Source organism: Megalops cyprinoides, chromosome 10 (assembly GCF_013368585.1).
Source record: "Megalops cyprinoides isolate fMegCyp1 chromosome 10, fMegCyp1.pri, whole genome shotgun sequence".
Lineage (NCBI taxonomy): Eukaryota > Metazoa > Chordata > Actinopteri > Elopiformes > Megalopidae > Megalops > Megalops cyprinoides.
In genome coordinates, this window is record NC_050592.1 from 27,358,816 (window position 1) to 27,430,904 (window position 72,089).

General features: G+C 42.8%; 2 protein-coding genes across 2 annotated transcripts; one reads left to right on the forward strand and one right to left on the reverse strand.

The window, feature by feature from the left end:
- Nucleotides 1–253: 253 nt before the first annotated feature.
- LOC118784363 (prostaglandin reductase 3-like) lies at nucleotides 254–5,761 on the reverse strand. Its single transcript, XM_036538576.1, has 2 exons — nucleotides 5,234–5,761; nucleotides 254–1,422 (listed from the first exon to the last, which is right to left on the reverse strand). Exons 1-2 carry the CDS (start codon nucleotides 5,521–5,523, stop codon nucleotides 498–500), a joined length of 1,215 nt encoding a protein of 404 aa, XP_036394469.1. The 5' UTR covers nucleotides 5,524–5,761; the 3' UTR covers nucleotides 254–497.
- On the forward strand, nucleotides 4,916–46,876 carry tshz1 (teashirt zinc finger homeobox 1). The gene is made up of 3 exons (XM_036538574.1): nucleotides 4,916–4,977; nucleotides 7,035–7,622; nucleotides 43,413–46,876. Exons 2-3 carry the CDS (start codon nucleotides 7,583–7,585, stop codon nucleotides 46,751–46,753), a joined length of 3,381 nt encoding a protein of 1,126 aa, XP_036394467.1. The 5' UTR covers nucleotides 4,916–4,977; nucleotides 7,035–7,582; the 3' UTR covers nucleotides 46,754–46,876.
- Nucleotides 46,877–72,089: the final 25,213 nt, after the last annotated feature.

Below are 72,089 nucleotides of genomic sequence, written 5' to 3' on the forward strand. Positions count from 1 at the left end.
CCAGCCAACCTGATGTCAGACCGATTCTGGTCTGGCCAAATAGCACTCACATGACTTGATAAAGGGTAGAATTCCTTGTACATTAAAATTTAACCTTCACTTTCAATAACACATTTTCACAGCATTGGTACTTGCTATCACTGCAAATATTTTTGTTACATTTAAAAATGACAGAGATGTTGAGTAAGTAAGAAAAAGGTAATTTAATCTGATGTGCAAACTTTAATGTAGGTGAAACCACAACGCGTACCATTTTAATCCCTTCCAGAATCACAGTCAAAAGAGTTATGAGAAGCCCTGCATGTATAGATGCATTAGGTTCAGTATTTTTAAAGACACTCTGCAACAATATAGATTTAAATCTGAGTTAAGCGAGCAAATAACAAACTGATTAGTTATTCTGTGCCCTACATTTCATTCAAGTTTTCAATCTATAGTTAGGAATTTCCAAAATATATCATTTACAACATCTGTAGGAATTCCAGTGCAAGGTGACTTCACAGTTTACTGTCGACAGAAGGCACCAGTTCCACCACCACCTTCCCGAGGTTTTTACCACTGTACATGTGGTCGACGGCACGGAACACAGATTCCAACCCCGCAAACTTTCCTCCATCAGCCATCTCCCCCAAGTCCACCTCGCAGGTTAGCTCTCCTCTGGCGCACATCTGCAGCATGCTCCCCATGGCGTCCCTGTAATCGGACAGGAAGTGAGGGAGGAAGAACCCGCGCACGCTGGCTGACTTCTGCAGCAGTTTGGCGGGAAGCGTCCCGGCCCTCACGGGCTGGAGCCCGGACGCTGTCTGGTACCCCGAGATGAAGCCGATGACGATCAGCCGGCCCTTTTTGGCCAGGCAGTTGACCGCCGTGTCGAAGATGCTGCCCCCGACCGACTCGTAAACCACGTCCACCCCGCCTGGGTACTCTTTTCGCAGGACTCCGGCCAGGTCTTCGGCCTTGTAGTTGATTGGCCGGTCGCAGCCGAGCGTCTTCAGGAACCCGGCCTTCTCGTCCGAGGAGCAGGTCCCTACCACGTGGCACTCGGCCATCTTGGCGAACTGGACGGCAAACTGCCCAGTGCCGCCCGCCGCGGCCGTCACCAGGACGGTTTCGCCCTTCGTCAGGTTGCCGAGTCTCTTCAGGGCAATGTAAGCTGTGGCTCCACTCACCAGGAGGGTCAGGAACTGCGGCTTGGCTGATGGCACGGGGACAACCTTTTTGGCGGGGACTACTGTGTACTCGGCGAATGCTCCTTCACCAAAATAGGCCACAGTTTCGCCCACTGTAAATTTGGCGCTGGCGCTTAGACCCAACCCCACAATCTCGCCAATGCCCTCGAACCCTGCGTCGAAAGGTGGCTTGACGGAGGGGTCGTACCGACCGGCTGAGTAATTGATATCAGATGCATTGATGCCAACAAATCTAGAAGGACAGAAAAATAATTCAAATTCACATGCTAACATATGAAGGTGTGACAAATTATCACATAGCCTGAGCAAACTGTGACATGGAATATAATTGACAGTTTAAAAGGCTTTATTGCAAGCACAAAAAATCAGCTACTGACACAATTATTGTTTATGAAATTTTAGATCTTGACATGCATATTGATAGAAACATTTGGATGGTGTCCTGAATTAAATCAATTACAAGCAATTTGGATAATTACACGTTTGTTGTTTGCTGCATGAAAGCTCTCCTTCAAAGTGAAGCACTTGTAAACGTCTTAGTCTAAAACTCAAAATTTCAGCCCCTATCTTCCAGCAATACCCGCCACATCAGGACTCAGACAATTCAATTTTCAGACATTTCAATTCTGATTCCTTTTCTCTCAAAAATTTCTGATGAAATTGACACAAAGGGGTTGCATCCACACAAAAATTACTGTTTACACAGACACTTAAGTACAAAATGTGCTTTTTAATCCTGCATGTTTTCCTCCCTGGAGATTTTCCTGAAAGATGTTTTCCCCTCAGTGGTTTTGTTGGATAAAAATATATGTATTAAAATGTGTATAAATAAATTTTAAGAAATGTCTGTCTTCCAGAATCCGTGCTGTGACTCATCTCTGTGAATGACACACAGGCGGCTTAAATACAGAAAGTGACAGCCAGTTTTCACTGTAATTAAAATATTGCAATTAAGCCAGTGGAAATTTCATAGGATTAATGCTTGCTGAATCATTCTTTTCTGCGCTACATTCAATTAAAATATTAATGTAGATATATTTTAGCACTCTACGGTATCTCTGAATAAGCATTTCAAACTGTACTATAGACATGACGATCAGGCCCTATAATTTTTGGAAATAGATTTCTAGCAAGAAGAACAGTTTTAAGACACAACAACAGATATAAACATCTGCCTACCTTGATTTTTTAAGTGAGTTTAGAAATGAGAGTGGCGTGGTTTAAAATATGTTTATTCTGAATTTCAGAGAGGCTATTCCAAACAGGTTTTATGAATGTGTTTAGCTATTCGATTAGTTCAGAAAAAAAAATATGTATAGCAGCCTACATATGCCTGAGCAGGAAAACCTACTACTAGAAAAGATGTCTCCCGATTCCTATAGGTCCAACAGAACACAGGGGTGATTCAAGCCAACACAAAGAGACACTGAAATCTTTGCCTCTAAGTGAACGTATGTTGAATGAATGAACAAATGAATCAGGCAAGGTGGTGATAAAAGTGTGGCAAACATTCTCTTTTTCAGCCATGAAAAAGTACTGCATTGAGCTTGTGCAAGAAGGCCTAGTAGTTGCTCTTTTTGTACATGCCTTTGAATTTTAAATTCTGAGGAAACAAAAAATATAACTGTCCTGAAAAGATTCAGATTTTAGTATGCAGACAAGCATATATATCATATCTTCTATCAAAACCTTGTCTTTATTCTATAATTATGCACAACTCCTTTGATCCTCTCCCTTATCCCCTTAGCATGCTTTACAACACAGCACACAGCCTACCTTAGCCAAAGAGTTACAAATCGGTTCTAACATTGGTCTACTCTGCTCTGATTGAATTGTTGATGAAAGTTGCCCATATAATACTCCCTTCATCAGTCAGGCGGATGTTAGCCAACAAACCAGCCTCCGTGCGTGTATGTGCGTGTGCAGATCCTCTTACAACTACCAATCACTTTGGTTTTTTAAATATAAAATGTTTAAAATATTCTCAACCTGCAGCCTAGGAACTAAACCCTTACTTTGCCTCAGAATGATCTGCGAATCTCTTATTAACGAAAAAATTCTCAAACAAAACGTGACATCTCTCAATATACCTGCAATTCACGTTACAATACTAAGATAAAGTGTTAAGAAACGTCCAAAGCGGCAAGCAGGCGACACGATCAAGCCAAAACAGTGCACGGTCCAGACTTAATTTAATACAGCCATAATTAAGAAAAAATCGTTATGCATTCTATCCAACTAGAGCCATTCAAAGGCCCTACGAAACAAGTGATCTTATTCATTCATAGCTCATACATAAAACTTCATATAGAGGTAAAGAACGGTAGCTATATGGTATTAGAAACAGGCAGAAATCCCACCCACTGGATTGGAGTCACATAAACGGAAGAAGGAAAAAAAAGATAAATGACGATGACAAGATTGATATGATCATTATTGTGAGGTCTACTTTAATTACAAAGTAAAAAAGAAGAAAAAGTTGGGATTGAGGTCGCTGCCATGTCGAATATATGGACAGAACTCACCTAATTCATTGAAAACTATAACACTTCTCTTAATATGAGTTTTTGCTGCACATACTAGGTTTAAGGAGAGTAATGTACACAGACTACAGAAATATGCGGTCAAAAGCCTGACACAGAAATATTTCCTAAATGTTCTGATTAAGAAGTATAGGCATATCGTCTACATTTCCTTTGTAAGTCTCCTGAAACAACAACAACAAAAAGTTAAAAACGCCCACACAACTCCCAAAAGGTGAAATAAAGGTTACACCAATTTGTAACACCGTGTTGCGCTTTTTCATGAGACCGCGAGGTTGGATTTCACTCGTTTTAATTGCTATAACGATTTAATCCTTAGGATTCCTAAATAAAGCGGATTTACATTTAGTCTCACTAATTTTATGGTAATTTCTAATCCTTCGAATTTCTTGGAAGACAAATTATCTTATTAAAATATACACCGGAATTAGGGTGCAAGTCATCTCGTTTTTACAGTGCCCAAAATTGCTGAAGCCTACATATTTTGATTTGTCATACTTAAGCCACCTTATACGACAATGACAATAATTAATAATGATAACAACAATAATCGAAACCCTGTACTTTGTTAAAAGATGCATTTAAATACAGGTATGGCAAGCCACTTTCACCTCTCCTTCGGGTAGTGTTACATGAACGGCTGAAGTATGCTCAAAACGAGGTGAAAGACCTCTACATATGTATCTTAAAACAGTGAGATAATGTGTTGGAAAAAAAAAGATTATCAAAATAAGATAAACAATTGAGTCTAGCGGATGCACTCATATGATGAAACGAAACCAGCATCAGAAGCTACCGAAATTTAGAAAAAAAAAATTAAACCACGCATCTCTTGAAAAAAAAAAAAAGACCCTTAACATTTATGACACCATACATTAATGAGGGTATAAGCAAACTGGGAAGAATTGCATGATAGCCTTATGATAATTAGATACTGAAAAAATCCACAATGAAATACCCTTATGCAAGGTTAATGAACCTAGCATGTGTTGGATGTTGCCAGAGCTCGTATGCAAAGCAGAGCAATATCTCAATCTCTTGTGTGCTTCTCAGTGACTTTCTGAATGCAGGTTAGTGACGTAAGGGAGACAGGGTGCAAAATGCAGAGCTCGACTGATAGACAGATGTTGGGGCGGAATTTAGGGATTTTTCCACACTCTTCGCTCGCCTCCAAAATGCACTCAGCATAATGATCGGTTTGATTGCAACAATCTATAACTTGTGAATGTGGCTGCGCTAAAAAGGTAAGGAAATACCCCAGATAGCAATAACACCAACTCTCTGTATAGACAGCAGCAGTGTTATAGTGTTACGGCAGACTGCACTATGAAATCTGGAAACAGTAGAGTTCAGTAGAAATCGTTATTATTTTCATGATTTCACCATCTGACTGTTCATAATCTGAAAGAAAACCTTCCGAACGATATTGTTGACACCCATACACACACGCGCGCGCGCACACACACACATACAGCTATCTAGCCATCGTGGAGCACTCACCGATTTCTAATGAGCAAGTCCCCATCCCCAGGAGTCGGAACTGGAGCGATTTGCAAGGAAACAGCGTCCCTGAAATTTTGGCTTAGTCTCGTCACGACAAGCTTTTTCATGGAGCTAGGTATCGAGGAACCTTTAAAATCCATGAAGTGGGTGGAGTAGGAGAGGTCTATTATGGAACGGCGTGGGACTGCTACAAAATGCGATCCAAAAACAGCTTTTCTCACACCGCGTCCCCCGCCGAGTGTTAGAAACACCTTCCTACTATAACTGGCTAAAAATGAGGTGGACATTGCACCGAGAGGGGGGAAGCAAGACAAAGTTCACGGACACTGGTTGTGCATTGGTTGCATTTAGCTGGCTGCCTCTAGTTACACGGAGGTTTTAGGTTTTTTATTTTATTTAAGTTGGAACACTGCTTCTCATACAGATTATTGACTCAAATCGTATTATTATAAACAACTATTAAATGTATGGATACTCGCAGTTCACGGCAGTGAAGGCTACAACCTCTGTCACAACGAACTTGCTTTATGGAGTCCCTCCCTTTCCTGTGCGAAGGTTCACTTCCTAGTAAGGTGAAACGAATCAATCTGTAGTTTCAAACATCCTTCAACAAGGGTGGATATGGGACAGCAGAATTGCTTGGGAAGTATCGTTGGAGCACACTGAATTAATAGTGGACATTTTAAAAGTACAGATAGTCCGCGTGTATGTATTAGTTTATATATAGGACAACAATTATACAAAAAACCTTCCCCGAGCACAGCAGTCAGGTCCACGCAGCGTCGAGGATCCACAGATATTTTTACAGACCAATCCACACACATTTCTAAGCTTGCGGCTTCGTTGACCGGACAATTCAAAGTGCTGTGTGAGACTAGGTTACATGGAGAAGGAAAACACAATGTTAGACACATTAATGAAAACTAAGAAACGTAACTACTGTTATTAAACACTTTTAAATGTGTGTGGGGGGTAGTCTTCGCACTAAGCTTTTATCAACATAAAGCTACTAACATTGTGTGGGATAAGTGAAAGGCTAGTTATCTACCTCACACGTACACTTGACACTTGCACTTGAACGTGTGGTATAATTCAAGAATAACAAGGTAAACGTATCACATTCTCACATTAAGTTAACTTTGGCCAAGGTGTTTATTATTATTATTATTATTATCATCATAATCAATAGTGTAACGGTTCATGTTCCTTATATGGACAGGTTTTAAAGCGGCTCTGACGTTTCCAAGAATCGTTTTCCACACCAGTGATCCAAGGCTTCCTTTGTCAAGTCGTTCAGTTATAGGGAAAAAAAAAAGACAATTAAAAAGATTGACAGGTAGGCTTTACTGTCAGGGTGACGCTAGCAGCGAGGGGAGGAGTAAACGTGAAGCAGGAACAGCAACTCGATGTGTCTGTCTATCAGTTGAGACTGTCTGAAAACGCTTCTGGATCCCGAGCGTGCGTTACACTATTCGCCAAGTAGACGAGACCCCGGTCCACTCCCTGGAGTTTAAGCGAAGAGAAATTAGTTCATGTCGATATCAGGGCGAGAGTGTATGTGAGCGCATTGTTTGTTTCTCTCAGTTGCAGGCGTCGCACCACATCAAGCGCCCGCCTGCGCTTCAGATCAGCAGCGAAAATTATTTTTATGACTCTACGCCGAGCTACCCCACTCGCGGGAGGGGAGACAGAAAGTATTCACTGACGGCGAAGCTTCTTGAGGTGGCGTAGTGACTGACTGACATTAACCATCTAAATGCCTAAATGATCTTTCCTCTTGCCTTTCTTTCGATTTCAGAGGGGCAGCTTAAGGAGCGCTGGCACGGAAATACAATTTAAAAAGGTGTTCGATCGCTCTGGACGTGTTATCTTGCGTTAAAAAATCTGGGAAGAAGACGCTGCAAAGTATCACCGAAAGATCGTGATCTTTCCGATGGAAGCTGGGGGAGTGACTGAAAGTCAGCCTCGATGCCTGCCTCTCTTTTCTGCCATAAACTGATGTGCGGAGATGGTCCTTGATCAACATGCGAGGAGTTGGCGAAATTCATACGTCGTAGTGCTATCGCAGGGGCTTTTTATGTCGTTTTTCTTTTATTTTTTATTTTACCAATAGATATCATTCATAAAGGGACAAATTAAGCCTTGTTATTTCTGCGCTAGACTTCAGTTCAATTGAAGGAGTGAATTAACAACCGCATCACGAAAAGGAGTCCGATAGATCGAATAAAAGGCACTTAAAGAAACATTCAGAAAAAAATCAAGATTTTTTGTATTGTTTTCCACTCTTGATTGACCTTTAGTTTGGTTCCTGCATGAAAAGTCCCGTGGAAAGTCAAGGAAAGCAGTATGCCGCGGAGAAAGCAACAAGAACCGAGGCGATCCGCAGGTAAACCGAACAAACACATTTGGGGTAGCCTATTTCGTATTCTGACAAGCTTTACACAACTGGATGTCTTAATCACAAATTTGAATACTGTTACTGGCTAAATGCATGATTTAGTCATAGACCAGGGCGTATCGATGAAGGGAGAAATACCATTGTCTTTTGTTGAAATACATTCCAAATATTATAAATACATTCATTTAGAAACTGGGTGGGTAAAAGAGATTCTCTATTTGCCAATTTATTCTACAAACCGGAGCTTATGTTTCGAATGTTGGAGTACGCACACTCACAATTCTTTATGGTTTAATAATGGTTAGATGCACGTGTTTTTGCACATTTTGTACGCACTGTATATGTACGTTGTACATAATGATAGTAGCTTTCAGTTAACTGTGCAAATGAAAAGCTACAGCAGGAATGGAGGGCATTTCGGTTCATTGCGGTGTTAAATACAGAGTAAAAATAAATCACAGAATTAGAGAGAGTGGGGGAGAGGGAGAGAGAGAAAGAAAAACTAAGCGAAAACTGGCAGGGTCTGGATTTCTGTTTTATTAGAGGATTGCCATCCTTGATTTGATGCGTGATTGATCGCCTGTCATGTGGCGGCCTTTGATCTATTCATCCCTGATAAACATCAATAAATCACTCACCATGGAAACACACATGCTCTTGACAGCTGTAGCCGCTCAAAGGACAACTTTTTTCCCCGTCGTCTAAAAAAGAGAGAGGGGGAGAAAAAAAGTTTTAAGGGAGGAATATCCTTATCTCACAATCCAAAAGAGAGAGAGAATGAAAGAGACAGAGGGCTGGGAATGACCAAGCTTGTAAGGATCAAGGAAGTATCTAAATTTCAATTATTGAGGGCATGTGAATTTTATCAGAGATTTAGGCTATGCATTTCGGATCTTAAGTGTGTCCATTCACCTGTCTTCAAGTGTGTGACGTTCATTTACATTTTCACATAAGTGAAAATATAAGTTAATATATAGTTTTCACATTGCAATATAAAATGTGAATGGCAATATTGATAACTAGGTTTTAAGTCTAGGCAAACAAGGTAACAAGGTTGAGGTCTAGCGATTTGGACTTAAGAGGTTTTTTTTTCCCCAACTCTCAACAAATGTAAATGACTGACAGGGATTTCTACCTCTGTGCTAATGAGGCTCTCTCTTTGAAGTTAGGCCTTAACAACTGCAGCGAACAAAAGACAGTTCTAGAATTTTAAACAGATTTTGAAATATGAGGTGCAAAGCAGACTAAACAGGAGTCAAGGCACAGAAGTCTTTGAACTCTACGGGTTTATAATTTTTAATACTCATTGGCCACGGATAGTGTGAACCGAGTGTGAACAGAATTCAAGTGCTATGTTTTTGTTCTTACACTCTGTTAAAATGTGTCAGCCAGTTAAAAAAAAACAAACAAACAAAAAAAACCCAAATAAATAAATAACCGTAGAAAAAGAAAAATGGTCGCGCTGCTTCTAGCTCTTACCCTCTGAAAATGGTTTTACCATGTTTTTTCTGTTCGTAAAATCCAGGGAAGTTGACAGAAGCATGATGGTGCATGGTAATCTGTCCTGGCACCCCAAACACAAAAAAACAAGCCATCAAGGCGACTTTTGCCCCAGCCCCCACACCCCCATCAATATTGATTTAATTGTCTCTCTTTTGACAGGCATATACTTCATTGGCTTTAATGGTCAATCAAAGGCTGGCAGACGCAGCGCTCCCATTCTTTACCCTACACGACATTTGGCATTCTTTATCAAAACACTGCAATAAGTGACGTCTGAAAAGGGCCCACGGAACTGACTCGTCTGCTTTTAAAGATTAAAAAAACAAGTCTGGGGAGCGCCATACAGAAGCAGGTGAAATGCTTGGGGTGGTGGTGGAGGGGCGTCTAAGAGAATAGGTGACATTGAGGGCCGGGATGAGTCAGAAAATACAAGTCACTCGGATCAAATCCGAGTGCCACCCCTAGAGGAACAAGCCAAGGGACCTTTGAGTTTATAACGGGTCTGTGTTTGCAGAGGTGGTGCAGAGGTGAGGCCGTTCCACTGAGCAACGGTGGCGCCTCTGTGCAGTGCACACAGTTTATTGGATTTGTTTATTTTATTTTAGCGGTGCATCCAGATCTGTGGCGGATACACGCAGTTGAAATTCTGTTGCGTGTGTGTTAGGTCGTCATTTGAGTGTCCCTGGCTGTTGTGTGTTACGGTCGTTTGTTTTTGAGCAGAAGCTTTTTTTTCCCCGAATGGGCCTTTCGGGCTGAATATTTGCTCCTCACCGGGGTCAAAACAATGCGAGAGCCTGTGCTGCCCCCCCCCCCGTACGTGTGTCTGTCTGTAAGCTGGACATTTGGCAGGGAGCATACTGGCTGATTTGCAGCAGAGTGACGGTAGCTCAATTTGATGAGGACAGGAAAAGAGAAGGAAAAAAAAAAAAAAAAAGAAAGTCGTCTTTCGTTAATCCCGACTCTGCCTCTCGAGTCATTGGAGAGAACGACCCCTTCCTGGCGAGGAGGCTTCTTAATTATCAGAGAAAAAGGTAAAGTCGTTTTGCTGGCTTCATTAGGAGGCCCCTAATTATCTGTAAACCTGATGGATTCGTGACAGGCCTAACGATTAATGCTGACAAATTCAGTAAGGTGTCAAGTTCGCAGCTGCTTTGATGTAATCAACTTGATATTATACAGTCCCCGTTGCCCGTAGTGCAGTATTAACTCAATTTGCTGGTGCAGGTGACAAATGGACTTTGCTACCTGACTAATCATGTCACCGAGACAATGCTGCCTAATGACCTCGGTAATCCGTGCTTTTAACGGCGCAGAAAAGCAGAGACCCAGAGAACAAAATAAGATGAGGCATCACATATTATTCCCCCTGCTCTCCATGGCCATGCATTTTCTTGCCGATTTTATATAAATGTAGTTGCAGCTATGATGTTGCATGCAAGAAATATATTAAATATTCGAATGTACTTTTAAACTAAGTATTCTGCTATACAGAAATCAAGCACAACAAGCATGACATTGTCACAAAATTCAAGCATTTTTTATTTATGCAAATTGCATCCTATGCAAAACTCAAATGTTTGCGTTACCTAGATGTAGTATTTTTTTCAACAGGCCTGATAGTTTGTCCTTGCAAATTTGCTTCAACATGACACAATGGAGTAAAAAAATTCATCACTAAGATAAGGTAGGGTACAACTTTTTTTGATTATGAAGCACATCAGAGACATGAAAATTGATTTTCTCCATTGATTTTTATGACTCACATGGAGAAAAACATTCATTTGGAGTTGTGAACTACGCTGATGACCCCAAATTCACTGCTCTGAATCCCCAGGGTAGCTAAGATTACACAGCGACCTTTGAGTTGGTTTGTTGGTGGTGCCGTTACATGATATTCCTAACTGTAAGTAATCACCTAGCTTGGAATCATGTATAAAACCTTTAATTACATGCCAGCGAACCACATATAGAGAGGAAGTTTCCGGCATTTTTCCCTGTGGAAACGAACAAATTAGAGTAATGCGGCTTTTGTGCAGGCCTGTCGAGCCTTAGGTTGAATTTGTGTTTTTTGTCGGCGTTTCATCTTCTACATTGTGACAAAGTTATAGCGTTGTGTTTTTTTTTTTTTTTTGTGAACATTCAACAATGGTTTTAATAGATAGAAACTGGTGGTATATATAACACCTAAGAAAACCGCAGTTGTTTCACTGCAGTCACTTCTATCTTTGTTTTGAGAATACATATCAAAACAGGAGAGGTCACGTTTCGGTAGCCATAGAACGTCCGCCGAGGCCTGCAGATGGTACTGTTATTTATCACCACCTTGCTTTTGCGTCCTCTTCCCCATAGCCATTTCAGAAGTGTGAGGTGGAGCGAGCAAGCAGTTAATTTCCTTTTCACACAGTATCAGAAATTTTTTGCTGGCGTAGCATTTAGTCACATAATAAGGATGGGACAGCGAGAGAATGGGAACGCTTTCGCGGGAGAATGCGTGGACTTGTGAGATCAAACGATCCCGCGAATGGCGCCGAGCCGGAGCCGTTAGCAGATTGAAGCGTTCCTGTGTCTCTGCCTACAGCGGGTCTCAGAGTGCTCAATGCCTGCATCTACAGAATCCTTTCGGCATTTAGACACACTCTTAAGCCCGCCTGAAAACAAGGGTAGTCCTACTTTTTTAATGAGTGCATGTGAGCTATTCTAAATATGATCAACATTTTAATGATTCAGTTTATAATCATTAGACGTAGTGGTTTTAAAGTTTTCTTTTCTTCATTTTTTTTTTTTTACTTATTTTTTTTTTCTGAAAATTTTCTCTTGAAATACCGTCTCAGAAAATAACCCCGTTTGTGTGTGGTAACAGTAGCCCCTCTTTTGTGTGTAGGGTATGCTAATTGTGGTGCTTGTATCATTAACAGGTGACATTGATCAGTTTAGTCGATAGTCAGGTTTGTTCTCATAGTGTAAAACTAATAGCTGAATTTGCATTTGGGAATTGCGCCAGTTGCCTATTGGAAATCAAAGAGCAGGCATGCACCTCTCTCCCCTTAATGCAAGTCCCATAACCTCTGCGCTGCATTTGGGGGGGGGGGTTGGGGGGGACAAATGAAGAACGAACAGTGGCTTTATGGGGCAGAATAGATCTAAATGAAAACATGCTCTTCATTTTCACCGTTTTGTTGTCCGTGTGGGGAGTGTCGTGCTCTCGTGGGGACTGAGCACAGTAGCGTAGGGCTATGGTGAAAAATGGCTCTGGCTTAAATGAGGGGTTTATTCGATCAGGACCGCTTCCAGTTTGACGTAAAACCTAGTAAACCAAGAAAAGCCTTTGCTGTCTACACATTCGCACAAACACTGACCCCCCCTTCCTCACACACACACACACACACACACACACACACACTGTACACGCACTTGCACTCGCTCACCCACACACACTCTCCTCTCTCTTACATGTTTGCCTATGCCTGGTCATTCTCTCTAAGCTGCCCCCAGGGCTGCTGCCATCAGTAGCGTGCCACCATTTCTCCCAGCTTCACACAGGAGAGGCAAACAAACAAACACAAAAAAAGCAGCTAGCATGCCACAGTGGGAGGTCAGGGTGGGGGCGGTGGAGGATGATGGGAAATCACATCGTCCGAGTAGCCAGATGTGTGTGTGTGTTTTTTTTTTTTTTTTCCCTCTTCTCTTCTCGGTAGTAGATTTTCTTAACCAATTTCCCTCAATGACTCAGGGAACAAACAAAGATTTGAAAAAAAAGACCCACAGCCTCCTGAGGTATTCAGTAGGGCATATGACTGCGTTATGTGGTTGTGGTGAACTGTGGGGTTGGCTTTTCCCCTGTGCAAAGTCAGGTTTTTTTTTCGGTGTCCGATTCACAGATGAGTCCTGATGTCAACAGATAACCACAGAAACTGTGTCGCCGGACCGCGCTGCTCAATTTACACTGACCTCGTTTTACTGTCAGATGTAGATTTTTTTTCACTGTTTTTTGATTGTTTTGTTCTAGAAAAAATCCTACCACTTCCTTCCATAAAGAAAACAGGATGAATGCAAATGCTGCAGCATCACTGTTATCAGTCATTTGTTTTGCCGTATTACAGTAATACAGGAAGTCATTTGATCATTTATTTATATTGTCAAAATAAGACACTAATGCTCCAGTGACAATTAGATCACAATCCTTTTATTTATCTTATTTTAATTGGATTCATTAGAATGTACAAATGTACTCCTTGAATTACAATATGGAATGGGTTTTCTTTTTTTTTTTTTTGATTACCATCATATTTGCAAAAGCAGCTGTATAGAGTTGGAACAAGGATTGAAGACCAAAATTTAACACGCTCCATTCATGAATTAAAGATGAGCAATTACTGAATATTTTGTTTAATAAGTCTGCTAATTCCCCAGCACCTAAAACACATCATTTAATGTAGCTATCACGTTAGTCGGGAGCGATGAACATGAAACAATAGGCGCGTCCTTTGATGTCGGCACGCAAATAAACAAGCAACAGCAACAACCGCAAGACAGGGAACGACATATCCTGGGACCAAAACTCACTCCTCCCCTCCTTCGCGTTCCATGTTGTCTGTGTGGTTGCAGTCGCAACGATGTCAAACGAGAAGAGAAAATAGGGGAAGGGGAAAAACGAAAGCCGATAACTTCAGGGACTTTTTTCCTTTTCACTTTCACTCCCTTATAGAAAACCGTAGGTAGATTAGACGCTGGGAAGGGGGCTTGGGGAGGAGGGAGTAGGTTGGGTGGGGGGTGGGGGGGGGGCTGTTGGTGGGAAGGATATTAAAACTGACAGATGACCAGGACGAGGGACAAATTCTCCTGCAGCAGCTGTGACTTGAGCCATTATCTTGACAGGTGTCAATTAAGAATTACTGCCTGCTGGAGTCATCTTTCCAGCCCAGCTGTCTGCAGCGCGAAAGAAATAACACTTTACCCTTGTCACTTTGTTAGTTCTTAGCTATAGCCCCCGAAATAAGCGCCGGTGCGCTAATCGATAAGCGGTGTATTAGCAATTATTTTGCACGTTGATTTATGAAGGGGAATGACTCCCGACCGTGCTGTTATTAGCCTCTGATTAGATGTGCCCGCGCCCTTCGGTCGCCGGGTGGATGTATGTTCCCTGGGAGGCCGAGGGGGTCCAGAACAATCTCCTGCCAGATTCCGCCGGCGCTCTCGGCCGCTCCATCACGGTGCGCCGCTAACGAGACAGGCCTCCCTTGTCCGAGAGGGGGGCAGGCCCCTCACATCTACCGGGGCGGTGTGGCGCACAGAGCTAGAGAGTGGAGGAAACAGTGTTCAGCTCGGGGACGAACCTCTGGTATACAGTTTAGTTTTGAAAAACAAAAAAAAAGAAAGAAAGGTTGAGGGTAGGGGTTATGGGGGGAGTGGTGCTTGTGAAAGAGAGAAAGGCAACAGTATTGTTGAATTGCCCTTGGATGCCAGGATGGAAATAGCCCTTCTTTGAAGCAGTTGATGCGCTGTGTCACTGTGCGTCTGTGTATAAATGTGCAATTTCAGTGATCCGTCAACAACAGAATACATATCTACACCTGCAAAACTTCACGCACTTTTTTTTTTTTTAAGAAGGTCATTTACTTTCCATGCAGTCAATATAAAATACGCAAAAGTGGAATACTTTGAATTTGTATGTGCGGCAGGTGTTTTGAACATTTTTTTAGCGTTGTAATGTGAGAGTGATTGTGCTTTTAAAAAGAGGATGTTGCAAAAATTTGAGGAAAAATTAAATGAATTTATGACCTGAAACAGAACCAAAGTCAGCTATCACGAGTTACTTCCTACTGTATTTAGAAGTAAAGCCCATTCAAGTTACAGTGCACTGAACCTTGTTATGTACTGCGTTTTATGTCTTTATATCTGTGGCACAGGAAAAATGATGCGCCTTCCAGAGCCATCACACCTTTGTATGACTCAGATGCATAGCCTGTAAGGTTTACCTTTGGAACGGTCGCACCACATGCATAGGATAACTTTTGCTTTTTGCATTGCATTCTAAAAAGATTCTTTCAATAGGTCTCTGTTTAATTTCTGGAAGGGAAGAGATGGTCTCTTTGATGGATCTGTCTTCCACCTTGGCACGGACCTGTTTGGGAATTCCCGAGCAGCTCGACATAAGTCATAACAGTTGGGAGTGCGTTTTCTACTTTTGTTGTTCTTTTGGACGTATCAAAATGTTCTTACGTTTCTGCTCAGGAAACGAAAGAGCTGGAATTGGAAGTAGAGTGATGTTTTTTTTTTTTTTTTTGCAAGGGTGGCGATGGGGCTGATTTCTTTTGTCATCTGAAAATGTCAACAGCTTGCCTTCACCACTGAATGACAGTGGAGAAAAAGGGGTGTAGGGGTGTAGGGCGCCATTAATTTGTGACCAGTTTTTAAGTAACTGGTAACTTTCTGAAAAGCAACAAATGTTTTTTTTTTTTCTTTCTTCCCAATAAAATGTCGACAAAATGTTTTGGATTGTCTACAGAGGAAGCTGTTGCGCGTTGCCCCAAGCATTAGTGTGGAACGCTTTCTGTCTCTCCTTCTCTCCTTCTGTCTTTCCTTCCCTCTCTCTCAGCCTCTGTAATCTTACAGCTAATCTTCTATGTTTGAACTTGGATAGCTCTGGAAAGTGTAAAATTAGCAGAATTATCCCGTGCTTTGAATGCATGCCTCCCCTGAACACCCTGAAATTTAGCCATACATCTGTACACAAAGCTTTCCTGAGATTTTCCTGCATATATAAAAGGAAAAAAGGTTCTGTCATTTCATTTGTTCAGACGTAAATTAAGCACAGTGCACGAGTCGAGTAATGTTCTACCTTGGTTTCTTAAGTTAGCGATATCTACTGTAGATGTTTACCACCACCTCAGCAAATCGGAGGGAAAATTACATGATTTTCATCACTTACAAACTTCTACGTCTACGTGTCGGCTGCAGCCCCCGGGCCTGCTGTGGGAATTTCAATAAAAACACAAAAACGAAACAAAGCTGGGGGGTGGGGAGAAAGTCTCCCAAACTGTCTCCGCCCCGTGTTCCTTGCTGACCTGTGTGCAAGGGATGGCTCATTTGTTATCTCTGTTGCAAACGTGAGAGAAATATTTCCCTGCCTATGTAATGACATGTTGGCGGCGTTGAGGGAGGGAACGAGCGAGCTCATGTAACTGGACATGGTGGGTGGAGTGCTCTGGGGAAATGCTTTGCGTGATGAGCTTTCACTTCTGTGCCTGTCATAATAGTATTACTATTCATTTCATAATATTTTTCAAATAAATCATTAATGTCTATCTCTCTATCTATCTATCTACCTACCTATCTATTTAGCATACATACATGCATACATAGATACATATACATATAAAAATTAGACAAAACCATATGACTGAGGCCGTCTTGAAAGCATTGTTTTAGTAATTTACTGCGATAAGATCTAATGATCAAATTTTCTTTTTTTATGTCGATCATTATAGTTATTTTCACAGTATATAGCAGGGGGAAATCTCTTACTCTGAAAATTGGAATGAAAAGTAGCATATAGGAAGTGATGGTGACGGTAGATGGTAAGTTCTCCTCCTTAACCCCGAGTTTAAGTTTCACTCATCCTGTGTTTGTACGCTGCAGCTTAACCTGCTTTGAACAGGGAGAGATGAAGAACACCCGGATCAAAGGCGCACGGAACCGTCAAACCTAAATCTCAAATGGCCGCGCGTACATCACAGTATTACAGCGAGGTTTCAGAATGAAGCTGCATCGCAGATCTGTCCTTTGGTTCCTGCGAATCTCCGCTCTGAATCAGCGGGCTGGGCGAGCGGGCAGTTTCTCTGTCTCTCGCGGGTCAAACTAGTGTGTGACGGGACTGTCAGGCTCGACCCTTTGCTATACCCAGGCAAATAATCCCGGGCCAGTATCAGACTTTCTTATTTGTTTGTGCCTGTAATAAAAAAATGCATTGTGCAAAATGGGAAAATGAGATGGGGGACAGAAGCTAGATGAATCCCGGGATTAAATATTAACTCCACGCAGAAGACATGAGGCACTAGTTTACATATTGCCTGTGCAGAGGGAAGCAAAGTATCACTGTTGTTGTCGGTTAGTAACTTTAGGTATCTTGTCAAAATATTGAAAATGATCATGAGCTATTTTGAATGACTTGAGTGGGAGCTGTTTTGTATTTTTTTTGGGAGTGTTGTTAAAGGCCTGTAGGTTGTGGAAGAAGTTTGCTGTTTTGTTTGTTGCAGTGGAGGTGGTGTACATGCATGCTCGCGTGTCTGACTGAGGGAGCCGTTGTGATCGAGGCAGGGGGTTGTAACAGGACTGCGGAGCGTCCTTTAAACATGTTACAGTGTGGAAGCTTGCCTGTTCTTCTTTCGCTAGGGAAGTAGGCTACCTGGCAACAGAGATTAGCGAAGGTGTAGAGGGGTTATGATGGCTGCAGTCCTAATGTTGGTCTTTTCATATGAAGACTCTCATTCACAATGGCGGTTTGTCTGACAGGGTAGGACATCTTGAATTTGGTGACCTGTGTTGCATAATCTCTTAAAAAAAATTATTTATGAAAGAGGCCTTGATGTGCATTTTTTTTGTTTAGTTTTTCTGAAGTCATTTTTCCTGCGTGATTAGAAATGCCTGCATAGAACCACCAAATGGTAACAAGGCCCTCTCTGTTCGAAGCCATGAAGAGATCAGGTTTATTTATGAAATTTGGCAGAAGGAAACGTTTTGGCGCCTAATAAAATAACTTGCAGCATTTCAATGTGTGTGTGTGTGTGTGTGTGTGTGTGTGTGTGTGTGTGTGTGTGAGATTGTGTGTACATACAAAAATGTACATGTGTATGCATGTGTGTGTGTGTGTGTGTGTGTGAGAGATTGTGTGTACATACAAAAATGTACATGTGTATGCGTGTGTGTGTGTGTGTGTGTGTGTGTGTGTGTGTGTGTGTATCCATGAGTGTTTTACTACATTTAGTCCTCTTCCTTCAGTCAGCCCTGGGTCATGAAGATGGTAAAAATGTGCACCAATTCATCTAACGTGGGGGTTGGTGGGTCGGTGTGTGGGAGGGAGGGGGGGGGGGGTTTGGGGGCGGAGCGCAGGAACATCGCAAAAACCCACCATCCTGTGACTAAACACACCCCTTTTATGGCGTGTTGGTGCTAATAAAGGGGCTGCTTATTAGCAAGGCAGAGACCACGGCGCGGAGGAGGTCAGCTGTGACTGCCACTCATCAGTCACTCGTAATGATACTGTTCTCCTGCTTTCCAAGGGCTTCGGAGCAGAGTGCAGACCGAGCGGGGTCATCCAGAGTTCACGACCCCCAGGTGGCGGTTCCTCTCGCCCCCGATCCTCAAGGCCCCGGATCTTGCTTGTTTTCCTTTCTCCTCGTCCCTCCGCTTGTCTATTTGTCAAATGCCGTTTATCTTTCTGCGGCAAAACGACACCACCAAACATTGTTTTTTATTGCAGATGGAGATTCTCTAATGGTGATTTAAAGATGTGGACGCTGTTGTTTTGTTACAAAAGTAGAATATTCTACTCTGAAATGCAGGGTATTTTTCTTCTATTCTGATGCATTTATTTGCTGCTGTGTTTTATCAAGAACTTGTGAAGTTAATGTTTAGTAAATGAATACAAGGGAAAAAAATAGTTTTTGTTAAAAAAAAGCAAGCACACAGGTCTTAACCATTAAGCCTTTTTTCCGTATCTCTCAGTCACTTTTTCTTGACAGTTTGGTTTGTCACACAGGGACGTGTTTATAAATTCATTATTTTGTTACATCAAGGAAGTTCATTAACAGCTACTCTGCAGATGTCCTTCCTATAACTCTTCGCTTGGTCCTTGTTATTTTTCAGGCAGTATCAAGTGGACTTTACTTCTCTCTCTCTCTCTCTCTCTCTCTCTCTCTAAAAGCATATATATATATTTACAAGAGTAGCAGAATTATACGTTGATGATCGATAAAGTTAACTTCAGTGACCCTCCTCCCCTCTCCTCCTGCTAAAGTTGCCTGTCTCCATAGCAACCCGGTGTTAACTCTTCGTGCCAGAGGGCCCAGTGGGCCGTCCTGTTGTATAACTGCACGCGTATGCTTGTGTGTGTGCGTTTGAGTGAGTGTTAGAGATCTTGGAGTGTCGTGGCGTTTATCGGTCTTGCTTCTGTCACTTGTCTGTGTATTTACTTTTTAATTCATTTCCCAAAAGGCATCGCACATGCAGATATTCTTGCGCAACCTCTGAGGCAGAGACGTGCCTTCTGAGAAATGATATCTGACACAGATGATCCAGTGATGGATGTTTCAGGCGTCATGTCTCAGATCTCCGATAAGCAACTGTTCCTGGAAGAAAAGGGGGGAGGAAGCGATTTGGAGAGAAGACAAAGTGTTGATTGGAGAAAAGAACTCTTTTCAGTGCAGTTTCAGGTCTTGTGTTTTTTGTCTGGGCAGTTTAGTGGCTGAAGGGGTTGATGATACACTCTGATAGGCTGGCCAGTGTTTTTTGAAGGGCGGGGGGGCTCACAGCTTTCAGCAGGGGTGCTCTCATTGGTTGCTACCCTCGACAGCCCAGTTCTGGGAACCATCAACCAACGAAACACAAAATAACGTTCAGTATCCCCACCTCCCCCCCCATGCACCAATTTTGGGACACAGTTGGAGAGACAAAGGAAGTGATTTTTTGGGGGTTTCTCTGTCTTTTATTTCTGTCAACATGAGTTTTATTTTTTGCTTTTTTGATGCAGTCAGTGGTGGCCGTGAGAGAGATCCGATATTTGGGAGAAGTCCTTGAGGAGGAAGAGTTGGAAGGGAGAAACGCAAAGAGTTTCATGTTGCTCCTGATGAAAGGGTGCTTTGGTTAACAGAGGCCCTGCTGGTTTGGCAAGCTGCATGGTGGTGGTGTCATTTCCTGAAAACTCCTGACTCTTTCTGAAGGGTTTAAATCACCTGTGCTCGGTTCTGACTCCCACCCTGGTGCTCTGTATGCTGTGTGTGTGAGTGAGACAGAACGAGAGAGAAATGGTGACTAGTGTGTGTGCTCTCTCCTTGTATTCTCTCTGCTCTGTGGCACAAGGAAGTGGTTGACAGTTTGGGGCAATTTCACAAAGAACATGCCTGTAAAACCTGAAGCTGCTGCCCTCCATCTTGATATATAGGCCGAATTTTTTTTTTTTTTTTTTTTGCTTCTTCAGTCTTTTTTCTTTTTTCTTGGTGGTCTTCTTTGTGCTCTTTTTGTCTTTGCATTTATAACATGTAAAATCTTAAGCTGGAGACGAAGAAGAATTAAAAACAAAAAAACAGCACCGCATGGTAAAGACCGTTAAAGGCCAAAAAAAAAAAGATAAATAAGGAGAGAGGGAGCAATAACTATGTAAGAAACCTAAATCCCTATATAAAGGGCACAGCCTCAGTCCCTGCCAAAAAAGTTGATTTCCTTTTTCAGTGGAGTCATACATCACCGGGCCTCCCAGCTGCAGTGTCATGGCCTGACAGAATGACATGTGTCATTTATCAAAGAGGCCAGGCCAGGCCTTGGGAAAGGCGCATGACAAAGCCTGAGAGAGTTCATTCCACACAGTCCCCTCCCACCCCCTTCTTGCCTCGCCTGTTGCCAAAAAAAAGGCCTGTAATGTTTTCTGTCTTCCCAACACCAATGCTCTGTTCTTTTTTTTAACCTCTCCTGTGCCGGACCCAACTCTCGCAGCTGTGTTTTACTGGCTTAGTCTTGAACTTCCCTGTTAACCCCCCCCCCGCATGTAATCCGTATGCTTTTTGTCTGCTTATACCTGCTGTTCTGAAACTATTTTAACGGTCTGCCTGAGCAAATCTCTCAGTTAAACATAGCTGAGGTCCCGTGAGTCTTAAAATGATACTACCCCGTATGCTACCGTACTGGTTCAAGGATCAACAGCCCCCTCTAGACGTATGCTCTCTTTACGCTAGTGGTTCAGCGCAATCCTGCAGCGGCTTCAGCGCTGTAATTCAAAAAGCCATTGAATTTACATTTTCAGCAGGGCTGCATGTAAAACTTTACATTTATTTACACTAACCCACGTGAAGCATTCGCACTGTATATGCTAGGTCTGCGCAACATACGCACGTGCAGTGGAATTATGGCCTAGGCTGCACACGCCAAGCGATAGAGAACAGTGGATATAATTAGGCACATTCTGTCATAATAAATACTTTACTGCTGAAATGATACCTGCTGTCAGATTTATTTTCATGCCTTTTACGAAGCAGTTTCGGTGTTTGACCAACTCCAGCCCCTGTCCAAGTGAGTTGGGCGGTAGGCTTGGAGATAGTTTGTGCCATCTGTTGATAAACAAAGGACTGTATTGCTCATGGGAGAAGTGTAGCAATGTCGTTTTTGTACAGACGTAAGACAGGCATTGCTCACTCTGGCGAGGAGCTCTCCCTAGTCGAACCACAATGTGCTCTGTCCTTAAGGTTGAAGTAAAGCAAATGTTACATTTTCTCATTTCTCACAAAACACATTGTTAATTTTATGGACTGCCAAATGTATTATGTTGTGAGCTCCTGGGGGCTTTTTATCTTTAATATCCAATATCCCTGCCAATTCCCCGCCCTAAAAGGATTTTAAGCAAAGCATAAGGCAGATTCATCATATGCTAAAGTATATAAAATTATTTAGCTATATGGCATATTTTGGTCTTGCTGAAATGTACAATTGTAAATATGCATTGGATTATATTAAACATATAGGGAAGAGTATGCTTTTTTCTAACATGGTTAAGTTTGCAAAATGCTCCAGCAATATACTTGCAGGTTTTTTTCTAAAGATTAATCTGCTTATATGGCTTTTTGGTTAAAAAAAAAAAGTTACATTTTTATTCAGCAGCAGACTCAGCGGCTGGTGCATAATTTTGTTCCTGAGGTAAGGGATAACACAGCAGGACGAGTTGCTAAAATCGGTATGCGAAGGTACATATTTAATAACTGATTTCAGACCTGGGGCATAGTGTGGTGGGTGACAGAGACAGAAGAAAGGAGGGGGTGAGAGAAAGAGGCTCCTAAGGGTTAGGCCTGGTGGTTTTATTTTTCTTCAACTTTCTTCCATGAAAGGATTCCGTGCATCATTAAGGGGAATATTCAATCTCGCCCCGCTGCAAGGAATTGGCATCGGCAGGTCAAAAATAGTTCAGCCCCGCGACGCCGCGCAAACGAGCAATGGCGGAGACGGCGCTTCTCTGCAACGCCAAAAGCCCACCCGCCTGCCCGCGTCACCTGGACGGGGCCTGCAGCTCGCCTCACCGTCGGCCCCGTTTCCCACGTGAAGAGGGACAAAGGGGAGAGAAAGGGAAGAGAAAAGGAGAGAGGGAGAGAAAGAGGGGGCTTTTAAAGCGGCCCCGATCTGCAGAGCAGGCAGCAGCAGGGCTACTTTAATGGTCTCTTTTCTCCCTTTTCTCTGTCTGGTGAGTGTCTCTCTCTCTCTCTCTCTCTTTCTCTCTCTCTCTCGCGGCCTCTTTGTGTGCTTCCCTCCGCCTCTCGCTCGCTCTCTCTCCGCGGCGGGAGAGGCCTCTTCATTTGTCTTCATAAGCCTAATTTATTTTTTTGCAGCCAGATGTGAGCTGACAGGCATCACTCAGAGGCGCCCCCCAAACCCCCCCTGCCACCCCTCCCGACCGTCAGGGGGTCAGGAAAACAGTCACGTCGCCCCATTTCACCGAATCCCCCATCAACATTATCGAAGATGGATGCGTCTTTAAAGCCGAGATTGATTGTGGATATCGGAGTTATGGTGTCATTTATCACGGCAAATATTATTCAGACAAGGGGACTGAACAAGGAGGTGTAACCCGAGAGCTCTTCTGGGTAGGGGCTGATTTGAAAGCGGCAAAAGTTTAATAGATGGAAGGGAGGGGGAACATTAAGAGAAAAAAATGTTCAGAAAACATTTTAGTACATTTTAGCGCATGATCAGTGGCAGTTTTTTTTATCCCCTCTCATTGTTAGGTTTTATGGCAGTGCCGTATCTTGAAGAGTCTCAGCCCTGTGAAATGTCGTCCTCTGTCCCGCAATTCCCCCCTCCTCCCAAAACGTTTCTATTGATCCCCAGTGACGTGACCCTCTTTGAAAGTCTTTCCTGTCTGCCGTTTGATTTACGGATTCATTAGTTCCTTTACACTCCCTGCTCTTTTGTCAGGGGTTTTTTTTGCGACCGTTAGGACGTTCGTGGTAACCTAAAACCCGTTTTGCTAGCGGACATTTTTTGTTTATATAATTGTTACCATTTTTTTCTTTTAGGTAGCCCTCATTTTTTTCTTCATTTCAAGAGGAGCTTTCTCTCCTTTTTTTCCTTAAACCCTCCAGTTTCCTGTGTAAAATCTCATTTCTTAAGACTTCAAGGCAACCAAAGATAAGTTGTAGACATTTTGGCTCTCTATTCTTGTCCTCTCAGGAGTAAAAATGTCATGCCGTGTTTTATTGTGCCCTTACTTTCGGCGAATGAAGTCCAACTGGCATTCAAATACATGTCGTTATTTAGCATAGTTTGGAGCAAACACTACAGGTTGTAAACTTGGAAGTTCAAAACTGCAGTGCAAGGATTCTGGGGTGGCATTCAAGGATTTTGCCTCACTGCTGTCTTGTTTTTTTTTTTTTTTTTTTACGATATGTATTCTGTTGTGTTCTGCTCAGGCCAAATTTTCAGCACCAAGTGAGTAAAAGTTATCCCACATATAAAGAGTTTTTAAAAAATCTGGTCTCTGTTCACGCATCTGGATTATTTTAATCATGCAGACATTAAAAGAAGAGAATAATCATACTTCCTTGTGGTACTTATGTCGTCATGATATGATGGAAATGGTTATAAATATAAAATTAATACCTGCCAGTGACGGATTTTATTATCCAGATATGCCAGGAATATTACTATCTCCCATAAAGGATTATTGCAAATTATGCTGAAAAAAAGAATATATTTTTCTCTCAAAATCCTTTTTCCCCTGTGTAGACGGGAACATTTGAAGCACTCTAAGTTGACGGGTTCTGTCACTGCTCAAATTGTGTGACAGCTGATTTGTGACAGGGCTTAAAAACCAGGGCCTAATCATTATATGAAAAAAGGGACACCCGCAAACACTGACTAGCTTGTTTTGGAGACCAGTGCTTCAGCTCCAAATTAAAAATCGATCGGATGTGACTTAGAAGTGTGTGGAGTTTTTTGATATGCAATAAATTTGTCATTTAATTATAAAGAGGAACATGTAGCGTACCTGTCCTGTATGAATTAGTGGCTGCAACAGGAACCTCCAGGTGGTCTAATTGTACTTGCTCATGAAAATTTGAAAATATTATTTTGTTAAAAAAGACAGGACATGAGAGTCTCCCACTGACCCCTCCCCTGTCCGTGTGTACTCAATCAAATGAAATCTTCTGTTGATGCATGCATTATACTCAAATGTAAAAGATTACATACAGTTATTCATTGGTTTAGCCAAGGTGCATATGCAACAGGAATTGTGTGTCTTACATTGTGTGCATGCGATCCAGGTGAGTGGCTGGATGTTAGCTGAAGCAACTGTGGTTGCAAGATATTTAAACCTTTCTCAAAGGCACAATGGCAGTTCCCCATCAGGGAATCAAACCTGCAGCTCCCACAAACCATATTCTCAAGCCATTATACCACACACAAGACTGTGGCCCCAGATGGAAAATAATTAAACGACGAAGAAAATAAAAGTACATAAGAAATTTTCTTATGTACTGATAACTAAATGTAAATGCGTACTGAATTGTAATGCTATTTTTTAGCATTTTCGCAGTAGAATAAAGTCTTAGATGCACTGGTCAGACAAAGGTGAGGGATATCGTACGTCCACCATGGTAGGCGTCTCGGGGTCTTTGCCGCTCACGGACACACCTAACGCCGCGGCTTGTTCTCGGGGGCGGCGAGAAGGAGAGAGAGTTGTAAAGACTGACGAAAAAAAGGTGTCAGAACGAAAACGTAAAACGTTCACTTTGGCCCCCTCAAATGTTCGCCGTGATTTGTAGCGCAGAAAGAGTTTTATGTGGTGCTGTAAAGTTGGAGGTGATTTGTAAGGATGGCCCCAATTCTCGGCGGCGGTGCGGAGTGGAAGTGCACTCGCGGGATAACTCGACACCGGGCAGTAACTGTCTCGGGTTGAAAGTGCACTGAAGTTATTTACCATCACCTGACTGTTTTATTGCAACCCTCCTCATCCCATGCGTGTCCTTTCGTTAGAATGCATGCAAATAGCACTAAGAGGCCATACGAGTAAGTAGCCATCGTTTTTTTGTTGGTCGCGTTTTCTGTATTTTAATCCAAGTGATTAAGTATCTGTCTGTTTTTATTTCAGAGCAGATGAAGTAATCAGAATCCACTTGTATCTGTACTCTCTTACTGTAAATGCTTACTGTTGCTTTTAAACAGAGAAATTTTGTTGTTTTCACTCGTGCGGCGTATGTTTTTTCTCTTCTGGGTGGTAAATCCCTGGCCATGTAGTGCGCTGTTGGACATCCACCTTTGACCCTGCCTTCACGCCTACAGATGGGCTGCAATAAGACAAACAAGAATTTAATACAATTATTCAAATGCTTATGTTTTTAAACATAAGTGCCTCTTTTTTAAATGATAGTGAGTGAAATTAGGCCGTTCCGGAGCGGTCCTGCTTCCTTTCGTCTCCGCTGCGGTTGTTTTTGGGGTGGCGTTTGGGGTGCTCGCCCGGTAGCTGGCCGCAGAGGAGGTGAGCTTGGCGAATGGCTGCCTGTTCCTGTGTGTGTGGCGCATTGCCCCTCGTGGCACACATGCCAATGGCCCTGTGAAATGAAGGGCGGACTGATGGGCGCACGGGAGGCCTGATTGATGGCTTATTGCAGACAACACAGCGAGACAGAAATGGTGAGGTCGTGTTCTTTGTTCCTCCCGCCTTCTCGCTCTCTCTCTCTCTCTCTCTCGCTCTCTCTCTCTCCCCTTTTCTCTCTTTCTCACCCATCATTCCTCCCACAGACATGGGAACAGATGTGGGGAAGGGGATTTCCCATTGTAGAAAAGCAAAATGAGAAATTTAGAAATATGCACTAAAAAGCTCTACTAATGTACTGCAGTATGAAGTATTACTATACTATAAACTAAATAAATACTACAAACCTGTTCTGTTTCAAGTTGTTTACTTACTTCTCTCAGTCTTTTCTCCTTTTTTCTCCACCCTTCCTCCTCATAGTTTTTGGGTAAACTTTGTGTAGTACTATGTGAACTTCTGTGATCCAGCAGTACTCTTTCCCTACTCTCACCCCTTAACCATATACACAACCACTTTTTTTTTTTTTAAGCTTGGCTGATTCTTAATTTTCACACCCGAACAGTGAATGTTTTTCCCAACGTGACGCTGCTTCTTTCCTTTTCACACGTTACTAGTATTTTGATGGGTTCCCATTGGGGTGTAATTACTCTTGATTAACAAATTGATATGTGTTTGTAATATGGAAATGGTTTTACTCCACAGCCACAGACCTGGTGTGCATCGATCATTTTCGGAGACAGTGCGGTTAGTGTGAGAATAAATCACTTTAAATGTCAGTATTGTGATTGCGCCAAAGTTTACTACAGCATACTTGGAATGACAAGAGCAAATCAAACTTGGTATGAAGTACAGCAGTGGTTACATACTGTCACAGTCAGGGGTGAGTCATACGATTGGGTTAACTGCTTGAGAACGTAAATATGAGTACTATTACAGATTATACCTTCATTTTACAAAAAAAGAATTGTTTTTTCTCATAATGGTTCAGGATGTAGTAGATGTACATATCCTGACTTCCAAGAAGAATGCACTGTGTTTAATGTTTTTAAACACTTGCACATCAAACCTAGAGAACGGTGCTTTGTAGTGATTGTTGGGTTTATAAAAAATACTGTTTTGTTTTGAAGCATGAAAGGATAATATATGCCTAATGAATTGCTGCTATTTGTCAGAGTGCTTCTTTAAGGGAACCGAAGCAGGGGGAAAAGGAAGCATAATAATAACAAAGGATTCAGTCAGCTTTGCGAGAAGCAAAACAGGTCGAGACAGACGAGCCTTAACTACCACATGCTCCCCACACCCATATTGCACTGTGTGTTACCTGTCAGTCTATCGCTGGCAACCAGATCGGGCGCTGTCAAGAGAGACTTTGAAAGAGACAGAGATGGATAGAGAGCAGCCGTTTTTCAAAAAAAAAAAAAAAAAAGGAAAAAAATGAACAAAGTAGTTGTCCGCCCATATCACCAGCCCGCAAACTTGTATACCTGTTGCTTGATCGTTCAACACGATATGCTTTGAGTAGGTCTGCTTCCTGCATTCCTAAGTTTGGACAGATTGATGAAAAATTATTAAAACATTTTGTCACCTAGATTTCATCTTTCCTTTTTTTTTCTTGACTGGTAAGGAAACTTGCAGGCCATGTGGAGCAGGGTGTCTTTGTGTACTGCACAGAACAGGGTTTGGGGGCTGCCTGTGGGACTAGTTTGTGTCTGGTCATTGATTAACGTTCGTGTGTAAAGAGAAGACTCCCTGAATGGTGGCCAGTCGGGAGACGGATGACCAGCACCATGGGGAGGTTAGGATTGGGGGTGTTCAATTACAGCAAGGAGGCCACTTGCAGCCTGGGTAGACACGGGGTTGATCAAGGTGCATTAGTGCGTGCGTGGCCAGTCACGCCCCTCTTTGTTTTTCATCCCTCTCTCTCTTTCTCTCTCTCTCTCCCCCTCTCTCTCTCTCTTTTCGTCTCCTTCCAAGCGTCTGAGTGAGGGTGATTTATGGTAATTATCCATCTTTGGGGTCATCTATTAACTCGCTGTTGCTAGGCGATGGAGCCAGCTGCAGTTCGTGTTGAGCTCAGCTGCAAAGTTGTCTGACAGGCGCTGCACACAGGTGAAGTTTTGGGTGAGGCGGTGAGGAAGGGGGATTTAAAGGGACAGGAAGTATCTTCTTTACTTTGCTGCATTTAAACCCTATAAGGCCCTGTCCACAGTGGAGTTTCACGTGTTAAACGTTCAAACGCAGCTGCGAACACTCTAACCCAGCCTGCGTTCCTCAGCTGACATGATTCACTCACAACTCTGTTAGCAGAGTGCTGGTAGAATACTCCACTATACCAACATGCTCAGCAAACAACCTGGCCCAACAAACTAGCTATATTTAGCTGACATCAGATTCTTGCTTTTATCAGCAGCTTATAATGTCAGTAACTGATCAGTGAAATAAATGGCTAGCTAATTTTTTTTTTGCATTTCTTCTCACTTATATCATTAACGGGTCCTGCATGTGCAACGACCGCTTGCACTGAACGGAAAATAAAAATGTTGCTAGCTAACAAGATAATCCATAGATTCAACCACATAACATAGCTACGAGCTTACAGATAATGCCTTACTAGTTAGCTACTACTCCTCTGTGTGATTGTATTTGTTCACACATGCCTCCTGCTTCATGATTGAGCACTGTGGCACTCTGGGACAGAAATGGGAGTTAACTAACCCTTGTTAGATTCTTAACCCAGTTTAGACATTCATTCATGGAAAAATCAAAATTTTTGAATGTTTGTCAAACACAACGGTTTTAGTGTAGACAGGCCCGTAGTTCCTTTATAGATGTGTGTGAAAAAATGCTTCATCTCTTGTGAAGAACTCTGACCTCAGACTCATTTTACTCTCAGCACATGGTCTTGAAACAAATGAAGTGAGAAAGGGAATAAAAAAGCTCTGGCATGCCAGTATTCCCACAGTGAAATGTCTAGGTGTTCCTGGAACTTTGCACATGATTTCAAACTTTCTCTGAAATTTGAGAGCTCAGGAGTTTGACCAAACGTGCCTAGTTACTTCTAGTGTGTCTCATTTTATTCTGGATGTAAATTACCTTGGGTCAGTGCGCGGTTGTGAATCTTTTTAATTAGTGAGAATTAAGAGTCAACACTCTCCCTCTCCTCACTGTACTGGTTTAATGAGGAAGAGGTGTTTGGGGCTTTTTTTATTGATACATTCTGAAATCTCAGTGGGAGAAGTACAGAGAAAATGAGTACGTGATTCTGGCAAATCCTGTAAATGAATTCAGAATTCCAGCACACTCCTATGCTTCAAATTACATGCATTTTCTTACAGTTTGGACAGGGCTGCATGCAGACATTTCAGGTCAAGGACTTTTGTCAGAGCATGGCAACAGACAGGGGTCAGACCCTAAGTGTGGTGGGAACTCTGGACCTCCTGCTTAGTGCAGGTCCGTGTCCACTCTGAGGAGACTTTTTCCCCAAACCTCATTTTCCATCAAGATACTTATGCTCTCATGTAAAAAGGGACAGAAATTCTAGAAAATGTACAAAGACGGGCAACAAAACTAGTCCCGGGTTTTAAACAGATGACATATATAAAAGAGACTTAATGCGCTTAAATGCTTTAGTCTCATTTAAAGCGGATGGAGTTGGAGGTTAAGTGAACAATTTAAAATCTTGGTAGGGATTAATAAGGTGAGCCACAGAGGATAAGTCAAGGTGTGGCAACAGAGACAGAGAGTACAGGGGTAAATTTAGTTAAGTGTAAATGTCACCCTGACATTAGGCAGCATGGAGTTAGTAATCCATGGAATAGCTTGTGGGGATGTGTAGTGGAGTCAGAGACCCTGGGATCCTTCAAGACCAAACTATACACAGTGATAGATTCACTGTAGATTATAGGCAAATTATGAGCTAAGATGAGCTGAATGGCCTGTTCTCGTCATTATGCTTTCTACGTTCTTGTGTTCTTTTGTTTTTTATGAAATTGGTTCCACATAAAAGACCAGATGGGCTGCGGTGCTTATGATATAATGGCCGTTGTCTCAGCGCTGAGCGGCTCTGCTCTGACGGGGGGAAAGTGGGATTTATGGAGTGTGTCCCCTGTCAGGGAGGCTCGGAGCTGGGTACTGGAGAATCTGGACAAACCGAGAGAGAGAATATGCAGGGAAAGAGAGAAGGAGAGAGACAGGTAGGGAAAGACTGGGGGATGGAGAACGAGATGGGACCAGGGAGAGACGGAGAATGAGGGACTACAAGGAAGGGACAGGGGGAGTGAGAAAGAGAGAAGGAAGGAGAGGGAAAAAATGATAAGAGGAGGGGAAGAATTAGAAAGGGGGGAGGCATACAAAGAGACAGGGAGTGAAAGTAGAAGTATGGCACTGAAGGAGTGAACCACAGGAGAAGAATAGAGTAATGAGAAAAATTGTCTTTCGAAAAATGGGAAATAGATTATTTTTTTATTAGATCGGATAAATCTGCAGTGTGCAAAGAGGGAAAAAAAAATAGTCATAATGTAAAAAACTAAAACTAAAATAAAGCTGTAATGATTTCACTTTTCACTTTTATTGATTTGATTTGTTAGCTGAATAACTGGCAGTGAACGTATAGAATAGTAATGAAAGTGATTATTGCTCCGGGTTGAATACCAGCTTGTGGCCGTGTCTCAGATATGTACCACGAGCTCCTCTTTCATCTAAGCAATTTACAGCAGCAGTCTGAAAATTGGGCGTGTGCTCTTCCAAGCACTCGCCATGTCAGCATGGGGTTCTCTGAACTTCACAGAATTCAGAATGCCTTTAAAGCCTGTGATTCTGGCCATCCCAATATTTCACCACCTTTCACCTCACCTCTACACTTCAAATTGAGAGAATCATCACCATAAATACTTGCTAATATGGGTACCACTGCTGTAGTACATCCCCCCTCCCCCTGGAACATTAATTACAGTCAGTAATTATTTGCCATGGCATAAGATAAAGAAAAAAAAAACTCCACTTTGTGTTAATCTACAATCACCCATTTGTTAATTGGCTAACCTGTTATAATTGAGTCACTTTTTGTTGACATTTCACTGAAGCATCACTTGACTGTATCCACTTCCAAAGAGTGTGTCTTGTGTTTTTCACAGCATTACAGACAAGCAGAATGCCCTCATTTGATCAGGTCCTTATTATCTTTGTATTTTTATTTATGTGATTTAATAAGATCATTTTCATTCTCTGTATTGGCCCACTGAAAATAATACATTTTTTAATACCCATGTCAAAAGCATTTGTTACATAATTAAATGAAGGCATTGGGATTTATTTTGTAATTATGATTTTATTATTCTACAGGAGACTCTGGTATGCTGAAGTAGTCGATGAGGGATAGCATGTTTGTTTTTTTTTTTTTTTTTTTTTTACCTTCTCCATTTCTTGGTCAGAACCTCTGCACATGTTACTGATCTGAGGTCAGCCCGCACAGGTGGGTCACCTTGTGTTTGGGTTTTGTGACGTGGCCTAAATGCAGACAGTCTGAGTGAAAGAAAAAAAAAATGGCATCGATCATGACAACTACAGCCTATTGATCCAGTAACACGTCGAGTCCGACTGTATGCCGTCAGGGTCGTTTACTTGTTTTCGGCCCGGTGTTGTCCGCGCCTCGTATGTTGTGTGTATTTTTGCGACCTGCTTGGAGAGACAGCGGCTATGTGTGAAGAATAAGGACAGCGGTGTCTGATCCTCTGCTTTACTGTCGCAGAGATAAAGACCCCCACCCCTCCTCACGCGCGCCTCGCGAGGGGGCTCGTTTCCTGCCGGCCGCCGTTGGAAAAATCCCTGTCATTCCGGTGTGTGTGTGTGTGTGTGTGTGAGAGACTGTTTTATTGCAGCCTCCGAATGGAAGGTGATGCGGCTAGCCTCTGCTCAAGAGGCTTTTTGTGTACACAGATGCAGAATTATATAGAAGAAAGATGGATGGACAGACATAGAGGTAGAGGGGGGAGAGAGAAAGATGCAGTGAGGGTGAGAGAGGCAGGTAGGCATAGAAGGGGGAGAGAGCGGGAGAGACAGAGGCACACGGAGCTACAGAAAGAGAGAGAGAAGGCACTCGGAGGATAGAACGAATGCGAACACAAACAGATGCGGAGGGGAAAGAGCAGCGTGTTGCTGAGATGTGAGCTGCAGCAGGACTGCACCTATACCCGCCCTCCCCGGGACAGAGAGGGGGGAGAGAGAGGCTCACCACTACGCCACCTTGGCACTTTGCCCACAAGTTGCTTCTCTGATCTGATCTTTGAGTGGGATATAAATAGACTGGCTCTATAAATAAAAAAAGAACCACCTCTAGCTTTCTCTCTCTCTCTCTCTCACTCCCTTCCTCCCTCCCTCCCCTCACTCTCCAAACTTGTTAGGGCCTCTTCGTGGAAGAGATTCCTCAACCTGTGAGCCATGGAGACCTGTCCACCTGCTGTGTACATAACACTGAGTGTGCAGTACAGGTATCTGAGCAGGAATGAGGAAGAGCCTTTGTTTGGAACAGAAATAGAGTTATTCTTGTCTCCATTTCTGTTTTTATTCATTTCTGGATCAAAACATAAATTGGATTATTATTTTATTCTTGTTGCACTGATTTCTTTCACTTCCACCCTTGTTGCGGTTGAGTCCTCCCTATCCTGTTCAAGTCTCCTGCCAGGACTTTACGAGTCTGGAGTAAGACTCACGCCAGGGCTGTAATAGTTTTATTCAAGATGTAGACGGTACCAGCCTGATTCAAAATGGAAACTAGGCAGGTCAGAGTTTTCATATAAAATGACTTTTGCTGATGAAATAATCAGCATAAGTGAACTATTACAGCACACATTTACACGGTTCACGATCATAGGTTGAATGAATTGTGGGTATCACTATTGCTGTAAATGGTGTCATTTTTGGAAAAGGTAGGGAAAGTTACTTTATCACAAAAGTGGTCAGCCTGAATGAATATGAAAAGCAAAAAATAAAAAAAAAAAACAACTTTTGACTTTTGTTAGACAGTATTTGTGGTGGTTGTCGGTGCTCAGACTCAGTCTAACAGTAAAGCCATGGAGAAAGGTTAGGCAGCTCTGTTTAAAATATCATTCATAAATGATGCACAGTGTTGTTGAATGTTGGCGTGCACTCTCAGCAGCGTCCAGAGGTAGTATCACAGCCCAAAGGGGCCAGAGGAATGCCTCTTTTTTGCAGTTGATGAAGCATTGAGCTTAATACTCTGAGGTCCTGACCACACACAGAGCATGTGGGTTCATATCCCATACGGGGCACAGCACACCTTATTAAGCAGACATATCTTATAACAGTGAGGCTGTACGTGTGGGTGTGGAGAAATGACGTTGCTTTTATATAAAATTTGACATTTGAAAAAAATGCATCTAAATTGCATTTGAAAGGCTAAACGTACAGGTATTGATGTGGTGTATGTGCTAACAAAGCCTTTATAGTTGATATTTTCCATTTGATTTATATTTCAAGTTTTTTGTCAGTGTTTGGAAATTGGTTTGTTTTGTTTGTTTATAAGAACTTCAAGATTTCATTATTTTGAAATTCTCCAACAAAAATTCAATTTGACAAATGAAACCTGGTAAAATTTTTTGTTAGGACATTCCGAGTACCCACCAATGAGGCCTAGGTGTCCATTTTAGTGCCATTTAATCCGTTCTTGGCAAGTCCATACCAAACACATTCCCTGGGTTAGATCTTTTTCAGAGAACAGTCCAAGTTTCCACCAGTACATACTCTTCTGAGGTGAGTGGTGTAAGGTGTGTGTGTTGGCCGAGCGGGTAGGTTGTGGTGTGGATTATTATGATCACACCATGCAAGGGTATATAGACACGTTGAGTCCCTGGAAGTGTCTGTTGCTAGACCGATGCTGAAGCGGTAAACCAGGCCATGTTACCACTGGGAAAATAACAACAATTAAGCCTGCCGTCACAAAATATTTTCTCGCACCTTCAGCATGAAAGAAATTGTGGTGTCTGCGGGTCCAATGATTCAACAAAGAGCCTTAATTGAAAAAAAAAGATAACCACTTTATTTCTGTCTTCAGCTTTTTTGGAGGATAAACAGCCTTGATATGCTTGCACAGAGCCACAGGTAATGACACTTCAGAGAAGACGCAAGCCCATGTCAAAGACAACAGCTCAGGTTACCAAATCTGCTCCCTCACTAGACAAGCACTCAGCTTGACTAAATGGCTTATTTCACAAAAAACAGACATGATATGGCACTTGGGTTGTTGTTTGCATAATGTCATGCTCTTGTGTGGAAAGTCCTTTACGTTGTTTGAATACCTTCAGTCGTTGAAGTTAAAAAGCTCCTTTCATATTCTTTGTGCCAGAAACTCAAGGTCCAGCTAACCTCTGTAAAGTTCAGTGAATCAAATACATCTACATTTTTGCCATCTGTGGCTGATTTCAGTATTATTATAAACCACATTTTTTATAAACAAGAATTAGTTCCAATAAACTTCCTTTAAATAATTCAATTTAAACATATTTTATTTTGTTGTAGCCTAGCAAACACAGTGTACATGAGTAAGAAATGAACACTGTGGCATTTCTTACTCTGATTTTTGCAGTAGCTGTAGTTAGCTACATTTACACAGCTTGTTCAAACCAGGCTACCAGCTATTCACATGAAGTTAATATCACTACGTTTACAATCCCTTCCTCTTCTCAATTACTGTAGTGCATATGGGTCCAATTAAAGCCCCAACGCAGTAACCATTTGCTTCCTAATTGCATTTGTTACCGTAGCTGTATACCGAGCCCACTCTTTGTTGTGTTCATTGCATATAAAATGAAATGCCATTTAAATGGTGCATTGAAATGGGTTTGAATGATGCAATGAGCAATCTGTGATGTCATTTGAGTTGTCTACCCCAGTGCGAGTATCAGATATTTTTAGGCTACTATTTCTGATAAGTGTCATTGCAGCATGACAATTGCATTTCTGACAATATATTAGCAGGATGAGATATGCTTGATGTTATCTCAGCTGTATCTGTATCTTCCCAGATATTACATATATTTTATGCAGTTTATGCAGGAAGTGTGGCCATTGAAAAGCATTAGAAACAGGAAAGAATTTTTCGGCAATATGTGTTTCACAGGTTGAAAAATAGGCATACAGACATACAGTGGTAAAATATAAAAAATTTTGATTCAAATATTATGGACACAAAAAGCCGGAGACACTGTATATAGGCAAGGAAAACAATGCAGCAATGCATTGTGGGATACACATTGAGTCCACCCTTTATTTTGAGTGTCTCAGCTTTTGGATTAATGTATCTGTTTATAATTACCCTCGTTAATTAAATGTGCTTATTATTTATTATCACTGTTCAGAAATTACACTGATTCTACGTCACGTGCAAAGCCTTAATCGGCAGATTATGTTTTTTTTTTTTTTTTTTTTTTGCCGCTGTCATCACCGTCGTTAACAATTTAAGTCGCCCATCTCTCGCGCTTCCTCCATCCCCTCCCTAAAGCGTGTGATGGTGGTGGAAGGCGGCTTCTCCTTTAGCTGTCACCTTCCCTTCCCCGTCTCCTCCCCATTGTTTGAAATTAATGTAAAGTGCACTGTCTATATGACCCATTTTAGCAGCCCATTAACATAATTCGACTGTCGCATTGGCCAGCGAGTTAATGTACTTGCAAATGACGGGGATAGTGTGTCATATGACCTTAGGGTTTTTAAAAATTAAATGATGAAGTGGGACGCACTCCGCATTAGCGTGGACGTGTCACAGGCGGGTGTGTGTACGCGTGACCGGTGTTGCGTGTTTCTTTTTTTTTTCTTCCTGTTCTCTTTCTCTACCTCTGATAAAATGGGGGGGGGGGGGGGGGGGTTAAAATTATGTGTCTGTTTGATGTAGATTTTAGAATTTCACTCTCCAAATTGCTATTGGCGAACATCAGTGCAGTTGTTTTTCTGCGATAAAGGGACATTGTTGTAATATTGAACATTACTCCTGGTTTCATTGTCTTATGTAGTGCTGGTTGCCGATGAATGGCTTACCTTGTAAACAATTACTTACCTGCTGAAAGTAATTACAGGGTACAAGGACTGCTCTGAGGGGCAGATGTTCCCCTTTGAATATTCGTTACAAATTCCAAACTAAGCTGCACATTTTTAATGGCTCGGTCGAGTAAGTTTTGTGTGGTAATAAGATGCCTTTGTTTAGTTTGGATGCTTGAACAAATGACCCGATATTTGATAGAAATTAGTACAGTTGTATTTTGGCTGTAAGCCACCATACTATTACTCTGGCTCATCAGAATGTTTAGGAAAGGCCTTTCCCAGTTTCATACATTGTTTTGATATCTCTGTTTAACCACTGACAGTGCTTGAAGAATTGAGAAAATGCATTTGTAACTAAAATGTATTATTATTATTATTATTATTATTATTATTGATTGGGTTTAAATGCATCTTTCAGTATATAACAAAAAGCTCGGCCAATTGTGCTTTGTGGCCCGAGCTTTACCATCCTCGCTCCCTAAGCAAGCAGCACCGGGGCTCACTGCAGTGTAGTATGACTTGCAGTTTCAGGCACACTTTCTATGCACTGCAAGCTGCATTTGTGTAATCCAAAATGTTCCTGGCTTGGGCGCATAGAAATAGCGTGGTTATTGCACCACCGGAAGTTTTTAAGCCAAGGAGATAAATCTGCACAGCAGACGGGATACCACACCAGTTCCCTTCAGCCCTGGAGGTATTCTGCCATATGGTCGATTATTCCACATGGAGAAGGGGGTGGGTGGGTGTACTTTTTCAAGAGTGGGCATGGAGGTAGAGCTGAAAGGAATTTAACACGACTGCTCAACAGCGTCTCCAGAAACGCCATCAGCAACGCATCGTTTGGTAAGGAAAATGGGCTCGGGGATGTCCTCGTAAAAAATTGGTAAATAAAATAATAAAAACGGCATGCTGGTATAGACTTCAAAAGGTAGACTTAGACATTACATCGCATTACATCCAGTGGCGTCACCGAAATAAGAAAGAATAGAAAACAGTGACAACTGATTGAGACAATTAGTCCTCAGAAGATCACATTCAAAGCAATAGTAGTTAAAAAAAACGACTCATTTTTGCTCGGCAGCATTTGTGCTAGACTCAATTGAGCTAGGCTGTGGTACATAAATATAACGATAGCATTCTCTAAAAATCTCAGGGGAAAATGGGGACAAATTCATTGCTTCATGTTTTTTTAAAAAGGAAGCACAGATCAAAACAATAAGTGAAGAAACAGGTAATTCACTGTGGTTTTCCACAATATTAAATATCTGAATATCTGGTCAAATAAAACCTATAGTGTAATAGCATGGCTGAGCCGTCTTTGCAGGTTCTGTGTGCTGTAGACCCTCGAGAGCTTAGGCGAATGTGGAAAATAACAGCATATGTGTATAATTGTTAAAGTGTCTCTCTGCTGGGACCAGCGGACAGTAGCTAGGCCTCAGCGACTGCCTGCTGTTTGCTGATTTGGTCAGAGGCGGCAGCTCTGCGACTGTGAAGCCCTGCATTAGCCGCTCCAGAAAAGATTGCCCGTATTTCCACTGACATGGCAGTACATTACCATAATTGGCTTTTCTACATGATGGCACAGAGGAAATAATAATGTCATTTTATTTACAGCCAGAGTGTCCCCGCTACGCGCCGCCTCCACGTTTCTGCCATGCTGTGTAGGTCAAATGACATCTTTTGATCAGCCCTGTCCAAAGACATCAAAGCTGAGTGGCATGTAATGGAGACCTGGTGACAAACCGCATCTAGGAAAGAAATAAGACTGCCAGTTTCCCATTAAAACGGCCGCTAAACAGGGCCTGCTTCCCCCGGCCCACTCAAAAACCACTCTGACCACCTAAATCAGATGAATGAAGCCGGGCTGAATTGGACATTAGTACCACAAATGACTGCCGTGATTGCCCCCTTCTAAAAATCAAATAAAATAAATAAATAAATAAGTAACCGAGAAAGAGAGAGAGAGAGGGGGAAAGAAATCAACCAGTGAACCATGCGGGTTGCAGTTCGACTGGTCTCATCCCATTTCATTTTTGTTCCAGCGTTAGCCGGGTTCCTTATCCAGTTTATTTAGGGTTGACACCGGCCAAATGCTGTCGCGCTCGGTGCCTGACAGATATTTTCATTGATTTTACAACTGGCAGACGCTCCAGAAAAGAAAAAAAAAAGAAAAAAACTGCAGGATTTTTTTCTCAGAAATATTCTGAGTACTGTTCATCTAGAAAGGGTGTCTTTCTTTTTTTTCCCCCCAATTTTTTGTCAGTCATGTGGACTTGACTAGTTAGTGCCAAAACATTTTTTATATGGTTGAGGTCATTGTGATAAATGTCCTTAGTAGTTCGTTTAAATCATTCCCGTGCAATGAGCTATTAAATGTTTGGTATGGCTGTATGAGCAACATGCGTGAGAGAAAATGAATCGCAAATTAAGAACCCCAGCTCCAGCCCACATGGCATGTCAGTACAATACAGCAGTACAAAAAAGACCCCCTCTGTCACATTAATAATTGAACAACCTGAGATTTTATTCCCATACCTGTCTGTTGCTACCCCGCATTTCAGACAGCCAAATATGTATCATATTCAAAAGCACAATAATCAAGCCTGCAACAATACAAGGCCTAACTCTGAAAAAAAGAAAAAAAAACTTGATTTTTTCGAACGCATTTATTTAAATTTCTCTTAACCAGCAGCGCGCGTGCAGCTGAGATGAGATGGATTGTGATAGAGCTAAAGTATGGATGTCGTTTCGTCTGACCTGGCTTGGCTGGTTTGGATGAGCTGATCCCTGGCACTTGTGACATTGAGGCCCGGTCCTGTCCTGTCGCGGTGTCACCTGTCTCCGGCTGAACCTGGGACGTCCAGAGCCGAAGTGACAGGCGCTCTGTCGGCACAGATGGCCCCGCTCTGCCGTCCCAGCCGTCACCCGTCCCGCGGCGGTAACGATGAGCGCGCGCGACGCTCCGCGGCTCTTCCCCCGCTCCTTCACTGTCGGCTCGGGTCCCGTGTCAGGGTTTGCTGCGCGCCGAGCTTTCCGGAAATTTCGACCTAGTAATTATACATGTATGTGTTTCTCTTATTCATTTAAATTTTCTTTTTTTTCCCTCACTCCAGAATGCAGCCCCTGGAGATGTAACTTTTCATTTTCGAGGGGGTCCTTGGGAAACAGCGGGGAATGTGCAGACACAAAGAGCAATCACACACGTTCGTTACACACCGTTCATCTTCTGCGTGACTATTTTCTCACCTGCATTCCTATGAGCCATGACTTCTCATTTGCTTTTAAGATATTCTGTCCTCGCTCCTTTGTGTATTCACCACTGTTGTTTTTTATAGTTTCCGTGGCAGTTGACTGACAGGTGCCACAGAATAGCTCATCTTACATTTTCTTGTCCCAGCTGAAAGTCAACAATCAATTGAACTGATCAAAAAACAATGTATTTATCAAAGAAATGTTGATCCAGAGAACAGAAACCAAACAATAGGAGAAGATATAAGGGAAAGATATAAGGGAAAGGGTTTATCGTAATCTGGGATCATATTATGATTTAAAACACTTGTGTGTATACTGAATACTTAGTTTCACAAACGCAAACACACTCACTCATATGAGGAGTGTATACATACATATGCAAACTCTTACACACACATTTACACGGAATCATACAGAGACAGACACAACACACACACTCACACATTTATGCACCATGCACCTAAAGACACAATCATGCAGAAACACATATAGACCCACAATCTCACTCACATACACACACACACAAACCCACAATCATACACAGTCAAACACATGTGTGGACACACACACACACACACACACACACACACACACACACACACACACACACACACACACACACATCAGCACACACACACACACACACACACACATCAGCACAGCTGCTTCTCCCTGTCTCCCACCTCTCCCAGGCAACAGTAAATGTAGCCGCGTACACATATCAGGTATTATGTCCACTCAGATTATGATATGGCAGGTTTGCTTGCTGTTTGAAGCTGACAGCACATCTGGTTCATCAGGAGAGACTGATACTGGCATCTAGGACACACATCTCACAGTGCAGGCAGGAGATAAAGGGGAAACTGAGGAGCCTCTGTCTCTCTCCATCTCCCTCTCCCTCTCTCCCTTCTCTCCCCTCATTCTGTCTCTCTCTTCCTTAAGCTTAGAACACACAGTGCCGTTTTTGAAAACGGTAAGCAAGTGTTTCGCAAGTGTACCTGTCACATTATACGGGTTGGCCACAGATTTTTTTTTTTTTTTCCTATAGAATCATTGGAGTCAGGGCTGACATATCATAGGAGTTTAGAAATCAGGGAGTGGTACCCTGACACTCACTGAGTGAAGCTGGAGATAGTTTTCTGACTTGCCAGAAATTGAATGGAAACTGGAAGGTGTGCGCATGAACGTTCATCGTAGCTTGGAAGCATCTGACGCTTTGGCACTGTTAAGCCGCTGTTCGATTTCAGCCTCCCCGCGCCAAGTTTCGACAGCAGTATTAGGAAACTCACCAACATTATCAGGGCTAAATGAGTACTAAAATCATGCTGTGATCTAGGCTTTAATCTTCTTGGTTTTTCTTCTGCTATTCTTTACTCGCCCACTTTCGGTGCATCTCATTCCTTCCGCTGGTCTTTCGGTCTCTGCTCTATTTAACAATGTTGATAATCTAATTTTTTACACCCCATAGCAGGAAATGCACTTGGAGAGTACCGCCTTCTGCAAATACCTAGCCACCTCCTCCTCTAATATCCAAATCTTCGCCCCCCTCCCCCCCAACCTCCAACTTTAATCACACCATCTGATTATGTTTTGAAGAACAGTAGGGAGGCAGCCTGAGGCTCCTGTTGCTGATGATGTTAGAAATGCATTTTGCCTTTCTTTTTTTTTCCTTTTTAAAGGACGTGTCATTTTGTTTGTCTCCAGAAGCAGCTGATAAGACCAGGGAATTTAATCCTGCCGTTCGGAGTCGTACTTAGCAACACATAGCCCGTATTCACCACTCATCAGGCAAATTAATAAAACGGAATGTTGCTGCTCCTTATCTTTCAGCGGAGCCTGCAAAATCTCATCTGTCTGTTTGAGCATTCTGGCGCGCTGTTTCCATCAGTGGCCGCTGTCTGGTAACAAATTCTTCACGAAAAAAATGGCGGATCTCATCCTGAAGAAAAACGGAACGTCTTCCTTTGCACTCAGTGCGGCTGCTGATACATAGGTCTTTTCTTGTATCTGTGTTGATCTCCTCCTAGATGTAAAGCCTTCGTGCGAAGTCGTTAGCTGGTTACATTTCAGACAGGCTACAAAAAATAGCACTTAGCTACACCTTTACCTGGATGCATTATTAATCGACAAAAAATAATTTATGAATATAGATGGCTAGATTGATCATTGTAAGAGGAGGGGTAGAGACAACAATTTCACTTCCCCATTGGGAAGTGAAATTGTTGAAGGCACCAGTCCCGGTCTGCAGAGTAAGGCCCCCTCTCCAGCGAAGTCCAGTCATTCGCATTCGAGTGGGCCACTCCAGATTCCCCCCCCCCCCCCCCCCAACAAGGCTCGACTCTCGGAGATGTAGTATAGCGTGGACTGTGACAGCGTGACCTGTCATTTCCACTCAGCGGCAGCGGCTGACACAACTTTCTCTCCCGTCAACTTAACATTTCGTAAGGGCCCCCGCGTCCTCCGCAGCACCCTGCCCAGAGACGTGGATTCTGAGGTGTCTGCGTGAGAGCCGCGGCAGGGGAAGCAGAGGCATCAATGTCTGACCGATGCCGTGTCCTGCGCAGCTGCGGTGAAAAGCAAAAAACAAAGCAGGAAACAGCTATTGGTGTGGCATAATTCAGGGGAAAAAAAAACATCAGGCCAGACTGCTGTACTGTAATTCCACCCTTTCCCTCTGCTGTATTTATCAGGTGTACATGAATCCCACCCATATATTGAAATGCTTACTTCCTGGATTGTTTCATCATACAACATTTAAAAAAAAGAAAAAAACATTACATTTCTAATGTAATTGTAAATTTATATTAAACAATTATTTGCTATTGCAAATTATAAGATTAATACTTCTGTCATGGATGGCACAGTCACAGAATTGGTTTAAATATCCCTGAAGGTGCATTTTGTTTCTTTGACAGTGTCCTATATACTTGAGGGCTCTGACAAGAGCTGTGGTGTCCCCCCTCCCCCGCCCTCCACCACCCTGCCCCCCTCCCGGTGGCATGTCTGTGTTTGTAGATAATTCTGAAGTGGGGAGTCGAACATCTACTCAGGGCCAATTGTTAGATTTCCCCAGGGAAAGCGATTCAAGTTAGGAGGAGAGGAAGGGAGAAAGAGATATCTGTCTGGACTGAGGGTGATTTGATATGTGCCGTTTTGGCTACAAGTCTGTATCAATCTTGTGAAGCACCGAGTTTAGTAGAACTGTGTATCATGAAACGTTTTGCTCATTGACATGTATAATAATGTATATCCCTGTACCTTCTGTGAATACAGTTGTGGGGAAAGAAAAGAAAAAAAGTATATTTTGACACAGTTTGACACAAATATGAAAATAAAAAGAAAGTAGTATGAATTTTTTGGTATGCCACATATACAGAGAAAACAGTTTTTCATTACTTTCAACTATTCAAAAAATTAAAAATCTTCATCCAAGTGCATTTGGACTGGCGTATGCGTTGAATTCAGCATGGACATGAATACAGGACAGAGCCAGACTACAGAATGGTACCAGGACAGGATTTTAATGGAATATCGTTAGATCACATAAAAACATACATGATTTGCCAGTTTTAAGATTAATTTTCTTCATCACTGACTCATTGCCCCTCTATTTCTTTAAAATGGAGAAACTATGGCTGTGTGTCCCTGATCCCTTTGACCCCTGTAGTTCTTCAATATTCAATAGCTTTGTTTCACAGTCTGCTGAAGGGTAACATCTATCATAGTCAAGATATGGATATTTGGTGCTTTATAATTGCCGACCTGTGTGTCCTGCCAAAGCTATTGACAAAAAGAAATCAAGAATCACCACACAGAGCATGTAAAAGTCTGACTCTGGTCTGACAAGAGGATACACATCTTTGCCACTCTGAACCTCCTACAGCAAGAGTTGCCCTAGCTTAAAGAGTGCTGAAGGCCACTCGTTGAAAAATGATCACTGTTTTACCTTTTTTCTTTACAGTTTTCATTTGACATGTATCTCTACTTAGAGCTTTTTTTCCTATAATGAACCTCCAGAGGAAAGTGTTATGTGAGATGTACTGTGTATATAATAGATTTCTATAGATTTGTTGTGCATTTAGAATCATAGAATGTGTTTGCATTCAATCAAATGCTCTCCTTGGATTTGCATACTTTTCTTCTAGAATCTCCTTGGTTGCTAACCTTTTTGTGTCTTTATTTTTCAGCTTACATACCTGAGGATGAGCTCAAGGCAGCCACGATCGATGAGGAACACTTGCAGGATGACGGCCTGTCCCTGGACGGCCAGGACGCTGAGTTCCTGTGCAACGAGGAGGAGGATGGCAAGGACCTGCCCAGCTACCAGAACTCCCCTTTCAGCACCGCCACCAACCCGGACGCGGGGTACGGCTCCCCGCTCAGTGATGCCAGCGAGCAGCTGGCCGACTTCAAGAGCACCTCCTCCAAGGACGGCCAGGACAGAGAGGAGGCCTGCGGCGCGGACAATGGCCTGCACCTGCAGGACAGCCTGGCGCAGATGAAAGCCGTCTATGCAAACCTGATCTCGGACGCCTCCTGGTCCAGCATTGCCATGGACATCATGAAAGCCAAGCCGATCGGCGGCGGCAACAGCATCAGCAGCGGCCACAACGGGCGGAGCGGCGTCGCCAACAATCACATCAGCAGCAGCAGCAGCAGCAGCAGCAGCAACAGTAGCGCTAACATCACCGCCACCACTAACACCACCACCACCTCCAACAACAATCCCAACAACAGCAGCAGTGGCAGCAGCAGCGGCAACAGCGGGGCTGCCAATGGCGGGGGCATCACCTATGACTGGCACCAAGCCGCTCTGGCTAAAACCCTGCAGCAGACCCCTTACCACCTCCTGCCCGAGCCCAGCCTCTTCAGCACTGTACAGCTGTACCGGCAGAACAACAAGCTCTACGGCCCTGTGTTCACCGGGGCCAGCAAGTTCAGGTGCAAGGACTGCAGCGCAGCTTACGACACTCTGGTGGGCCTCACCGTCCACATGAACGAGACAGGACACTACCGGGATGACAACAAGGACAAAGAGGAGGACAGGGGTAAGAGATGGTCCAAGCCAAGGAAGCGCTCCCTTATGGAGATGGAGGGGAAGGAAGATGCCCAGAAAGTCCTCAAGTGCATGTACTGCGGGCACTCATTCGAGTCCCTGCAGGATCTGAGCGTCCACATGATCAAAACGAAACATTACCAGAAAGTGCCTCTCAAAGAACCGGTGCCAGCCCTTGCCTCCAAGCTGGTTCCCTCTACCAAAAAGCGAGCACTTCAGGACTTGGTCTCACCCTGCTCCCCAGAGACTGTTAGTGGCATGCCCCTTGGGGAGAGCACGAAGGATCCAAAAGCAGCCAATCCTTACGTTACACCTAACAACCGCTATGGCTACCAGAATGGAGCCAGCTACACTTGGCAGTTTGAGGCACGCAAGGCCCAGATTCTGAAGTGCATGGAGTGTGGGAGCTCCCATGATACTTTGCAGCAGCTGACCGCCCACATGATGGTTACTGGACATTTTCTCAAAGTCACAAATTCGGCATCGAAAAAGGGGAAGCAGCTAGTGTTCGACCCCGTGGTGGAGGAAAAGATCCAGTCCATCCCTTTGCCCCCCACCACAACACGGCTGCCGGTTCCTAATATCAAGTCCCAGCCCGAGTCCCCAGCTCACTCCTCAGGCTCTGAGGAAAAGAGAGAACCGGAAGAAGAGAAGATGGAGGTGAGCGAGCCCGAGAAAAAGATCAAAGAGGAGAAAGAGGAGCCCAGTGAGAAGACTGAAACAAATGCTACGTATAAGTACCTCAGGGAGGAGGACTTGGAAGAGACTCCCAAGGGTGGGATAGATATCCTTAAGTCCTTAGAAAACACGGTGTCCAGTGCAATCAGCAAGGCCCAGACAGGCACCCCAACTTGGGGAGGATATCCCAGCATCCATGCCGCCTATCAGCTCCAGAGCTCAATGAAATCCTCGCTCCCTGCTGTTCAGAGCGTCCAGGTGCAGCCGTCATTCAACAGCAGCCTGAAAGCCCTGTCGTCTGACCTGGGCTCGGTGATCCACTCCTCCAGGAGCCCGTCCCCACCCCATCCCCACAGAAACAACGTCTCGGCCATGGAGGAGCTGGTGGAAAAGGTCACGGGGAAAACCTCTGTGAAGAAGGAGAAGGAGGAAAAGGCTCCAGACAAATGCAAACCCGCGCCTGTCAAACCGCCTTCGCCCGTATCGTCAAGCGAGTACAGTCGGGATTCGCCCCGGCCGGATGACCTGAGTGCTAAACCGGCGAAGAATGGCCATGCCAATGCGTATGTGGAGCCCGTCTGCAAGAGAGAGCCCAAAGAGAGCCTGGTAGATAATCATCTGAAGAATGGCACAGAGGCCCTGGCATCGCCGGTCAGCAATGGCTGTAACAGTTTGGGGATTATCACAGACCATTCACCAGAACAGCCTTTTGTCAACCCCCTCAGCGCGTTGCAGTCCATAATGAACACTCACCTGGGCAAGGCGTCGAAACCCGCAGGCCCAGCCTTGGACCCTCTGGCCATGCTGTATAAAATCAGCAACAGCATGATGGAAAAGCCCATCTACAACCCAACTCAGGTTAAGCCAGCAGAGTCCATAAACAGATACTACTACGAATGCAACGACCAGCCCATGGATTTGAGGAAATCCAAAAACAGCAACGGTAGCACCAACCACAGCAGCTCGTCCACTCCGGTCAACAGCAACGGCGGCGGCAGCAACCGGCCCATCCTCCCCGGTTTGTCGGAGTCCGTTTCCTCGCCGCTCCGAGAGAACGCACTGATGGACATCTCCGACATGGTGAAGAACCTAACAGGCCGGCTGACGCCAAAATCCTCCACCCCTTCCTCCGTTTCGGAGAAGTCAGACGCAGATGGGAGCACTTTTGAGGACGCCCTGGAGGAGCTGTCTCCCGTCCAGAAGAGGAAAGGCCGACAGTCCAACTGGAACCCCCAGCACCTCCTCATCCTCCAGGCCCAGTTTGCTTCCAGCCTCCGGGAAACCCCCGAGGGGAAGTACCTGATGACTGACCTGGGCCCCCAGGAGCGGGTGCACATCTGCAAGTTCACGGGGCTCTCCATGACCACCATCTCTCATTGGCTGGCCAACGTGAAATACCAGCTGAGGCGGACGGGCGGGACCAAGTTCCTAAAGAACATAGACTCCGGCCAGCCGGTGTTCCTGTGCAGTGACTGTGCCTCGCAGTTCAGGACTCCCTCCAGCTACATCAGCCACTTAGAGTCGCATTTAGGCTTCAGCGTCAAGGACCTCTCCAAGCTGTCCGTCGACCACATCAGGGAGCAGCAGGCCGTCTCCACGGTGATAATGGACAAGGCCTTCAGTCCCCTGGGACTCACCGAGGAAGACTCTGGCTCCATATTCCAGTGCAAGCTGTGCAATCGGACTTTCGTCAGCAAGCACGCAGTCAAACTGCACCTCAGCAAAACACATGGCAAGTCGCCGGAGGATCACCTGATCTACGTGTCTGAACTGGAGAGGCTGGAGAAACCGTAGAGTCCAGGGGAGCAGCTGTGTAAACTGAACAGAGAATCATTGCACTAAAGTTGATCACAGCACTGCATTGGGCCGGAACTGAGCCTTTGAAATCAGTCTTACTTATGTTGTGAAACTGCCTAACTGGACCATGTTGATTTTTTTTGTTTCTCGTTTTTTTCTTTGTTTTATTTCTCCCTTTTTGTTTTTTAACACTTATTTTGTAATGTATTTATATGCTATTTGTCTGATCTGTGCATGTCATTTAGTGAATCAAGGTTAAACACTAGTTTTCTCTTCTGTTTATGCTCTACAAAAAATATTAAAAACTACTGTCTATCTGGAGACTATAGAAGGGGCTGACTGAAACAAAAAAAAAAAAACCATGTAAAATAATGGATGTGAAGAGGCTAAAAAGAATTGTAGACACCGTAATAATAGGTGAGCCCTTTTGAAGACTGAAGTTGCACCTTAAAGAAGTGGAAAAGTTTTATTTTGTAAAGAAAACCAGTATTTTTATTTGGTATTGTTAAGATTGATTTTAATGATCAACCTGTAATTTTCTTTCCGCAATTCTCACATGAATTATTGGCACTCTGCAACATTATAATACAATCGTCAGTTTTGGAGGGATCTGCAAATCACCTTCGTAGGGGTACTACATAAAGAAAAGATGAACACTCTGAATAGAGGTAAAAATGGCTGCTTTTGGCAAAACAAATCAATTAAAAGAAAAAAGAAAACAGTATGCAAGTTTGTTTTTAAATACACAAGATGTTTCTTTTCATTGTAAAGTATCACTTTATAGTAATTTCCAAATACTGTATATGGTTTGTTACAAGTTTATCTTTCTACTGTGTGCCGCTTCAATTTCAGCCCATAAAAAGAAAATTTAAGTCTGTTACAGGTAAATGATTAGCAACAATATGTAAAAACTACATGTGACATATCTTGCCATTTGCAACAGCTCAACATTCTTTGTACTTCAAGACTGTGTGCATTCTTTAACTTTTATATTGTCATTTTATATATAAAAATAAAAACAAAACAAATTCTGTATATAAGTATATACTGTAGAGCCACGAGATTTCCTTTTGTTTGTTTTTTTTTAATACAAATTTAGCTCCTCCCGCTTGGTTTACGGAAATAGTTTTAACTATTCTTGCATCCGTTTGATGCATGATATTGTGTGAAAATAAATGAGCAATGCACAATGAATATACATTTCAATGTTTTATCATTAATGTTGTAAAAAAATGTTTTGGCTCGCACCAATAAACTTTTTTGTTCGTTTTTTTTTCCCTCAATTGTAAAATAAACCCTAAAACAGTTCTTGGTTAATACCCATGTTTTCTTTCAGTATTTTCATATCAGACATTGATTGTATGAATTTAGACAAACATAACACACACTGATACTTTGAAAGTGATTCAGTTTATAAAGTACAATTAATGAAAATCGTTTTCTTACAGTGCTTATGTTTTACCTCTTTACATTTCATCTGGGATTGTGCTCTTTTGAAGGTATAGTAGAAACATTTCTGTTAAATTATTTTACTTTCAGTTATGTGTTGTCAGAAAAAAATGCATCTCAATATGAATTGATGTTTTTCTATTACCATTATTTGAAAATATGATTTGAGATGTCTGTGAAAAATTTGAGACAACCCCCCCCCCCCCCCCAAAAAATAAGGCCTGCGAGCCAACATTGAAGACTGAGGCCTAAAATGTGATGGTGGTGATAAGCAAAAGGGTGGTTATTGTCCGAGACGCCTCATATGCTCAGCTTGTGACTGACCTTGGTGAATGAATCATGAAGGGAATTCTTGGCAACTTTCTGCCCCTCTGGGGAACAGAGTTAAGGGTGCCTGTGTCAGTAGATCCAGGGTTCAAACCGCCGTTTCCGATAAATCCAAAATAAACTCCAGTCTAGCTCCAGGCTGATTTTAGGGGTTATTCAGAAGTACAATTAAAATTCATTGTGAGCAGTCTTGAAGAGGCTTGATGTATGGGCGCTTTACAACATGACCAAATAGTGTGGCCCTTCCTGATTTGACTCCTCTGGGTCCTACTGGCACAAAATGGCTGCCCCTGATGCGAGGGGCTGTACGTTTTTAACGCATAGTAATGTGCAGCATTTGTGTTGTGCTGTCATATCTACCACAAGTGTTAAGGGGGGCTTCTCCGCAAATAAGCTGTCGTGTTGGACCCCTGCCGTCTGTCTGAGGTCATCACGGAAGTGATCCTGCCACGTTACCTCTATCTCCATCTGTGAGGCAGCGCTCACAGCAACAAATTTCAATGTATGCGAATCAGAGGTACCCAGTACATGCATGCTGAGATACATTCCCTCCAGTTTAATTGCGCGGCATTCTGAAACGCATCTTAACTTTTGGTGTGACGTGCACACATTCAGCGAAAAAAGAGAACATGAAGGGGGAAGATAAGCCAGACTGGGGTAACTGTCTGTGAGGGGCAAACGTCACCGATAAACAAGAAGCTCCGCCAGAAGATGGACCATACTAAAACGGGGACGGGGGGAGGGAAAAAAAAACTTGTAGGTTTAATGCCATGGTGTTAAGCCTGTATTTCTCTTCTCCTGGAATCGGATAGCATTGCCATAGATGCAGCCTTTGTTAAGGATCTTAGCGCAGTTCCAGTTCGTATTCTATGTAAATTACACGGTAATCATGACAAATGCCACAATGCCGGTACCTGCAGAGCGAACGGAAACGAGGGGAAGATAAACACGGTTTAAGGAGATTTGCATAGCTTTTGTGGCACGAGAAACTCGCGCCTCGGGATTCATGGGATTTCCTTGAGGTTTTCATCGGTAAATACCTGCTTCCTTCTGGGGATCAAACCGTTTATTCTTTTCAACTCAATTACCGAATGATTATGTGTTGTGGACCGAGGGGTTTCAAAGGGGCAGGACTGGAATAACAACCAGGTGCTGAGGGGACGGTAGGAGGTGTTAGAGAAACAGCTGGCCAAGTCTCTGACACCGTCTACGCAAACACACTTTTTAAAAAGTTACCCACTTTTATTCAAAAACAGAGTTTCCCATTTTACGAAAAGATTGTGTTTTTTTTTCCAGTTTGACCACAATAGAAAGTGGGATATTACTGTGAAGATGTAATGGGGGACTGTTAATGCTCTGGATGTGGAATTCACAGCACTAATAGAAATCACTGTAGGAATTTTTAGAAATTACAGTTAAATATCTTCTTTGGGGACAGTTTCTTATCATCAGTCGACAAATCAGTATATGGGAGGGAAAAACTTACAAACTTACAATAGCACGGAGTGTGGGGTTCTATAACTAATGTTTTCATCCATCAGAATGTATGCAGAAAATCCAGAATGGCTATTAGAATGGGCACACACTAATATAAAAACTAGATTTTCAACTAAAATTCAGCTAAAAAAAAAATGACATTTGAGTTAATCAAAGGTGGAAAGGCAAGACCAAGCTGAGTGAATTTCCAAACAGAATAATTCAATTGACATTTGTCCATCACTTTGAACTTTATCAACACAAGCACATCTTCCTCCAGTAACCGTGATGATCACTCAACGTGTCAAAGTATGCTTATTTTAGAGACAAAACTCAATACTTGCATTTATTTGTCAAATGCTTATTGAATTGATTGATTGAACTGAAATACACTGTGGCACAGAAAACCTTCTGTGGGGTTGTAAAAAATCCCAAAATTCAGTGTTACAGAGGTCAGAGGTCACCCTACCTGCACAGTGGAACCAGCAGCTTCCGTTGCCCATGCGGTCACGTCACTTCCATGGTCAGGTTTCCGTCAGTACAATAGCACTATGGTCATTTCTACATTTACATATTTCTGACACCACTGTTTATTTTTATTTAGACTCACCTTCTTATGATCTTGCCCAAGTGTGACATATACCAACATACAGGTTCAGCATCCGTTAAAGTGCATGCTTCATATAACTGTCAGAAAGTAACACTTTTTGGGGTAAAATGGAGTAACTGGGTCGCTGTTCTGTTTAACACAGCAGGTGCAAATCCCAAACACAGAAGGGAATTACAATGGTCTGAAACAGAGTGACTACTTTTTCTTTCCAAACATAAATAAGAAAACACTGATATTAAAATACGGGCCCTGAAGGTGTTTAAGGTGTATTACAAAATCAAGCCACCTATTACTCGCAGACACCTGGGGAGCTGACACCAGGCGTGATAACGGAGCATGGCAGGTCTGAAGGTGTTTACAAAATGACTTCACCGCTTCCGCGTACAGTAGATTTCCTTAACTCTCGCCGGAGGCGGCTGCTGGAAAAATAATAAGCCGCACGGTCTCGCGGCATGCATTCAGCACCTTAAACTCTCGCAAGCGTCACGAATGGAAGGTTTAGCGTTCCAAAAAAAGGAAAAAAATGAAAAAGACAATACCCGACAAAAACAACAACAAAGAAACTCACGTCGGGAGAAAATCTGAAAGGTACCTGAGAAAAATGTGTTTCGGTCCTGATAGGAGAGCTGCAGATAGGAAGTTATTTATAGTAAATCAAGACAATGTTTTTTTTTTAAACAAAAAAAAAAAGTCTTCTGTTTCTCTATCAGTACCAAATGCTATGCTGATCCTTGCACAAGGGTTTCATTTAAATGTCACCTTCAAAGGATGGCCTGTAGGAAGTTCTCAGGTGTCTTTCTTTTCTACAGCAAAACAAAACAGACCCACTGTCTGTGCAGTTGTCCTCTTGTGGTATTTATGAATTTTACACAATTGTGCAAAAAGTAAAGGGTGGTTGACTTGGAATCTAGTTGCATAGAAATAGCTGTTGTCCTGAATCCAGAGACATCAAGGAGAACCTTTTCTGCAAACTTGCTAAAAATGTTATTTGCATTGTTGTAATTTGTAAATAATGAGAAGGGTCACTGCTGAAGCCAGCATAATTAATTGAGTGACCTGACAAATACAAATTACAGGTGTGTTCAATCATCTTCTGATTTAATATGCAATTGTTGACATAATAAATCAGAGATCACGAATGAAGTCCTCCAGGTTGGTAATGGCTAAAGTAAATTACTCAGGGAACAATTTGTCATGGAAGAAAAGTAATTAATGTCCCTATATACACAGAGAACTTTTGTTGCAATTACTCTCAAAGAATACAACATATTTAATCTGGCACTCCTCAGAAAGATTTCATTTCTAATTCATATTTTAAGAAACAAATCGGTACTATTCTATCAAACAGTCAATCAATCAAACAATCTGTGTTATATCTAACAATTTACATTATATGTATAGTCTGTCCTTGACCTGACTTGCAAAATGACACCATTTTGTCTTACTTCAAAACAGTCAGAAAATTAAATTGTGTGATTTCATCCTTAACAAATTCTGCAGAAACACGTTTAGTTCAGCAAAGGCTACAAGATGGAAACAAATTGCAGAGGGTCTGTGATGAATTGTATCTGTTTATAATTCATAATAATCAAAATGCAAAGGTCTGTAGCACCTGAGAGTAATTGAGTTGTTACACATTTAAAAATAACATTATTGCCATGATATATCGTTGTAAACTGAAAACGATGAATGTGTGGAGAGTTGCAGCTCGTGATCCACGAGGTTAAATATTAGTTTCCTGTCATCAAATTAATAAAATGAAAAATTGTTACACCAGCCTTTCAGTGACATATTTTAAGGCTGCAGCATCCCCTACCCACGTCTCTCATGTGTTGGCACTGGAGTTTGTTTTTTGGCTGGGAACTACTCTGGGAGGTTACAGGTGAAGATAGTTGAAGGACCAATAAGGTCATAATCAGAGGAGATCCTTACCCAATCATTGCATCTTTCCTAATCTTCTGCTGTTTCCCGTGACTGTAGAACAGACTGTCTCATGTTACCGTTCATTTGTCATTAATGAATAACAAGTGACATTATAGGGACTGTAACAGGGCGACCAGGGAGAAGACACAGATATGCTGATGAGCATCCAACTGATCATTGACCCATGTTGCCAGCAGATGAGTGACGGCAGCTACCTTTAAGGGGAAGCCTTCTGCCACCTCACCTCAAACAATTAACTTAATCAGATATTTGAATCAAATTAAAACACTCAAGGGAAAGTCACTGTATCAGTCAAAAATCATGAATGCACATCTTACGGTAATTAATTGCTGTAACTGTATATGCAACCCATTCGTACAGCAACATTTTTGATGACAACACTTTGCAAAAGAGCACAAGAAGTGTACAACAGCCATGTGCTGCATGACATTTATGGCCACAGCCTTTAGGCTTTGAATCCAGTATGTCAATCTCTACCCCACAGTAGTGGCTGTTATTATGGTATATACTGCACTGGACTATATCAGCCTGATACTAGACTGAACAACATTAGTCTCCACCTCCTTGATGATGTGTCTTTCATATAATTGCCTCTCAGCTCCTCTAGCATGTATCTCCCTGTCTGAACGGACATGGTGCTTTTACTAGGGGGGGAGAGGGGTGTGTGATTAGCCAAAGGAATGTGTGTGTGTATAGTGAAGAGGTGCAGATAAGAGCTGCCGGTCCATAGCCTTGTTATGTAACACACACCGTAATGGGAAGAAAACAGTCCTTCTAACAGCAGCTGGGATAAGCTCTCACAAAGCTTCTGTTCATGCCGCCTGTTCTCATTAAGATTTTCTTTAACTCTTTGCAAAATCATTGATATACCTCTTTACAGATCCACAAGAAAGGTAAAGAGTGGCATCTGAGGCCTGAGAAAATGCCTGCTATTGACATTGTTTGCACTCATTCCGCACGCTGCGTTTACACTCACACTTAGCTCAAAAATCTTAATCTGGCTTATTTGTATATTCAACAGAGCCTTTCCCTTGTAGCACTAAAGGGAAGGGAATGACCTTCTGATGGTACATGGAAACCCAACAGGCAAATGTTCTTTATCTTTAGACCATTGGTTCGAGCCATCGGCAAAATATAAATCCAAACATCAGTTTGATTCGATATTCAGTAAGAACATAATACGCATTTTATAATAATAATAATAATAATAATAATAAGTTACGTTTATATAGCGCCTTTCTCATTATCCAAGGTCGCTTTACATGGTGGTCAAGGGAAAGAAAAGAAAAGAGAAAAAAAAGGGTTGAGCTATGCAGTGGTGGTGCAGGAGAAGTGATCATTGAAAAGAAAGGTCTTGAGATGTGCTTTAAAGAACGGAAGAGAAGGGCAGTTGCGAAGAGGTTGAGGGAGGGAGTTCCAGAGTTTGGGGGCCATGGCACTGAAGGACCTGCCGCCCACGGTGGAGAGTCTGGTGTGGGGGACAGCTAAGAGATTTTGGTCAAAGGATCTAAGAGAGCAGGATGGAGAGTAGGGGGGCAAGAGGTCACGGATGTAGGGAGGAGCAAGGTTATGGAGGGCTTTGAAGGTGAGAAGCAGTACTTTGTATTTAATCCGGGACAGAACTGGTAGCCAGTGAAGCTGATGAAGAATGGGGGTGATGTGTACAGATCGTTTGGTATGGGTGAGGAGTCTGGCTGCAGAGTTTTGAATATATTGGAGTCTTTGTAGGGATTTAATGGGGAGACCAATGAAAAGTGAGTTGCAGTAATCTAGGCGAGACATAATGAAGGAGTGAACCAACGTTTGTGCATCGCTGATAGAGAGGAAGGGTTGGAGGCGAACAATGTTCCGGAGGTGAAAGAAGGCAATCTTGGTGAGTGTTTTAATATGGGGATCGAAGCTAAGAGTGGAGTCAATCTGTATGCCAAGGTTTTTAACAACAGGAGTAGAGGTGACAAATGTACCATTAATGTTGAGAGTGAAACTGGGAGATTTGGAAAGCAGAGATTTAGGGCCAATAAGAAGAATTGCAGTTTTGTCTGTGTTGAGTTTGAGAAAATTGCTATGCATCCATTGTTTTAAGTCGGAAAGGCAGTCAGTGAGGGAGCTAGGTGGGGGGTCAGTGGAGGAGGAAGTGGTAAGATATAATTGAATGTCATCTGCATAGCAGTGGAAATTTAGGCTGTGGCTGCGAATAATCTGGCCAAGTGGGAGGATATATATGAGGAAGAGGAGGGGCCCAAGAACAGAACCCTGGGGTTGCAATTGCAGGCATTGTAGTTCATCTGCACCAGACAACGTAATGAACTAACAGGAGAAACAATCTTGTGAAACACAACTCTGAGGTTTGTGATACTTATGCAGTGGAGCTCTTCGGGTCTGAATTGATATCAGTGCGGTTAGCGGCCTTGTAAAATATTGTGCTACTGTCAAAATACAACAATGTTTCAGATTTTTCGGTGATTCATCAGAACAAGGTTACATTCCTGGAGAACGGAGATGTGACAAAGTCTCGTCTTTATAGAATAATGATGGCTGACAACAAAGCTGAAGGCTACCATGGTTTAATCTTCCTCAAGACTTCAGTTACGGTTTCAGCCTTGACAAGGACTACCTTGCGGATGTGGCATGCAGTGACAGAGACATGATGCTTATGTCTTTTCATCTAACACACAATGGTGGAAAATGCTGAAACCAATGTTTCGCCATCTTTGCAGGCTGTTATTTTTTTTGGGTATAGATTTGTCTAATGTACCAACACTCCATAAGGAATTGGTCCACACAGACTAGCATTGCTCTCCTGCGGTGTGCAGTATGTGCCAGACTGCCTTATAATAAAGAACAAGAAAAATATTTTCCCTGCTTTTAATTTATGAATTCATGACCATCTTCCCACAAGCTTTTAGTGGTTAAAAGGCAAGGATTCCATTGTGTTCAGGGGTGACTGATTGAAGCTTACCTGGGCTAAATCATATTTGCACATTCTGGTAATTGCACAGGGCCGCACGGAGAAAGCAGGCCTCAGTTCGCTGCTGTTAGGGGATTTCTCAGCCGTCGACATCGTAAATTGATAAGAAAAAGAAAAAAAAAACCTTTACCTGCACGTTAATGAGAATAGAAATTGCTCCATTCCCGTCAGTGTGGGGAAAGCATTTTGAATTGTTTCCCAGGTCTTCTTGGAGAGCTGCTAAAAGAAGACAAGATTTTACCATTAAAATGTGGCTTTGTGTATTTCTATTTGTGTGTGTAATAAAATCACTTGCTATATGTACGATTGTCCACTGATTTCCAAAAATCTGACCATAGTGTAACACTCAATATATAATTTTACTGATGGTTTTACTTTTGTATATCAGAACATACTATGTTCTGTAAAACTATTGATAGTTAATACTTGTTAATGAAAAATGTAAATAAAAAGTAAAAAGAACCATTTATGAACACATTTATAAATACACCCTGTTACAAAGTTCATAAACAAAAAAAGAAAGACTACATATTCCAATCCACTTCTTTCAAAAACTGAAATGGTTTAGTAAGCCCAATGGTATAGTAACAGTGATTCCAAAAGAAGGAGGTTGTAAAATCATTGCCTCATCATCTGTAGGCCTGTGAGCCTTTGCGTTGATCTTGATGCGTTCTGGGTAGATCCAACTATCATATAAAAAGATTCCTTCGTGGTTTCTCAAGAAAAAAGGTTAAATAGGTGCATACCTTATCCAAAAGAGGTAAATACAGACAAGCAGAGTAATTGCACTTGTGAACACTGCACTCACAGAGGAGCTGGGCGCTAATGCGGTTTCTAATATTTATTTGGGAAACATAATGTAGCGTTCTGTAGATTTGTTTACTCTAACCACATTAAACAATTAGCATGACCCCGGCTCGGTTGTGTGCAACACATGAGTTCGTTTTCAACTGCGATTGGCGAGTGATGCTCTGGACAGCTGGCTGACGCCCAAATCGCCACCGTTAAAGGATGGCTCCCATTCTGCAAATGTGATCATTACTTGCTTCCTATTAGACAGAGGTAAGGCGAGTGGGGGCCTCCTATTGGGGCGGATGGAAAGCGGAGGGACACACACAGAAACACATATTGAAACGAATGCCGCCATTAGCGCAGACATTAGCGCTGTGATCAATGCCCCGCTCTGACAGTGCAGGGCAAAAGAGGGTGGAGGACTGGCTCTTGGGCATTTCAATGCATGCTAGAATATAAAATTCAAAATTTAAATAATATGCTTTTAACATCTGTCAATTTATTTATTGCTTGATTGTGACCACTTTATATACACTGTACACACAGCAGTATATGAATATGTCTAAGCTACATATTGTACATATTGACTCTGTAGAATATTTTCTACAATAGCCGTTTAAACATTTTAAAAGGGGAAAAATAGAAATGTTTGTAAATGGACAACATATATTTTATATGACGCACACAAGCTAATTGACACGTACGGCTGTGGGTCCAGTAAGGCTTGGACAACTATCTTCATTTTTACGGGAAACTAAAAACCGCAGGAGTGCCCATCCCTGGAGGGACACACGTGCTAACGTGTGTTGATAGGGGGACGGGCAGTCGCCCAGCGCGACGTCATTAGCATGTTCTGAGCCACACAGCCTCTGACACGTGTCAAGGGCAGTGCTTCAAGCCCATGCATGAAGATGACACGGTACGCGTAATTGTGACACAATATTTATGTCTGGTGCGACTGTTGGGGCAGGACCCAAATTGGGGGGGGGGGGGGGGGCATGGAAAAAGCGGGGATTGAGGGGGAAGGGAGATTTTCAGGGAGAATGGTTCGTGTGTCGGCTTTCCAACACCCTCATATCACCCTTATGATAACCAGAAGGCAAAGGGAAAAAAACAGCAACAGCAAAAACACATCCACCAGCATTACATTAAATTAAGGATAGACATGATCTAAAAAAATGAAAACAATTTTCAACGGCCAGAAAGGCAGAGACAAGCCGCAAATTCACCAGGACACACTTTAATTAAAAACTTGTAGCTCCGTTTATTTCGACGGACAATGCATTCTTTACAGTCACATAAATGCATTCGCCAATTCGCTGAATCAGATTCAGACTGAAGTTTTTCATTATTTAGGGTGTTTTTGCTCAAGTGACTCAAATTATGCATTTATCAATGATGACAAATCATGCGTGCGAGTATATTCCATCAACACTGCGGTCGTCACAACATACCCCCCTCCTCCAAACCCCCTCCAAATATGAATTATGCATATCAAGAGGCTCATTAGTGGGTCCTTCTCCTGCCATGGTACTAATCCCAATCTTAACGATAATAACGCGATTAAGGAGAGCAGGAGGTTTATTGTGACCAGAGGGGAGTCATACTGACCTCAGCTAAAAAAAATAAGAGCTGGCTGGAGTTGACAAGGCCGTCGCCTCCAGTGGGGCACCCACTGACTGGTGTTGTAATGGAGTATCATGTTGATTATTAAATGCTTTTGCCCAAGCCTGCAGTTAAGTTTGACACTGCAGAGGGGGATGTTTTTTGACAAGCCTAATTTCTGGCCGAGACTAAGCAGCCTTAAACATTGGCCTTGTCCCTCTCTCACTGTTTCGGAGGCTCCCCCAGAGTAGAGGCAGTACCCTCGTTCAGCCCCTAGACGGTGAGAAGGTATCCATCAGGAGAGTCGCCAAAGGTGAACAGCAACCTCTCTTACACTGGTTTTTAAAGGTGTGGCACTTGATGAATTTTGCAGGTCGAAGGGCAGTGTGATGAGCTGGAGTCCAGGAGCAAGATAGCTTACCAAGCTGTCCTGTCACCCCTCCCTGAAAAAAAGACTTAATATAGGATATAAAAAATTGTTTTGCTAGACAGACAGATAAACACAGAGAGAGACAGAATCATAGATAGATAGAATGCTGTATCCTTTCTCCTTCACAGAGATGCTTATTGGAAGTGAAGCTGAGATGCTACAGCCTCCGATTAAGGACTTCACCTTCCATCAGACTGGTTGCGAAGCATTTCCCAGCATGTGTCCAGTGACTTCAGCCCTGGCTTTGCTCATTTATCACTGATGCGTCCACCCACCCACGTTACCGCCACAGACAGCGCTGAGTTAAAATTCAGCACGTCACGCAGCAGACACAATCATACTCAGAGACAGGAGATCCCTGTGTCTAATCATCTCAGATGTACCCCGGCACCGAAGCTCAGACGTCCAGCGCTTAACAACGTCTCTGGACGTGAGCAGGAACAATGATTGTCAGCTTCGTCTAACAGGGAAGCTTTGAAATGCAGGGAGATTTGAGAATGGGGGAAGGGATGTTGGGTGTGGGGCGTGGGACACTTGAACACTAGCAAACACGCACGCAGTATGCACAGGGCTCAGCTTTGGGCCTAAATGGTTTATCCTAACGGACATATTTTCAGCTGTGTACATTAGGGATAGCTGTCACGGAGAGACGGATGCACAGATGCAGATATGTGCGATACGCTTTGGGAAATGGACTGGGTGACAGAGCTGGCTGCTTCAGGAGCTGTTGTTTAGAGTCTATTAATTTTACGGCGCTATTCGGAATTATCCATCTGTTTAAAGGTTAACTGCCTTCTCGCTCGTGAAATGTGCATTTCTCACTCACGCCACCGTTAAACATGAGCTGCCACACCGCTTACAAGCTGATAAAGTTTTCTCCCATCCATGAGCCAGCCAGGGAAAAAAAGAAAAAAATTAATAAATATGTAAGTGAGACAAGCAAGTAAATAAATCTCCCATGCAAGAGCTCTGTTAATATTGTAATGGTAACAATGAATATATACTTTTTAAAAGAAGTGTTAATAGGCGGGCAAACAATCCGCTAAGTGGCCAAAGTGATGGAGATTCGTTTTTACAAGCTCAGCTCGGGTGTCTTTGCAGACGTTGATTTAGGGCAGCGGTTGTCACTTTCATGTCACTTTGCTGAGTAATATCTCATCATCAACCGCCAAAGAGTGTGGGTGGAGGTGGGAGGGGGGTTCCAGTTCACTCTTTGCAATAATGTTAAATGCAGCAGACTACGTTCTCACATCAAGGACGTGAATATAAATAGATTAAGGACAGGACAGACATTCATGGTAGCAATGCGGATTAGCAGGTAGTGCAGGTCATGGGACAGGAATAGAGAACAGGAAGTTGCAGGTTCAAAACCTAAGTGGGACACTTCTGCAGCAAGAATGTACCAGTCCTCAACTGCTACAGTAGGGTCTATACATGTGGGTCACGTGCAGCAATGGTTTGCACCAAAAGAAACCCTGTAAAGACCCTCCCATGCAGCACTGTCTGACAGACCGCCTTTTCCTTACGCAGTGTGTGTAAAGTGGCGTGCTCAGATTCTGTGCCCTGGCTGTTTTGGCATTCTGCATCGCATCACGGGATCTGGAGGTGAAGAGATTGGCCGTGGCATGATGCGAGCTGGAGCCGGCGTGAAGGCACGGCGGCAGCGCCTATCGTCACACGGCAATCAGTGCTGTCACCCACAACGCAGGGAATCAGGTGAAAGCTTGTGAAAATCCTCACCCCTCCCCCTACTGTTCCCTTCCTGACAACATTGACAAGAAAGTCACCTAACATGTTTGCAGAATGATGAAGGGAAAACAACAAATACAGAAATGTTCTGAATATAATGTCCCTTAAGCAAGAAGAAGAAAACGAACATCCCTGTCATGTAGCTGAGGTTGGGAAAGAGAGGTAGACACGTAGACATACAGGCACATGGAGAGAGACAGGCAGGCATAGAGAGAGACAGATAGATAGAGAGATACATAGATAGATAGATAGATGGTTAACATCTAAACAATTGGCTTACATTAAATCATTCTACCATCCAGGTGTCTGCCAAAACTACTGCTGAAGGGCAAGTCAGGCCGACACAGACATGGCTGGCCAAGCCCTCTCCCTAGGACCTCCATGCTTACAGCTCCTGTGCATGACTCCCATACTGTGAAGTCAGGGCCCAGCCCTGGCCTGTAGCAGCAACATGCACAGTGATCTCTGTGTGTCTCTCTCAGAGCCATACCCATGCTTTCACAGTGGCTTGCAGCAGCGGCTCAGAGTCACATTGCTTGCTGTTGGGAGTGAGGTTCACCTTCTGGATGAGTACGCTTTGGGAGCACTGGTCTCAGTCATCAGGGTAATGTTCCACATATATTTATACAGTGTATATATAAGGATGCATTTTGAACCGAGAGCCCTTGAAAAAATGCACAAGCAATGGCAGTCTTGCAAACCGGTTCTTTGATAAATATTCTTATTCTTATTGAATCAGTTTAATTACCAACTAACCTATTAAAACTTTTTGAAATAAATGCTGCACAGATTCTGTGTAGATCCACAGATCTTTAAACCTCCTACATTGCTTGTCCTACTAACTTGAGCTGCTGAGCTGGGTTCTCAGTATCAGCCCATCCATGTGATATAAAGATCGATGAAGCCACATAGCATTGGTGACATTGACCACAGTATTCATGTGACTGTTTAATAAACTTACTTACTGGTATTCAGTCAGACATTTGTCCACCAACAGAATTTTAAAGAAACATATTTTATTTGGAAAAGTTGAAGAGCTTTCTGGCTTTAAAATAAGTTGTTCAGTTTTGAAGAGAATACTTTTGCGCTTTAGCAGCGATCATGCTCATCACTTGACACTACAAACTCGAATGGGAAGCCCTATTATTACTGTTTTGGTGGCTGGATTATTTATTTACTTGTTTGTGTTCCTTGTGAAACAATCTTAGGCATGCAGAATAATGCAAAATTAATGATCGTGATAATGGTAGCCAAGATGGAAAATACCCCCAGGCTGTTACTTTACTTGAACAGGAAAACAAGACGTCAGCCTCAGTCACACAGGGAAAGCAGAACAGGTATGGCATGCCATACGCCAATTGTTCCATGACCCCCAGGACGTGCTGACGCAAACTAAGCTGCTAATACAATGCAAAATTAAAGCTGTGCTGGGCATTGCTGCGAGAGTGTGTGTGTGTGTGTGTGTGTGTGTGAGAGAGAGAGAGTGTGCGTGTGTGGAGGAGGGCACTGTTCTCAAGCCAGCAGGTAAAGGGTTAAGCCACAGACTCTGAGAGCTGGCAAACACCTGGTTTAGTTCTAGGCCTGATGCAGAAATGGCTCAGCTGCAAGGGAGAACGGATCAGTGACAAGCGAGATCCGGGAAGCGCAGTCATGTGATGTGTGCCATCTTGCCCGCCGCGATGTGCAGTTGGCCATGTCTCTCACTGTAAGCCCGCGATTACCGCTGGCTGTCACTCGAGGAGCTCTGGATGTTGTAACAGATTTGCTCTTACTTCCCTTCCGTCCCCCCTCCCTCTCCGCTCATACCAATCTCTTCACTCCTCTCTTCCTCCCGCGTATCTGAGTCTCGCCCGCCAAACCTTCTGATTTTTGTTTGCGTGCATCGGAGAAGGACGGTGTGGCGAGAGGGCAGGCCCTTTTTTGCGTCCGGAGGGGTGTAACGCGACAAAGGCCTCGTCTGGAACGAGCAGAGGGGTCACTGGGAACACGGGGAAGGCGAGAGATCTGGCGCTGTGCAAGTTGCCGAAACTCATTTATCCGTCACAGACCGGGGAGTCAGGTTGAGATCAATGGCCCTCATAGCCGCTAATGGCAGCTTGACAGAACCCTCGATGGGCTGGGAAACAAAGATTAAACGCCGTGTAGAATGTTGCACTTAAGACATGATTTTTTTTTCTTTTACAAAATAGGCAAATTAAATCCTAGCCCACTTTGCCTGCAGACGGGAGCATTGAGTTGTCAGATTCGGCAAGCCAAGGTCAGCGCTGCCTCAAGGCGAATAGGCTACCAAAATGAGTCAGCCCTTAACTTCTGGGAAAGGTGGGGTGTTATGGGGTAAAAAAAAAAATACTGCACAAATATATTTGAATATAAGTCTGAAACACTATAAAACAGTCATCTCTGTGCAATAACTTAAAAAATTTAACATTCCTATTTTGAAAATCAGAGAAAGGATATACATTGGTGAGCCTTGGTGTACATTGGTACAATACAGCAACACAGGCTAATCTAATGGATAGAGAGGTGGTACTCTTTTGAGGAACTACTTGCTATAAGTTAAATGTACTTTAAAGAGTTGTAACATGATATCCGTCATACAAAAAATATATATTTTTGGCAAGCCCCTAAAACCTACAGTGATATTCAAAAAGATCAGAAAGAATTTCCTTTCCCCGTGCGGGGACTGATAAATTAGTCCAGTGGAGGCTAATTAGGGTACAGAAAATTAGAGGAAAGTTGTCTCAATGTGTGTAGAAACCAGTCATGCTATATTATGGGCATCATTGAATATTAAAGCAAACAAAACTGAGTCATCTGTTGATGAAATATGTGAAATATATCTGCTAGCTTTGTAGTACCACTTAACGAAGTGGATACAAAAAAATTTGCCCATCAGTACTTTTTTTTCTAAAATGACATTTTAGGTCTTAGCCACTCATATTTGCAGTTCTCCCATTTCTGAAATATTATATTCAAGAGTCTTTAGCTGTGATGCAGATTGTTGTTGTTTGTACATTATAGGTGCTTTTGTAAGATTTGAGGTTGCATTGCTTGGAAACAACAAAATACTGATTTGAAGTCATGTGCATACAGAAAACATATTCAGGAATATCATCTGTGCTTTGTTTAGGGTTTTCCGGTGTTTCCTTGGGTGCCATAAGATAGTCTCTAAGCAATATGTAGGCACAGCATAATGCATAATGGGTACGTTTAGCATAGTAACCTTTAATATTAAAAGCACCTCACGTTAGTGTATGTTGGCCAAATTAGAAGTGATTATTTTATATGGGCACACACACAACGTCTTGTCATTCCAGTACTTGTGTGGCTCTATGAACAGTGTCAGTGGGCACACAGAAATATAAATGTTTTTCTATTCTCTCTTAAATCAATGACATTATCAACTTGAAACCAACCAGGTGTGGGGGGTGGGGAGTTTTCCATGTGATTCATGTCTCATTATGTTGTTACCCCTAAACCAACTATGAGAAAGGGGAGGTTGCAACGTCATGTCTAAGCAGCAATGTTTAAATGTATAAAATGGAATAACACCACCTGCTTTTCCGGCATTCTGTGCTCTCTTCTGCTGCTGCTGCAGAGCATGGTCAAAAACATACTATGAATGTACCATAAGATGGCCTTCACACAGAATGAGCAAAAGACCACAAACATTGCCATCAGCGAATGTTGACTCAGGGGGGCAAAGACTATGGTCATAGGAAATGAGAGGAAAACTGTTTTATGATCCAGACAAGCTATGTACATATACTTGAACTGGCTAATCAAAATGAATCCAACATAAACTACATACAATATTTCATGAAGTAGACCTTCCTCTTACTCTAGAGGTTACTTATTGTGTGTGTGCTGTTAATTTTGGGAAATTCAAAGTGAAATAACACACTCCAGATTGACAACTTGTTCACTTTTTTAGCGAAATATAATTTTATTAAGTAAACACAACTAAACAGCTAAACAGGTTATATTAGAGTTACATGCAAAAAATAAAAATATGATTAAAAATAGGCTACTCCAAACTCTGGTGGTAATCCACACCCTAAGGGAGAGAGAGTGAGCACCTGTTTTGTTGGCACATAATCATGTTTTCAGTCAAAAGCAAGAGGTCTCTAGAATCTGTATTACGTTTTCAAGTTTTCAGAATCTGCCGTTGACGAGCTAAAATGAAATCAGCAAAGTTTGATGTGCACGCCATCATTCATTTGAGCATCATTGCAGAAGCAGCCGTTTCGGTGCAGGCAGAGTCAGAGTCTGCTGGAACACTCCAATCACGGGCCCCCCTTTTTTGCAGCTTCGCAACACCTGCCAAAGGAAGCGACTGCTCTGCTGTAGCGCGCTGTTTTCACATTCGAGATTTCGTTTCACAACATGTGGCTTTTCCCCGTTCCTCTCCGGATGTGTATGAAATGTTTATCCACCGAAAGTGACAATAACTGGTGGCTTTAATTAGCGTGGTGTCACATTATTGTCTCGTATTGCATAACATGTTTTAAAAAAAGGCCGATCCACGGACTTTCTTTGTTTGTGCGCAATAATTATAACGGAATGACAATTCCGCTAGGTTTTTAAATAATCAACTTAAGATTTACTGTAGAGCAAAAAAATAAATGTGCACCCATGAGTCAAGTGGATTTTTGTACCATGTAATTTTTCAAAATGCTGAATTTCCAACTTTAATGTGAATTAGAGGTTAAAAAACCAAACACCTCCAATATCCCTTTTACCTGTACCCTTTTCGAATACCAAACTGTTATTCTAGTTTCGACAAAATACATTTTTTTCCACTCCAGTCATTAGCAGATTTCTTCCGTGTTTATGATGGAGTGTTTAATAAATCAAAACAATCCGCGAACAACTGCTAATTAACAGGTAGGCCAACATGCTTAACAATACAACATAACAATGTTCCAGCCCCATGAATATGCAAATGAACCTTCAGTCTGTTGCAAGTTTTATGATACAGTGATAATCACAGTGTGTTAATCTTCTCTCTTTCTCTTGCCACGAGTTACCTTTAATCTGCCATGACAAATAAACAAATAACAACAATCTTATTATTGTCGTAGGCTAGCAACGCGTTTTTCCCTTTTTGTTCCTATCAGTAACTCTGAGATGAATTCTATGCCCATCACTGCTGAAACCGAGACAGGGATTGTCGGACGATATGGAATTTATTTATCTTTTCCAAGGCGACTTTGGTTGTTCAAAGCAGCATGGAAGTTTTTCTTTGAGTCAGTACAAATGACCGTTCATGTTTATATTCAATATCACAGTGGCAGGCAGCGCTCTGGGAACTTGACAGGCCTTCTTAAGTTCAGCAACCTTGTCTGTATTGACAGCTACTGCTATTAAGGGCAGCGGCGGAGGGAGACCCCTGTGGTTAAATTACTGCGGGATGAAAGCCGCTTGGTCGTTGCGGGTCGCTCTGAGTGTGTGTGCGTGTGTGTGTGTGTTTGTGTGTGTGTGTCCGTGGTCGCAGTGCGATTAATCTACCTGTTTATGTGGATGCGATGGTGTAAAGGACAGCTCACACAGGGAGGGGAGGGGCTGATCTGCACAGAGAAGAGGATGGAGCAGCAGGATGAACTGTGCAGCGAGGTACTGGGCTGCTGCATCAAACAAACCAGGCTTCTCCTGCAGCCACATGCCCTGACAGAGAATGACACACAGCATTGTACACATATACACACAAACATACACATGTCAACGCACACACACACACACACACACACAGACACACCCAATGGCATACATAAAGTGTACACATAACTGAGGGCACACAAATACAAATGTGCATACATTTGCACACAGCACACATAGGCATGGAAACATAAATGCGCACACAGGCACATGCTCATGCGCAGACATGAATATGGACACACATATACGCATAAACAGTTAGACAGAGGGATACGAAGTACTTCACAAAAACAGACACATACACAAACAGACATTCAAAACATTGATTTAAATTTAAAGACAAAAGCTCTGTATTTGCAAGGGGCTAAACTGGAGATTTCATTAGGGAGAAAAAGTAGTTACAATAAGAAAAACGATAAAATAGTGTGTTCCAGCCAATGATCAGTCACAGTTATTATTATAAAGGATTCACTGCTCATCTTCATTCATATAATTTGAAGAACAGAAATACAAAGTAGAAAGAACAGAATGTTTAAGAATATACATGTATTCCAAATAGGGTATTTCAGGGTTTATTTTCAGCGAACACTGCTATACTTTCCTCACTACAGCTGTAAAGCTCCAGTCTCGTTGGCTACATGACTTGTTCAAATCTCCATTCCATCTCTCACAAGCAAAAATTTTAGCCTACATTTTTCGTTTTCCACCTTCATGCAACACCATTTTTTGGAATTACCAATGGTGCATTTGGCTCATCTTACGGCAACAGCCTCTGCACTGATGCAGGGGTGGTGACACGAGGTGAATGCAATCCTCCAATACACTCGCTGCTCCAATACACTCGCTATTTTTTGCAGCACTCTACAGCAGAGTGGGCGCTCACTGGAGGATAAGTGCTATTCCACTGGCATCATCTGAGCAACCTGCAGCTGCCTGAGGAGTCTGACAGCAGTGGGATGAGCACAGTCTACCCAACCCTATCCCTGGCATAACGAAGCAAATATTTTCTGCCGCCACAGGTTCCTAGTAACGACCATTAAATTCAGAGGTGGACATCCCAGCTTCAGAAAGTGAAAGTCCTGCCACGTATTTGTTCCACCCATGCTCTACACCAGCTGAATTTAATTAGCACAACTCTTCGGCCAGGTTGAGGAGCTAATTAGTGAAATCACCTTGTTTAGTGAATGGCTAGAACAAATACGTGGAAGGACTTTTACTTTCTGAAGCCGGGGTGTCCACCTCTGATTAAGTGACACTACTGGGATTGAGCCCGGGCTGTTGAGATCAGCCTGCTCTCAAAGTGAACACCTTAACCACTGAGCTACTTGGGAGCCCCTCATTGTTACCCCAACCTGACAATGTTTGTGAAGACCTGCCAGCAATGCTTCAACCAGAAATGACCACTTCTGATGCAAATCCCCCTCAGTTTAATTCAAGAGATGCTCTAAAGTGTGGAGGTTCAAACGGAACTAACCATCTCTCCCTCAGCCGGTGGATAGAAAGCTAATTACCATTCCCTGTTTAATTAACCTTAAGCACAATACAAAATACATTTGGAATGCCTTTTAAAGGGGAGTGCTATTTAGATTTTCGGCATCTTTTTTTGCATCCTGTCTCTGTTTTTGCACGTTTTGATATGTGCCCAATATTTTCCGAGCTTTGCTTTGTGCATTGTCTCGCTTGATTCAGGGCTTTTGAGCCGAGTGCTATTTACGATCATCCTTTCAAGCTCATTTCCTCGGCGTCCCTGGTGTCGTGCGCTATTGAAAAGCCACGCAGTTTCTGTGAAGGAGTAGTTGCTGGGAAAACGCCAAGCACTGAGTATGCTTTCTTTTTGTTGCTAGGCTCCTCGATTTATGTTGTTAAAGGCTTATCACGGTGACAAACAGACGTTACTTCTCTCACCTCAAAAAAAAAAAGCCTAACAAAAAACAGGACATTAGATAAGATAAAATGGGATTTGTTTTTTTGTTGCTGTACAGGCTAAAATACTCATTATGAGGTCCCTTTTGGAGAGTGCTGATTGTTCTGACTGTATATATTTGTGTGTGTATTTGCCAGGATTTGCATCCATGCTGTTAAGGTAACTAGATAAAGATTCACAAATTTAAACTTAAAGTCCGAAGTCTGAAGTCCAGAACAGTACTCAATAGTTTTGCTGTGTGACACCCTGCACAGGTCTCAGATCTGCCTCAATCTCTTTGAGAACATTATTTGATTACAAAGTGTACGACAAGGATTATCACAAGGAAGTGACATTGGGGGAGTTGGATGAAGATGAGACAATGTTGATGATGCTGAAGTTGATGATGATGATGATGATGATGATGTAGAACAACACAGATGCTAAGGATGAATGTGGAGAGGACGATGGTGAAGACAATGGGTAGAAAGTGATAATGAGGACAAAGAAGTGACCACATCATTGAGGCTTCCTAGAAGATAAACCTTTTGGTATTGGGAAGGTCTTAGGTGTATGTTTGTTTGTTAGCCATGTCAAGGTGAAAGAAGCATAACAACAATATCATAATGCTACAATAAATATAGTATGGAATCCATTGAGACATTTTTCCTCTGAAAAATGTAAATTTGCATGCAGAGACACCATATGTACTAACTATCTCCATGACTGAAGGGAACTGTGACAATACGAGAGTTGAAATGACAGCTCTGCAGGTGTGAAGGGTAAAGTGTATGGTCTCAAGGGCATGGCCAGCAAACTGCCTGGTCAGCCCTGCAGAGCCGAGCGTCCACTGGCTGTCAGCGCTGGGCCGCAGTTTCGACAGGCAGGCCATACCTGTCCTCGGTGTCTTGCAACCCCGTTTTCGTCACGGTGCCAAGAGAGCTCCGTGGAACAAGACCAGGGAGTATGCGCTGATTGCAGAGCAACTCTTTAAATGCAGAGATAATATCCGCTGATCCCAGATTCGCTGTGTACTGAGATCTCTGAGTAACCACAGTATTACCGGGATAATGCACACTGATCCCAGAGCGGGCTCAACATCGGCTTTTGCCTGAAGAGTCGCGTGCTCTGGGATTGGTTACAGCCGTGATAAACCCACTTAATGCCCTCATCAGGCTGCCACCACAATTAAGGTCTGAATTAGTGGCATCCGCCATCCTTACCTGTTGAGACAAGGCCTTGAGTTGATATGACAGGCTGCCGGTCTGTCTGAAGAACTAGGTCAAACTGAGCATATATGAGGGGTTGAGGGCGGGGGTGGGGGGGTGGGGGGTGGAACCACATGTCATGCCCAGAGGCCCTTTTCTTAAAGATGTAATGACATCCTCTAATTAGCATAATATCCCAACTTGTCAGATGGTTTTAATTGTCACACCATATTTGTTTGGCTTTGGGTAGTTGGGGGGAAGTGCCATTCAAGTGAACAGACCCACATGCAAACAGTCATGTCCCAGGGGCCATTACACTGCGCACAAATGTAACACGCTGTTAATGAAACACAAACCTTGTGTTTGATGAACCCAAGCTCCCACCTTGCTGAAGCCTTATTAGGAAAAAATGTCAAAGGGCATGACAAATTTTTACATGCATATATATAATATCATCTCCTTATAGAATATGTGCAAACCGAATATATAGGTGTTTATTTCCAATAGACTGTAAAACGTGACTGTGACTGGTGATACCTTTCTCACAGCTAAGCAGTTACCAAGTGGTTAACTGTTATCTGCCCGATTTTTAAAAGCCACTCATCTAATGTGGGATTTTGCTGTCTGCTCGCCCTCTGGGGTTTTCACATTGTCTAGCTATTGCCTTCATGCACTCATCACCTATATAACTGGGGAACAACCCAGCCCTGTTATGTAACGTGGCACAAACAGTTGTTGGTGGCCTGACTGGGGGGAATTCCTTTGATTACCCGCAAGTGTAGATGCCCGTTAAGCACAGGGCTCTGTAGTAATCTGAACTATTTACAGATTTGAATTGTTTTTTTTTTTTTCTTGTTCTGGGGGTCATGCCTTGACCCACATGGGACCGGAGCTGCTTGGCAGCAGAGTGAGCAGAGAGCAGTCCAGGGGTAAGACAGCCTCTCTGGGATCCGAGGAGAGACTGACAGAGGAGAAGAGAAGGGATATCCGTTGCTGATGACTCATTTAGCACAGACAATGGGTAACAAGGAGAGAGGGGATCAGGGAAAGGGGTCTGGGTTGCCTCACAGTTTGATTGCGGGCGGAATGACATCCTTAAACCCCCTCCAACTCCGCTGGCGCACAGTCTTCACGGCCCTGGCGCATTTCCGCAACGCTTGGTGCAGCAGGGACACAAACAGGGACTGAAAGCGATTAATTGATGAACTGGCTAACTGATAAATACATCGATTTAAACTCTGCTGGCTATGATAATATCAGCATGCAACGCCAATAAAGCAGGAATCTGATAATCCAGCTGGTTTTATTGAGCAAATGGCCTGGGGTTTTGCAGCCGTTCGTAGATGGTTTAGCTTCGCGGCTGATGTATTAGATGCTATTTTGCTCAGCTTGATAGTGAGACATTAGACAATAGCATCCTTTTATTTGCATTTAATATGTAAATAATGGTAGAAGCAGCTCGAAAACCTCTCTTGAGAAATTTTAGTGTTCTCTCTAAAACAGGGTTTTTCTTTCTATCTTCCTTGGGAATATTACATTTTTCATATGCCCTGCAAAAAAAAAAAATCATGTACGGAAATGATAGTACGTCAAGGAGGATCTATAATAACACAGATTTTTTTTTTACATCACTTCAAAGACTTGGCAATTCCTGATCCATGCGACATTCACACTCCTTCAGGGTCAAACAACATCTTGCAGCCTTCATAAAATGATTAAATATTTTAAACAGCTCCTGCTTATACCTCCGTCGCCCCTCGAGACTGATACCGTTATCATTTTTGTCAAAGCCGGTTTCCGTCCGCATTTGTCATCCCCTGTTCGCATTTATGAGTTATCAATCGGCGTGTCAAAATGCAAAATAACGGATGTTCTCTGGGCGGCACGGGATGGTCTATCTGGGGCTTTTAATCAATGCAGATTTTTTTCTCTCTCTCTTTTTTTTTTACCTTCCATACCCATACATAAATCTTTCGCGTTCTTGGTCACATATAATGTATTTGCACAAAAAAGCAGTGACAGAGGCAGTAGTTATATTATCAAGCATTATACCTCGGGGCTAACTGGGTATCAAGGGCTTTGAGACAAGGAATGTGGGGAATTACAAAGAAGAGATGATGGCTGCGCAGACTATAAGGGATGGCTTTCACCATCCATAAATCAACTGCCTGCAAGCTAATCTTTCTCACTCACAGGCAGAGTAAATACGTTGCTTGTAGATTCGACATACCTCACTTTGTGTAGCTCATTGGGCACGCTTGGGCTGTGAAAGGCCTCCTCTCCCGATGGTGTTCCCTCTTTTCAATCATTCTTCATTTTGCTTCAGCTTTTTTTCCCCCCACTGACAAGCGAGCGGAGCCGGGCGACAAGCAGAGAAATAGGACCCCTGTCCCCCTCCGTGATTGATAGCTGTTAGAACAGAGAAACGGCGTCAGATTAACCTGCATAAGCGGGTGTGGATGCCCCTGCGCCTGCTTCTCAAAAGGTGGCTTTGTTTTCTGTTTTAATGCTCTGTGTGTTTCAGTGAATGTTCACATCAGAGATACCCCAAAAACCCATGGCTGTACAGTTGTTGATTTTTTTCCCTAAAAGATGACATCTGTTACATTCATATACATATAACATTCAAAAAGGATATATTCTTTATATTCATTAAAATATACCGCATAAAATATAGGTCTATTTGTCGCTTTCAAATACACTATTTTATGCAACCATTGCACACACACTATGTCCTGGAATATCATGGAAAAAAGGAAAAAAAAATATAATAATAAACATATAATATATGTGATAATAACGTATACAATAATTATATCTCATGTATATCTAAATCTATACCTATCTATCTATCTATCTATCTATCTATCTATCTATCTATCTATCTATCCATCTATCTCTATCAATCTATACACGCACATACTATAAATGTGAGAGATTAAATTCCACATGTTACTTTTATAAGTTAGGCAGTCTGCTGTGCAGTAGTAAGAGAACTGCTGCACCACTGGCCCATTCCAATGGATAGGGTGGCCATGGGTTTTTATAAATCAAAGGCACACCCAGAGAGCTGATTCTGATTCCAAGCCTGTGGAGCATCACAAATGGCCACACATGGAGTCACTGGCCTGCAGCAAGCAGGGTCGCCCAGATCAATCTTAATGAAAGCTCCCATCGCAAAGCAAGGGGAATTTACTTCACCTGGCTGAAAAGC

Excerpts from the sequence above, each read along its gene's own strand:
- LOC118784363 (XM_036538576.1), bottom strand. The coding sequence starts at position 5,523 with ATGTCCACCTCATTTTTAGCCAGTTATAGTAGGAAGGTGTTTCTAACA. Across the intron at positions 1,423-5,233 it reads GACTTGCTCATTAGAAATCG|ATTTGTTGGCATCAATGCAT; the intron begins GTGAGTGCTCCA and ends CTGTCCTTCTAG.
- tshz1 (XM_036538574.1), top strand. The coding sequence starts at position 7,583 with ATGCCGCGGAGAAAGCAACAAGAACCGAGGCGATCCGCAG. Across the intron at positions 7,623-43,412 it reads AGAACCGAGGCGATCCGCAG|CTTACATACCTGAGGATGAG; the intron begins GTAAACCGAACA and ends TTTATTTTTCAG.